A 72,089-nucleotide genomic window follows, 5' to 3' on the forward strand; every position below is an offset into this window, starting at 1 on the left:
TCCCAAATTGTACATCTCCTCCCTCTCTTATTCCCACTCTTATATTCAACAGGGATCACTTTTCAGTTAAGTTTCAACACTTAAGAATAATTATGTATTAATTACAGAGTTCAAACAATAGTATTAAGTAGAACAAAAAAATACTAAAAGGGATAAAGTATTAAGTTGTTCATCAACAGTCAGGACAAGGGCTGATCAAGTCACTCTTTCTCATAGTGTCCATTTCACTTCAACAGGTTTCCTTTTTGGTGCTCGGTCAGTTTTCACCAATCAGGGAGAACATATGATATTTGTCCCTTTGGGACTGGTTTATTTCACTCAGCATGATGTGTTCCAGATTCCTCCATTTTGTTGCAAATGACCGAATTTCATTGTTTTTGACTGCTGTATAGTATTCTATAGAGTACATGTCCCATAATTTCTTTATCCAGTTTACTGTTGATGGGCTTTGAAGTTACTCTCAACTTTTTGTATATGTTCCTAGACTTACAATGGGGTTAGCCAGAATAAACTCATCATGCATGGAAAATATTGCAATCAACAACACCGTTGGTACACCTACCCTATATCATAGTTTAGCAACCAATTGCATCGGGGACTATCAGCTGTGTGCTGTTGTGATCGCATGGCTGAGTAGGAGATATGGTTTTCTGCCATTGTCCAGCAGCATGACAGAGTATCCTACCACGTATCACCAACCCAGGAAAGGACCAAAACTGAAAATTCAAAATTTTTTAAAATTTATTTATTTATTTGAAAAGCAGAGTTACAAAAAGAGAGAAAGAAAAACAGAGTAAGAGAGATCTTCCATCCACTGGTTCACTCCTCAGTTGGCAGTTGGAGCGCTGCGCCAACCTGAAGCCAGGAGCCAGGAGCTTCTTCCAAGTCTCTCAAGCAGGTTGCAGGGGCCCAAGGACTTGGGCCAACTTCTACTGCTTTCCCAGGCCATAGCAGAAAGCTGGACCAGAAGTGGAACAGCCAGGACATGAACCGGCACCCATATGGGATTCCAGCACTGCAGGCAGCACCTTTACCCACAACGCCTCATTGTTGGTCCCCCAAATTCAGTTTCTACAGCAACACTGGATATATCACTTTCACACCCTTGTACAGCCAAAAAAATGTAAATCCGGCCATTGTAAGTCAAAGGCCATCTACTATCTTCCTTAAGATTAATTCCTTAAATTTGGAAGCTTAAGGTAGAGGGAATAAACATATATTAGGAGCCAGAGGTAATCTCAGTATAATATGAGGACAAGATAATTTGTACATTCAGGAATTAGAAAAGACACAGAAAAAACAAATAACCATTAACTCTCTACCTGGACAGCCTAAAAAATCTCCCAACACCTTCAACCACTCCTCCAAAGACTTACTTCCCCTATGTTTCATTTTCTTTCATACTTTCCTCCTTACTCAATAAACACCAAGTTGGAGATTATCCAAGATAGCTGAATACGTAATAGCCACACTAACTTAAGCTGCTCTAGAATATGAAAAGTAATGGCCGGCGCTGTGGTTCAACAGGCTAATCTTCCGCCTTGAGGCGCCGGTACACCAGGTTCTAGTCCCAGTCGGGGGCGCCGGATTCTGTCCCGGTTGCCCCTCTTCCAGGTCAGCTCTCTGCTGTGGCCCGGAGTGCAGTGGAGGATGGCCCAAGTACTTCAGCCCTGCACCCCATGGGAGACCAGGGGGAAGCACCTGGCTCCTGGCTTCGGATCAGCGCAGTGCACCAGCCACAGCGTGCTGGCTGCAGCGGCCATTGGAGGGTGAACCAACAGCAAAAGGAAGACCTTTCTCTCTGTCTCTCTCTCTCACTGTCCACTCTGCCTGACAAAAAAAAAAGTAAGCGCTACATTTCCACGGGTCTGACTGGTGGAAATTTTTGGTGAAGAAGTGAAGAGAAGGAAAGAAAAAGAAAAAGACTCCATGGGACAAGAGAGAAGACAGAGACATTGCTACAGCCAGCTATGGCCCAGCCAGCTGCCAGCTGTGAGCCATCATTTTACCACATCAAGGTAGGAAAAATATTGCTCATCTCCTTCCCCACTCCTACAAAGTGCCACACCCAGCAGGGAAAAGTCAGGCAGTGCACCTCTGTTGCCCTAACAGCTTCATAGTCAGAGTCAGGACAAAGTGTGAGGCAAAGGACATATCCCCTGCATCCTGAAACTGTGGGAATTTTGGGGACATTAGCTCTGGAGCTATGCTCTACCTGAGCAAGGGCAAGTCACCTTAGCTTCTGGTGGCTAACACCAGAAGCAGCCCATAAAAAAATCCTCTCCCACACTGAGATCTGGATAATGAATACACTATAACCTATAACACCAGGACTGTGACAATCCATTCTAAATTTCTCAGTGCTATTGGAATATACTCAGTGGACATAGAGAAGACCCTATCTGCATTCCACTTCTCTAGACTCATACCCTCCAGAGTAAAATCTCCTGTATACCTTGTAGTCACTCTGTAGGGCTGGAACATGGTTGAGTTCACATCCACTAGCAATAGGACTAGGAATGTTGGTATTATTTTAAGGCCTAACATCAACTGGACTCTCCTGGCAGGACCCAAGGAAGAGTCCACCTGTATCACAGTCCTAGAGCCACAGCAATCAGTGCCGCCAACCCCAGCATCACTCGGACTCGCCAGTAAGACATGGGGGCAGCCACTCTTATCTCCTTCAGCACCGAGAACAAGGCCCTGGTACCACATCCGCTGGGGAGACTGACACTGAACTCTCTGTGGACCAACGTACACACCCAAAGAAATTATTATTCATCTCAAAGTCACACATTTATTCCTATGAACTGCAGCAAATTAGTCCACGGTGTCACTTATAGACACAACTCACATTGATTAAGATAAAAGAAATCACTCAGAGACTACACGGGTGGGCTCACCTAGAACCAAAGTTATAGCAACAAGCCAAGTGACATCTTTCATTCCAGCTAAACCACAAACTCTTTTACTATAAAACCTACTCCATAAAGAAGAAGGGATGAATACACCAGGTGGGTAGATGTCAACGTAGGGACACAGAAGACATAAAGAAACACAGTAGTATGATACCTCCAAAAGAACACAATACTCCCCCAGAATTAGATCCTGAACTGAAGAATATCAATAAAATGACAGATGTAGAATTGAAAACAATGATTGCAAGGAAACTCAGTGAAATGCAAGAGAATACAACAGATTGAGGAAATCAATGACTGAAATGAATAAAGGAGATAAACTCATCAAGAAGAATCAGAAATGTAGGAGATTAAATCTTCAAACAGTGAAACAAAAAATACTACTGAGTGCTTTAACAGCAGAAGAAACAGAACACATTAGGAAGAACCAAATAGAAATTGAGAAAACAAAATCTTTGATCAGTAAAATAAAAAAAAAAAAAACAATTGAGAACTTTAATAGCAGAACCGACCAAGTGGAGAAAAAAAGTCTATACAAATTAAGAGATACCATTAAGTGACCAAATGGCTTTGTTATAAGTATTGATGCAGGAGAAGAAAAGGAAAAATGCATTGGGAACCTGCTAAATAAAATAATAGCTAAAAATTTCCCAAGTCTAGAAAGAGACATGGACATCCAGATACAAGAAGCTCAAAGAACCCCAAGCAGACTCAACCAAAAAAAGCCTTCTCCAAGGCATAATGTTGTCAAATTGTCCAACATTAAAGACAGAGAGAATCCAAAATACAGTAAGAGAAAACTGTCAAGTTACATATAAAGGAAAACCAATTAGATTACCATCAGACTTCTCAGTGGAAACCCTAAAGGCCAAAAGACAGTGAGGTGATATATTCAAGATCTTGAAATAAAAAATCCAATCAAGAATACTATATCCAACAAAGCTATCCTTTAAAACTGAAGGAGAAATAAAGTATTGTCCAGACAAACAAAAGCACAGAATTCACCACCACAAGATCAGCTTTACGAGAAATTCTGAAGGGTGTCCTGCATTAGAAGTAAATACCATAAAAACACATGACACCACAAAATTCACTAATGGAGCAGGTAGAATCATATCCAATCAACAAAATGACAGGTCTTCATTCTTATCTATCAATACTTACCTTGAATGTAAATAGATTAAATTCACCAACCAAAAGACTTAGGCTGGCTAAGTTGATAACGAACTGCTACCCAACTAAATGCTGCATACAAGAAACTCACTTCGAAAAGACACACACAGACTGGGGTCAACGGTTGGAAAAAGATACAGCAGACAAATGGATACCAAAGGTTAGTAGGTATAGCTATCCTAATATCATATAAAATGGACAATAAATCAAAAACTATAAAGGAGATAAAGGACATCATATTTTAATAAAAAGTACAATTCAGCAAAAAGACATAACAATCATAAGTAAATATGCACCCAACACAAGACCACCCACATACACACAGAAAATACTATTAGACCTACAGGGAGAGATAGACTCCAATGCAATGATAGTGAGTGACTTCAATACCCTACTCTCATCAGTGGACACATTATCCAGAAAAAAAAATCAATAAAGATACATTAGAATGAGAACAGACTGGAAGGAGAATGAGGCGCTCAGAGGCCCAAGCTGAAAGAAATAAAGATTTCTAGTACATCACCCTGACAGTAAAGACTGAAAAAAAGTGATGTCTAGAAACTGGAGTCAGGAGCTGGAGCTGGGATTCAAACCCAGCTTCTTAAAGCAATAGATTCTCTCCAGTTATCAAGATTCCAAGATGGCAGAATAGCAAATGGTGTACTGTGCTAGGCTAGTGATAAATAGTTTTTTAAAAGTGTGGGGGATGGGTGCAGTGGTGCAGTAGGTTAATCTTCCACCTGCGGCACTGGCATCCCATATGGGCACTGAGTTCTAGTCCTGGCTGCTCCTCTCCCCATCCATCTCTCTGCTATGGCCTGGGAAAGCAGTAGAAGATGGCCCAAGTGCTTGGGCCCTTGCACCCATGTGGGAGACAGAAGAAGCTCCTGGCTCCTGGCTTTGCATTGGCACAGCTCCAGCCATTGCAGCTATCTAGGGAGTGAACCAGTGGATGGAAGACCTCTATATCCCTCTCTCTCTGCCTCTGCCTCTCTGTAGCTCTGCCTTTCAAATAAATAAATCTTTTATTAAAAAGTGTAGGAAGTGCATTCTCAGGGAGAATTAGAGATAAAACTACCATGAAAATTCTACAGGAGGAAGAGGAATGCCATGGACGTGTGCAGAATGCAGGACACATGAACACAAACACCACATACAATTCCAGCAGCTGAGAGCTGGTAAAAACTCCAGCTTTGCAGATGGAGGTGAGATCAGACTGCAGCAACTGATGCTGTTGGTGATACAGAGAGAGGGAGAGCATGGTGTGAATCTGGCCTGGAGCCCTAATGGGGGGAGAGTACCCACAGGCCCAGTGAAAATCTGGCACATGTTTCTCTCAACAACAGCACCTGGAAAAGGAAGAGAGGGCACACACCTCTCTTTGGGCATTTTGGGAATAAGTGCCAACAGTGGAAGTCTTTGTGTGCATGGACAGCAATTGGCTGAAATGAGACACCATCTTCTCAACAGTATTGGCAGCAGCAGCTCCAGCGGAACTGGTGGGGAGAAGGCAACATTGAGCCAGTAGCTCTTGTAGTATACAAGCTTGATCCAGAGATTCCAGCAGAGGGAAATAACTGCCTTCCCCACTGATTTTGAGTCTGACCAGGAGGACTAACAGGGGGCTGTGCACCTATGAAAGACCATGAGGTGGCCGTGCCTCCCAACATACCACAGGCTCTGGGGCTCAGTTGCCTGGGCAGAGCAGCCACAGGAAGCCGGCTCTGGGAATGTCTGCTTCTCTGTGGACCAGACAGGCTGGTGGGGTGGAGTGGACCCTCTGCATCCTTGACTGTGGGAGCCTTGTGTGCTGACAAGGTGGGGACTCTGTGGTTGCACAAGAGGGCAGAGGGTATTGCTAGATCTCTGGGCAATCATTGTGTGTGGTTCCACAAACTTGGAGTTCCTTGGTTACCTAGGGTGGGTCATTGCTATGGGATCTATGCAGGAGGTGAGGGTGTGATCACACCAACAGAGTTGACCATACCCCCCTTCTGAAACAAGAGGCAATCTACCACACCAACTTAGGTGTCACCCTGGATACTCGCCCCACCCTAGACCACTGACCAGAAAGTGCAGATATTCCACTAAGCCACTGAGACATAGTTCAAAGATAAAAGCCATCAGAGGAAAAAACCAGCAAGTATCTCCACAAATGCCTTAAAAACATGAAGAAATTAAATAAAACAAGAATAAGGAAGACAACATGACCTCCACAAAGGAACATAACAACACTTCAATATTAGAATGTGAAGATGAAGACTGATGAAATGTCTGAATTGGAATACAAAAGATTAATCATAGGATTACTCAAAAGCAACCAGAAGCAAATGCATATATTAAAGAAATCCATACATGACATGAATGAAAATTTTCCCATGAAATTGAGATTATAAAGAGAAATTAAAATGAAATATTACAAATAAAGAATCAATAGATCAAATACAAAATGTGGTGGAAAGCCATAAAAACAGACTTGGTGAGGCAGAACAAAGATTATCAGAGCTAGAAGATAAATCTTTGGAAAATTTTCAGTCAGATCAGAAAAAAGGAAGAAAAATTTAGAAAAATTTAAAAGTGTTGGAGATTTATGGGATACTATCAAATGACCCAACTTACAAACATTAGGAGTTCCTGAATATATGGAAAGAGACACTGGATTGGAAGGCCTACTTAGTAAAATAATTACAGAAAACTTCCCCAATTTGGAGAAAGAAAAGGACATCCAAGTACAGGAAGCACTTAGAACTCCTAGACATGACAAGAAAAGACATTCACCATGACAGATTGAGGTCAGAAACTCTATAAACTAGGAGAGAATGGTGATACCTAGTATAAGTTGTAAGAGAAAAAAAACTGTCAAACCAGAATACTATACCCTGCAAAGCTCTGATTTATGAATGAAGGTGAAATAAAGATCTTTCATAACAAACAGAAATTGAAAGAATTTGTCACAACTCGTGTAGCTCTACAAAAGATGCTTAAGGATGTGCTACACACAGAAACACAAGGTTAGCCATCATTATGAAATAATATGAAGACATAAAATCTCCCAAAAAGTATAAAGGAAATCCAAAGTAAACAATAGGAATATTGATAGGAAAATGGCAGAGCCAAGTAATGACTTATCAATAGTAACCTTGAATATAAATGGCCTCAACTTTCCAGTTAAAAGATATAGACTGTCTGAACAGATTAACCATATATTTGCTGCCTATTTCACCAACAAAGATACATTCAGACTGAAAGGGAAAAGATGGAAAAAGATATTCCAGCTAAAATAAAGCCAAAAAATGGCAGGTGTAGCTATCCCAATATCAGACAAAATAGACTTCAACACAGAAACTATTTAAAGACACAAAGAAGGACACTATGTAATGATTAAGGAATCAATTCAACAGAAAGATGTGACTATAACAAATGTATATGCACCCAATGCTACGGTACCTACTAACTGACAGAAATGATGATGAATCTAAAGGGAGACATAGACTCCTGTACAATAGTAATAGGGGACTTCAACACCCCAAATACATCACTGGATCTCTGTGTAATCACTGTATGTGGCTCCACAAGCTCAGAGATCCTTGGTTGTATGGGGTAGATCATTGCAGTAGGATCTGTGCTTGGAGTGAGGATGGTGCAGATCATTTGTGCAGTTCCTACATCAGCATGAATGAGTGTTGCACCCACAGGGAGCTAAAAGAAAATTAACAAAGAAACAACAGAGCTAATCAACACTATAGACCAAATGGACCAAACTTATATCTACAGAACTTTACATCCCACAATTGTGGAATACACATTATTCTCATCTGTGCATTGAACTTTCTCTAGGATTGACCATATGCTAGGTTATAAAGCAAGTTTCAGAAAATTCAAAAAAATAAAAACCATACCATGCATCTTCCCTTACCACAGGGGATTGAAACTAAAAATCAACAACTCAAGAATCTTGAACATATACAAACACGTGGAGACTGAACAACATACTCCTGAATGAAAATCAAAAGAGAAATCAAAAAATTTCTGAAAGAGAATGAAGATGACAATACATCACATTGAAACTTATGGGATAGAGCAAAAGCAATGTTAAGAGGCAAGTACATAGCAATCAGCACCTACATGAAGAAATTGGAAAAGAAATCAATAAATGAGCTAAGAATGCATCTCAAGAACCTAGAAAAACAACAAACTAAACCTCAAATTAGTAGGAGGAAAGAAAAAATCTAAATTAGATAAGAAATAAACAAAATTGAAACCAAAAAAGCAATACAAAAGATCAGTGAAATGAAGAGCTAGTGTTTTTTTTTGGGGGGGGGGGGGATAAATATGATTGATACACCATTGGCCCAATTAAACAAAAAAGAGAAGACCCAAATCAATCAAATCAGAGATAGGCCAGAGCCACAGCTCACTAGGCTAATCCTCTGCCTTGCGGCGCCAGCACACCGGGTTCTAGTCCCGGTCAGGGCACCAGATTCTGTCCCGGTTGCCCCTCTTCCAGGACAGCTCTCTGCTGTGGCCAGGGAGTGCAGTGGAGGATGGCCCAAGTACTTGGGCCCTGCACTCCATGGGAGACCAGGAGAAGCACCTGGCTCCTGCCTTCAGATCAGCGCAGTGTGCCGGCCGCAGCGCGCCAGCCGCAGCGGCCATTGGAGGGTGAACCAACAGCAAAAGGAAGACCTTTCTCTCTGTCTCTCTCTCTCTCGCTGTCCACTCTGCCTGTCAAAAAAAATAATAAAAATAATAAAAAATAAAATCAGAGATAAAAAATGATATATAACAATAGAAACCACAGATATAAAAATAATAATCAGTAATTATTATGAACAGCTCTATTGCCAAAGAATTGGAATCGTATAAGAAATAGATAGAATCCTGGACACATATAATCTGCCAAAATTGAGTCATGAAGACATAGAAAACCTAAACAGACCAATAACCAAGATGAAGATTAAATCAGTAATAAAGGCCCTCCCAACAAAGAAAAGTCCAGGACCAAATTGCTTCACTACTGAATTCTACCAGACATTTAAAGAACTAATTCCAATTCTTCTCAAGCTATTCAAAACAATTGAAAGGAAGGAAATATTCCCAAGATCCTTCAATGAAGCCTGCATTATATTAATTCCTAAACCAGAAAAAGATACAACAGAGAAAGAGAACCATAGACCAATTTCCATGATGGATATAGATACAAAAGTCTTCAACAAAATACCATCTAATTAAATACAATAATACATCAAAAAGATCATTCACCCAAACCAAGTGGGATTAATCCCTGGTATGCAGGGATGGTTAAAATCAATAAATGTGATATGCCACATCAACAAACTGAAAAATAAAAGCCATATGGTTAGCTCAATAGCTGCAGAGAAAGCATTGGTAAAATACAAAATTTTTTCATGACAAAAACCTTAAGTAAGTTGGGTACAGAAGGAACATTCCTCAACACAATCAAGGCAATCTATGACAAACCCACAGCCAGCATCTTATTGAATAAGGAAAAAAAATGGAAACATTCCCACTAAGATCCTAAATAAGACAAGGATGCCCATTCTCACCATGGATACTCGGTATAATCTTGGAAGTTTTAGCCAGAGCCATTAGTCAAGAAAAAGAAATCAAAGGGATACAATTTAGAAAGGAGGAAGTCAAACTATCCCTAATTGCAGATGACATGATTCTTGATAGAGGGGATACTAAAGACTCCACTAAGAGACTATTGGAACTCATAGATTAGTTTTGTAAACTGGCAGGATATAAAATTAACACTCAAAAAAACCATAGCCTTTATATACACAGTGCCATGTCTTCGGGAGAACTTCTAAGATCAATCTCTTTAACAGTAGCTACAAAAAAATTAAATACCTTGGAATAAATTTAATCAAGGATGTCAAAATCTCTACAGTGAAAATTATAAAACATTGAAGAAAGAAATAGAAGAAGACATAAAAATGGAAAAATCTTCCATCTTCAGGGATTGGAAGAATCAATATCATCAAAATTTCCATACTATCAAAAGCAATTTACAGATTCAATGCAATCCCAATCAAAATACCAATAATGTTCTTCTGAGACCTAGAGAAAATAATGCTAAAATTCATATAGAAACATAAGAGACCCCAACTAGCTAAAGCAAACTTACACAACAAAAACAAAGCCAGAAGCATCACAATACCAAATTTCAAGACATATTACAGGGCAGTTACAATCAAAGAAGCTAGATATTGGCAAAAAAAAAAAATACATGTAGACCAAAGGAACAGAATAGAAACTCCAGAAATCAATCCACACATCCACAACCAAATTATCTTTTTTTCTTTTACTTTTATTTAATAAATATAAATTTCCAACACATTAAGGACAGAGATCCTACATGGGGAGTGAGTGGGCAGTGACTCCTGTTGTTGACTTAAATTGATACTCTTGTTTGTGGCATCAGTAATCACCCTAGGCTCCTGTCATGAGTTGCCAAGGCTATGGAAGCCCTTTGAGTTCACCGACTCCGATCTTATTTAGACAAGGTCATAGCCAAAGTGGAAGTTCTCTCCTCCCTTCAGAGAAAGGTACCTTCTTCTTTGATGGCCCCATTCTTTCCACTGGGATCTCATCCACAGAGATCTTCCATTTAGGTCTTTTTTTTTTTTTTTGCCAGAGTGTCTTGGCTTTCTATGATTAAAATACTCTCATGGGCTCTTCAGCCAGATCTGAATGCCTTTAGGGCTGATTCTGAGGCCAGAGTGCTGTTTAGGACATCTGCCATTCTATGAGTCTGCTGTGTATACCGCTTCCCATGTTGGATCATTCTCTCCCTTTTTAATTCTTTCAGTTAGTATTAGCAGACACTAGTCTTATTTATGTGATTCCTTTGACCCTTAGACCTATCAGTGTGATCAATTATGAACTGAAATTGATCACTTGGACTAGTGAGATGGCATTGATACATGCCACCTTGATGGGATTGAATTGGAATCCCCAGGCATGTTTCTAACTCCACCATTTGGGGCAAGTCAGCTTGAGCTTGTCCCAAATTGAACTTATCTTTGACAAAGGAGCTAAAATCAATCCCTGGATCAAGGACAGTTTCTTCAACAAATGGTTCTGGGAAAACTGGATCTCCACATGTGAAATATAAAACAAGACCCCTACCTTACACCTTACACCTTACATAAAAATGCATTCAAAATGGATAAAAGACCTAAATATATGACCCAATACCATCAAATTACTAGAGAACATTGGGAAGCTCTGTAAGACATTGCTATAGGCAAAGACCTCTTGGAAAATATTCCACAAGCAAAGCCAATCAAAGCCAAAATTGACAAGTGATGTTACATCAAGTTGAGAAGCTTCTGCATTGCAAAGGAAACATTCAGCAAAGTGAAGATGCGACCAACAGAATGGGAGAAAAGTTTGCAAAATATGCAACTGATGAAAGGTTAATATCTGTAATCTATAAAGAGCTTAAAAAATTCAATAACAAAACAAACAATCCAGTTTAAAAATGGGTAAAGGACTTGGATACACATTTTTCAAGAGAAAAAATTCAAATGGCCAACACACACATGAAAAAATTCTCAGGATCACTAGTCATCAGGGAAATGCAAATCAAAACCACAATGAGGTTTCACTTCACGCCAGTTAGAACAGCCTTCATACAGAAACCAACAAAAAACAAACACTATTGAAGATGTGGGGGAAAAGGTACCCTAATCCACTGTTGTTGGGAATGTAAACTGGTGCTATCACTGTGGAAGACAGCATGGAGAATCCTCATAAATCTGAATATAGACCTACAATATAATCCCACCATCCCACTCCTGGGAATTTATTCAAACAAAAAGAAATGAGCAGATAAATAGGTATCTGTACCCCTATATTTATTGCAGCTCAATTGACAATTGCTAAAATTTGTAATCAACCCAGATGTCCATAAACTGATGACTGGATAAAGAAATTATTATATATATACATACTATGGAGTACTACTCAGGTGTGAAAAAATGAAATCCTTTCTTTGGCAACAAAATGGATGCAACTGAAAACCACTATACTTAGCAAAATAAGCCAGTCCCAACAAGACAGATAGCATATGTTTTCCTTCATCTGGGTTAGCTAAAAGAGTTCCTAAAATGTAATGTATTGGAGTGAAATGGTCATTTTGAGATTCAATAATTGTTTGCTGATCTTGTCTCTTCTGTTGAGGAACAGTGCTTTTAACTTCATACTATTTGTGTAACTTTTTACTTAGTGTAGCATTAACCTTATGAATATTAATTACACTGAAATTAGATCTTTGTAAACATTTAAGAGTGGGAATAGAAGAGGGAGGAGGAAGAAGTGGGGTGGGGGGGAGTGCTGGAGGAAAGTATAACCATGTTCCTAAATGTGTATATATGAAATACATGAAACTTGTATAACTTAAATTAAAATTTTTTAAAAAGATACATTGGAGGCCAGCGCCATGGCTCATCCTCCACATAGCGGCACCGGCACACCAAGTTCTACCCACGGTCGGGGCGCCAGATTCTGTCCCGGTTGCCCCTCTTCCAGGACAGCTCTCTGCTGTGGCCAGGGAGTGCAGTGGAGGATGGCCCAAGTACTTGGGCCCTGCACTCCATGGGAGACCAGGAGAAGCACCTGGCTCCTGCCATCGGATCAGCGCAGTGTGCCGGCCTCAGCGTGCTGGCCGCAGTGGCCATTGGAGGGTGAACCAACAGCAAAAGGAAGACCTTTCTCTCAGTCTCTCTCTCTCACTGTCCACTCTGCCTGTCAAAAAAAAAAGATACATTGGAGTTGAAATATATTCCTGGCTCCTGGCTTCAGATTGGCCCAGCTCTGGCCATTGCAGACATTTGGGGAGTGAACCAACAAATGGAAGGCCTCTCTCTCTATCTTTCTCTCTCTCTCCCTCTCTCTCTCTCTCTGCCTCTCTGTAACTCTACCTTTCAAATAAATAAAGAAATATTTTTAAAAACTGGATTTATATCTGTAGAAGAATAAAATTAAATCCATACCTCTCACCATATACAAAATTCAACTCAATATGTATCAAAGACATAAATTTAATACTTGAAACTATGAAATTTATGTAAATTTAAGACCTGAAGTTACTGGAGAAAATGTAATACTCCAAGACATTGGTGTAGTGGATGACTTCTTGGACAAGAGCCCCCCCCCATAGCACAGGCAACAAAAACAAAACTAAGCAAGTAGGACTATATCAAACTCAGAAGCTTTTGCACAGCAAAGGAAACAATAGAGTGAAAAGACATCTAGCAGAATGGGGGAAAAATTTGCAAACCACTTATCTGACGAAGAATTAATATCCCAATGTATCAGCAACTTAAAAAATTCAACAAAAAAAGTCTAGTTGAGAAATGGGTATAGAACTTCAATAGAGAGTTCTCAAAAAAAGAAATATTAATGTCCAACAGATATATGAAAAAATCATCAACATCACTAGCCATCAGGTAAATGCAAATCAAAACCACAATGAGATATTACCACACCCCTGTCAGAATGGCTAAAAGTCACAACACAGAGAGTAAAAAATGCTGGGGAGGATGTGGACAAAGGGAAACACTTATACACCATTTGTGGACAAAGGGAAACACTTATACACCATTTGTGGGAATGTAAATTAGTGAAGCCACTGTGGAAAACCATGTGGAGATTTCCTTTAAAACTAGAACTAGACCTGACATTGACCCAGCAATCCCACCACTGGGTATATACCAAAAATACTTGAACACAATGTATCAAATAGATACCTGTACCACCATGTTTATAGCAGCACTATTCCCAATAGCCAAAATTTAGAACTAACCAAGGTGTTCATCATCATAAAAATGGATAAAGAAAATGTGATATATATACACAATGGAATATTATTCAGCTATAAAAAAGAATAAAATTCTACTAAGTGAATGACCTTGACCAAGATACTGGCCTCCTCAGACCCCAATTTCTTCATCTGTAAAACAAAGGAATCAAAATCTTATCAGAATGTGTTAGTGTCAAATGAGATAAAATATATGAAATCTCCAGCTTAATCATAATATATGCACACATATACATCCTCTTTGTTTAAATTTAAACGTTATTCTCAGAAATAATATCAGGGGCCATTATTGTTTTATTTTAAATAATGTAGCATTGATCATCAAGATAAAAAATATATAACAACTTTTGTTCATTTACAGTCTGAAACACTGAATTCCACAAATTTAATTGACCAAACATTTATTGTTTTGCTTTATGCTATTTGGAGAAAAACACAAAGATGAGTCAGTCAAGCCATGTTACCAAAAGAGTCACAGTTTAACAAGGAGAAATAAACACGGAAATAAAGGTGGTAAAGACCTTGAAGGATTCCCACTGAATGCTGTTTGAGTCCAAAGAAAAAAGACGTATCCAGAGGAAATAATCATGGGAGTTTCCCAAAGGTAAAATCATGTCATATGGGCTTTTGAAGGTGGGTAGAATGTTATCAGGTGGAGATTAGGAAAATATATAGGTAGAACATGTTCAGAAAATAATAGGCTCTAACAATATAATAGAAAATAATAATAAAACACTAAGAGAAGGCCATGATTTGAGGGTATTTCATACCCTGTAGGAGTTTATATTTTATTCAACAAGAGAAAACCAATGGGACAAACGGGAACCATAAGGAGAGAAAACAGGACAGGAAAGTCAAACAATTGTGAACAAAAGAGAAATTTAGAGATCAACATGTTCATGACACATGTTAAATAAGCACGTTCCACCTCATGCTTTAGAAATCTCTGTCTCGTACTAGCACGTGCTCATGTGCCTTTCCTGACAAGTGTCAACACCTTCTCTCACGAGGACTAAGCTTCTCTAAGTCAGTTTGACCTGCCCAGAATCCACTCCGCAAATCCTGAGTGTGTCAGGTCGGCAGGATTTCTAAGCACACCAGTGATCACTAAATCTCTCCCTGCCCTTTCAAGTCTCAAAACCAAGGCTCAGCTGTCTCCCACGCAAAGGACATATGGACCAGTGGTTCCTTGACATGGTCCTTCCCATCCTCTCCCCTCTCCTTCTCCACTGTTCCCAGACTGACCTGGAACATTTCTGGAAGAGTTCCCTCTCCAGGGCAACCTATCTGCCTCATGGCCACTGCCAGACGTGGAACTGTAGGGGATCCTCAGACTCCAGGCAGGAGATGTCTCCAGTCTTGTCCAGTCCTTCTTAGATGAGGAAACTGGAATAAAGAAGGAGACTGACCCAAGGTCAGGTAGGATGAAGGCAGAGTGCAGCCCTAGGTGCCCCGATTTCCCGTCTCCTATTCGCCCTGTCTTGCCTTACTAAATCATCTATTTCTCTTCCCGCATCACCTTCCTCCTCATGAGCCTCCTCACGGCATTTTTCACCTCGGCATTCCTGAAGGAGTAAATGACGGGGTTCAGGAGAGGTGTGAGCACCGTGTAGAACACAGCGACTATCTTGTCTGCAGCAAAGGTGACACAGGGCCTCATGTAGACAAAGGAGCAGGGGATGAAAAACAGGCTCACAACCACCAGGTGAGAGGCGCAGGTGGAGAGAGCCTTGCGCCGCCCTTCTGAGGTGTGGCTCCGCAGGGAGTGCAGGATCACCGCGTAGGAAGCCAGCAGCACAGCGAAGCTGATCACCGAGATGGAGCCGCCGTTCACGATGATTAGCAGGCTAATCAGGAAGGTGTCGGAGCAGGCCAGCTTCAGCACCGGGTGGACATCACAGAAGTAGTGATCAATGATGTTGGGGCCGCAGAAGGGCAGCTGGAAAATGAGGAAGGTTTGCCCGAGAGAGTGCAGCAAGCCCCCACCCCAAGCCGCCCCCACCAAGAGGCCACACACTCTCCGGTTCATGATGGAGACGTAGTGCAAGGGCTTGCAGATGGCCACATAGCGGTCATAGGCCATCACCGTCAGAAGGAAGATCTCGGTGCCTCCAAAGAAATGGAGGAAAAATATCTGTGTGAAGCAGCCCTTGAGGGAAATGGCTTTCCTCTTGTTAAAAGGGTCAAAGATGAGCTTGGGAGCTGTGACAGAGCAGTAACAGATCTCCACAAAGGACAAGAAGCTGAGGAAGAAATACATGGGGGAGGTGAGCCCTTTGCCAGCCATGACGGTCACTATAATGAGACCGTTGCCCAGGACGATGGCCATGTACATGAGGAGAAGCATCACGGAAATGACTTTCTGCACATTCCTGTCCTGGGAAAATCCCAAGAAAATGACTTCAGTCACATTGCTTGTGGCGGCCATGTTTTAAAGCACAGAAGCTAATAACCTGAAATCATAGAAAACAGTAATTTTTTATTCTCAATAATCAGACGCATTTTCCTTTGGCTTTGGGTTCCCTCTTTGCCTTGGGTTCGCCTAGAACATGTACTCCATGAGATAAGTAGATACATGAGCACCCATCATGGCTTGATATCATGCCCAGGCTAGGACTTGACTTGGTAGCTGTGCAGCCTTGAAGCACTTTGTCTGACTCAGGTACATGCACTCACTGGTTTTTATCCTCACAACAGAAAGGAAAGGACACTTTATGGAGAAAACAAGGCTCAGAGAGGTTTAGCTACTTGCTCACAGAGCTCATATTGGAACTGAGGTCTGTATTTTTCAAAATGAAGATGTTTTGGGGAGTGATCATTTATCCTAGTGGTTAAGGTGCCCTTGTCCCAAATCAGGATACCTGGGTTCAGTTGCCAATTCCCACCAATGTAGACTTTGGGAGGCAGCAAATGACAACTAAAGAAGTTGGGTTCCTGCCACAAATATGGGAGATCTGGATTGTGTTCCAAGATCCTAGTTCTAACTCCGATCCAACAGTGGCCACTGCAGGCATTTGGCACGGGAACTGGAGAATCAGAGCTCTTTCTTTGTGTGTCTGTTTCTCTTCCTCTTCCTCCCCCCTCATTCTAAATACTTATTAATTTTAAAATGATAATGATTGGGGCTGGCATTGTTGCACAGTGAGTTAAGCTGCCCCCTGCAATGCCACCATCTCATATGGGCACTGGTTTGAGGTCCTGCTGCTCTACTTCCAATCCAGCTCCATCTTAATGCACTTGGGAAAGCAGCAGATGTTAGCCCAAGTACTTGGGCCATTTCATCCACATGTGACCTGGATGGAATTTCAGGCTCCTGGCTTCAGCCTGGCCCAGCCCCAGCCATAGCAGCTGTTTGAGGAGTGAAACAGCAGACGGAAGATTCATTCTTTCTCTCCCTCTCCCTCTCCCTGTCCCTCTCCCCCTCCCCTTTCCTTCCTCACTCCCTCCCTCTCTGTAATTCTGATTTTCAAATAAAATGAACAAATCCTTTTTTAAGAAATGTTTATGATCCCTCTACATTCCTACTCACGTGACATCATGAGGAGTAACTTACATTAGTTGCAAAATAGCAACTTCAGATCAGTCTTGGCTTATACCATGGAGTGGAACCAATATTTTGCAGTGAGTGACACAGTTGCTCAACCCCTTATTCAGCAGTCTATGAATTCCTAATCAGACTCCCTGATATACATAAGGGAAACGGTGAGGGAGCAAAAGGACAGAGTTGCCAAACTTCAGCCACTCACCGAAACAGTCTGTCTCAACAGTCTAGGGACCAATGGCTAAGAAACAATTCAGAAGAAAATCAAGTGCCATTTCATAACACCCTATTGTTCTATGTGGCTTTCCCGGCATCCTTAAATCAGAACCTCAGAGCACAGCAAGTCTATAAGCCTCTGAGCTGGGTAGAACTGCTTCCTGAAACAATTGTATGTTAAGAGACCAGCATGCACTGTAGAGGGCATTGCAGACAGGAATTCATTTAGATGCTCTTGCTGCATCAGGCAGGCCTGACACCCATCTTTGCTCCTGCATATTGGCTGCCTCACCCATGTCCCCTCCTCCAGACCCACCTCCAAAGACAGGGGTTGAGGACCAGTGACTGTGCCCTTGCCCCCTGTTTAGAGCTGCTTTCTTATGCCTAAGCAGGGAGTCCAGTTAATTACACAGGTTACAGAATGATTGGGGTTGAGGACTTGTAGCATTCAATGTAGAAAGTTCATTCCAAGTCATACCACAAGGCAGGACTGATAAGGATGCTCTTATTATGGAACTACCATAAAGGACCCTGCAGAAATGAGAGACGCAGTAGAAGCGCTTACACTTTGAAAATGCAGATGTCAGTTCAAACAAGAGGTGTATGACCTTGGACAAGTGATGAAGCCTCTCTGAGCCTCAGTTTCCATATCTACAAAAGATACAAGACTATCGAATCATTGTTGAGTCCTCCCCTGCCTCCCTACCCAGCCAACCAGTCGCACACAGGGTGCTTGGGCAGAAGGGTTTCACCATTGACAGGAAAAATGACTCCCTTTCTGGGTGAATATTTACTGTGAAAATTAGCTTGAAATCAAGTGCACTGTATTTCTAGAATTTCTTGTAGATGTGGGGTATCAATGAAAGTGGTACTCTCAGAGCATTTAAGAACTTTTAGTCTTTAGATTTTAAAAAATGAGGCTTTTATTTTAATTCAAGGCTGTTGCAGTTTAGCAGTAAGAGGAATATACAACTACAACATAATGATGAAATGTTCTTAAAGACTTAAACAGATTTAGAACTGAAGAAAGAAAAGGAGAAAACATTTATTGAATCTCTGAGTAGAACTAGAAAACATTTGAGATAATATTATAAAGAAATCATCAGACCAGTGAATCATTAACAGGGATGGCAACTTTTTTATCTTCAGAGTCCAAAATAATTTTAATTCTGACTGTTTTATTGTCAGGGCCAAAGAAAAACACTCTGAAAGATAAGAATGTTTTCTTATTGGACAGTAAGTTAACTGGACAGTTCCAAGCTTTTCAGTTAAGAAAACCTAAAATAGGGGCTGGTATCATAGCACAGAGAGTTAAGTCACCACCTGCCATATGGGCACCCGTTTGAGTCCCGGATGTTCCACTTCAATTCAGTTCCCTGCTAATGCACCTTGGAAAGCAGCAAAAAATGCCTCAAACTCTTGGGCCCCTGCCACCCACATGGAAGACCTTGATAGAGTTCTAGGCTCTTGGCTTCACTTGGCCCAGCCCCAGCCATTGATGACCATTTGGAGAGTGAACTAGTAAATGGAAGATATCTCTTTATCTTCTCTCTTTATCATCTTCTCTGTGTGTGTGTGTGTGTGTGTGTGTGTCTCTTTCTCTCTCTCTCTCTTTCTCTCTGTTTGGAAGGGAGTGCACGGACTCCTTTTCTTTCAGAAGAGGAATCCAGGGCCCAGATTCCCACAAGTTGGTATGCAGCCTGGACTAGATTCAGGTTCCATGGCTTCTGTCCAATACTTGCTCCACTGCCTATCTCATTCATTGACTCATCCCCCAGGTGCTCATGCAAACCTGGCTTCCAGAATGGAGTGAGAACACGGAGAGAGAAGAGAGTTCATAACAAAGACAAAGCCAAGAGAGAGTAAGACCTGGAAAAAATGAACAGTAAGAAAATTAATCACATGGTCTACTTCAGTGACTCACTTGTCTTGAGGTGCAAGTTCTACCCAGACAACCTGGGCAGAGGCTCCAGGGAAGACAGTATCGGCTGCCAAGGAAGGAAACCTTTGCAGGCTTTGCCTTGGGGATGTGAGAGCTTAGCTCTAGCACTTTGTCACCACGGGTCAATTATTCTCTACCTGCTTCATATACATCTGTTATGTCTCTCTCTAGAGAAAAAAAATGAATTTCTAAAGGCTGATGAAGCAACTCTTAGGAGGAGACTTCAAAAAGTATAGAAAAATGGAAGTAAAGGATAAGCTTATTTGAATGGAAATAATTTTTAAATCCATGGATAGTTTCTTCACAATGAACATTTTCCATGAATTTTATGGAGTTCCCTCAGACAGCCTCAGTGACCCCTTGCGCAGAGCTGGAACACAGTGGGTGCCAATAAGTGGTTTTGGTGTAAATCTCCAACCTCCCATCAGCTGCTACATCTATTTCAAAGCCACACTAACACTGGGTATATCCTATAAACAGCAGAGAGGCTAAAATATTTGGGAGGAGAATGTCTATCCTCAAAAAATAAGCTCTTCCTTTTGAAACTAATTCCAAGCATGCACTAGGAGAAAATAAATGAATGAACTTACCTTGAATATTGTTTGTTGCCTTGATTCTTAACCTTATCTTCTGGATCTCTTAGATTCACTTGAACAAAGTCACCCCAGAAAAGTAGAGTTTTATTCCACTAACAAATCTAGAGACAAAATGAGTGTACTAGTGTCACTGGTTTCAAATTTGGTGATCCTGGTTCAAGATTGCTCCTTACTAAAATTTCGGCTTCTGTGTAGGCTTATCTCCATTCAGGCTTAAATCAAGTGAATGACGTTTCTCCTACAAAACACAGATATGAAAATATATTTAGACAGGCTCCTTGAATGTTTAAAAAGAAACATTCTGTGTAGGCTTATCTCCATTCAGGCTCAGATGAAGTGAATGACATATTTCTCCTATAAAACATCAGATATGACAATGTATTTAGACAGGCCCCTTGAATGTTTCAAAAGAAAATTCCTGAAAAATATCTCAGCAGTTGATTGAAAACCAGCTTTGCAAACTATTCCATACTGGCCATGTTGCCAGTTTGTTTTGCCAATTTATCTCAAGTGAGAACGACTCTAACATCTATGCTAAGCCAATCTATAAAGTAAATTTCTCATTCTGTCATTTAAGAGGTATCATAAATAGGCATAAAAGGTAAGTGAAAATGAACAGGATGATGTCTGGGGTTTGCTGAAAAACCAAGCAAATCTCAGAAAGGTTCCCGTGTGTGGACAGATGTGGAAAGCAAGAGAGACGCCAGTGAGTGGAGCCAGTGTGTATCAAAGATCCCACTGAGGGGTCCGCACATCCAGGGTAAGGGCTCAAGGAGTGTAACTGACTCGGAATCTGTCCTACCCAGCAAAGGCACTGCCAAAGATGACCTTCCCATATGGACTCACCACGTGCCATAAACATCGCCACCTCCACATTCCAACTCCAGAGCATACTGCCTTTCTCTAGAAAGCTGTAGGGGAAGGTAACAATTCTAAAAGGAGAAATGAGAGAGATGTCTCCTAAACTGAGAGGCCTGAAGCATTTAACGCCTATAAAAACCACAAACTGAGATCTGGGAATTCAATTCCCCAAACTTTGCAGACATCCTCTGTCTGGGGAGTTTCTGAGAAGAACAAAAGTCAATTTTCAAAGTGCTGCAGTCAGAGGTTAAGGAACTTAGCTCTAATTAATGTAATTATAAAGCAGAAACTTCTACTTGTCCCCTCATGATCAGCCCCTTCCTGTTCTGGCCCCAAGAGGTTTCCCCCTCCATTGCCAACTAAGCAGCAGTAGATAATCCAGCCTCACAAACCCTGCTATTCCCAAAACACACATCCTCATGGGTTCCTGTTGGCAATGAAGTCGATGTGTTCCAAGAAGATTCTAACCAGGTGGACCTCAGCCACTGACGCACAAACCTTGGGTGTCTGAACTGCAAAAGTGTCTAGACGTGGAGCTGCCTTCAACCTCATCTTGTATAACTGTTTCACTTTACAGATTAGAAAGCAGCAAAAGATGAAATTTATTTGTATTTTGGTTGCATGGATAAACCAGCTGTCTTGTTTGGGCCCCTGTCACCCACACAGGAGACCTGGAAGGAGCTCTTGGCTTTGGCCTGGCCCAGTGAACTAGCAGATGAAAGATTCTCTCTCTCTCTCTCTCTCTCTCTCTCTCTCTCCTTCTCAAATAAATTTTTTAAAATAAAATAATTTTTTTATTTTATTATATATTTAGTAAGAAGAAAAAACACTTCTTCAACAGTAGAGACAAGATCGTAAATAATAATCAAATCTCAAAATGCCAATTTCATTCATATGCATTATATTTTTTGAACTCTACTAGTTACTGCAGATCAGAGAAGACATATGTTATTTGTCTTTTGGGGATTGGCTTACTTCACTAAGAATAAAGGTTTCCAGTTGCATCCACATTTTTGCAAAAGACAGGATTCATTCTTTTTATGACTGAGCAGTATTCCATTGTATATATATGCCACATTTTCTTTATTCAGTCATTGGTTAATGGGAATCTGGAATTCAGACTAAACAGTGTAAATTTTATTAAAAAACTAAAATTAAAAAATGTTGCCCATTTATACATGCATGGATTTGTTTCTGGGTGCACTATGCTGTTCCATTGAATTCAAAATGTGGAAAAATGGAATTAAAAGACAAGTTTATTTTGGTGTAACAAAATTTGAAATGTGCATAGTTTTTCATAATACACTTATTTTTAAAGATTTATTTATTTGAAAGACAAAGTTACAGAGAGAACGAAAGGCAAAGAGAGAGAGAAAAACACACACAGAGAGAGGGAGAGAGAGAGATCTTCCATCCGCTAGTTCACTCCCCAAATGGCTGCAATAGCCAGAGCAGATGTAGACTAAAATAAGGATCCAGGAGCTTCTTTCAGGTATCTCACATGGGTACAGGGGCCCAAGCACTTGGATCATCTTCCATTGCTTTCCCAGCCACATTAGCAGGAAGCTGAATTGGAAGTGGAGCAGCCAGGACTCGAATTGCACCTATATATGATATCAGAATCATAGGTGGCCACTTTACCTGCAACACACAGTGCTGACCCCCTTATTATACATTTTCCATGAGCTGTTTAAAGTTGCTTCATGTGTCTCTTCTTGCAATATCTATACTATTCTAAGTGACACTCTGTAATATATTTTCAAATCAGGATATACGAAGCCCCTAGTTTGAAATACATATATTTTGATCAGCAGTTTCACTGCTATGATAGCTGTGCATATTTAAATAAGGTTGTTCTTGTGACACAATTTGAAAACAATCTAACTATCCATCAGTAGCAGACAATTAGTATAATATAAATGATGATACAGGATCATGCTTTCAATGAATGCTTCAAAACTATAATAAAAGAATGAGGAAAGTGTCCCTAATATAGAAAAATCTGAAAAATGTAATATTAGGTTAACAAAGCAAGTTTCAGATCCATGTACACAGTTTATTATTATCCATGTAACGGTAGAAGTAAACGAGAAATACAAATTAAAATTGTATTTGCATAAAGGAACGCTGAAAGAAATACAGGAGACAAAAACTAAAGGGGAAGGGGAAAGTAATGGAATCTAACTGTTTACTTGTGCTCTTTTCACTGTTTTAAAACTATTATGACTACAGTAGAATACTACAACAAGTTCATGAGATGGATTTAAAAGTTGTATATTTGGTGTAAAAACATTTTTCAATCCATGCACAGATTTTTTCATAATATGCATCTTTCCATGAAACTTTTAAAGATCTCTTGTATTAAATGTGTAGGATTATTTACACAAAAACAATTGAATTAATCAGAAGAAAAAATAGTTAATAGATTTTTCCATGTATAAATGTATAGTTCTTAATATTGAACACTTTATAAATAAGACTCAAAGACAATTAAATGCAAAAACATTTACCACAAAAATCAAAGAAATGAAAGATAAACAAGATTACCTATTTAATTTTCAAAATATTTTAACTTTTTTGTAAAATAATCCAATTTACAGAAAAAAGTGCAATAATAGTACAAAGAACTCTTGTATCCCTTAAAGAAAAATTCCCCAAATCAGTGCTTTTCCACATTTTCTTTATTAGCCATTCATTTTCTCAATAAATACATAGATAAGTAGACAAACATATGGAATTTTTTTCTTATACAATGGAAATAAGAAATGGCCAAAGGTTTCAAGTTCATAATTATTTGGGAAGTCTAGAGATCTAAAGTATGGCATGAAGATGACATGATTCTATCTATAGGGGATCCAAGAGATACCAACAAGAGATTATTGGAACTCCTAGAAGAGTTTGGTAAAATAGCAGGATGTAAAATCAACACACACACACACACACAAAAAAAAAAAAAACAACAACAACAACCTTTGTATACACAGACAATGCCACAGCTGAGAAAGAATTTCTAAGATCAATCTCATTCACAACAGCTACAAAAAAAAAATACAATGGGATAAATTTAACCAAGGATGTCAAAGATCTCTACAATGAGAATTAAAAACACTAAAGAAATAGAAGAAGACACAAAAAATTGGAAAAACTTCCATGTTAATGGATTGCATGCATCAATATCATCAAAATCTCCATTCTTCTGAAACCAATTTACAAATTCAATGTGATACCAATCAAAATACTAAAGACATTCTTCTCATATCTAGAAAAAAATAATGCTGAAATTCATTTGGAAACACTGAAGATCCCCAATAGCTAAAGCAACAGTGGATTAGTGTCCTTTTTACCCCACATTTTCACCAGAATCTGTTGTTAGTTGATTTCTGTATGTGAGCCATTCTAACCAGGGTGAGGTGAAACCTCATTGTGGTTTTGATTTGCATTTCTCTGATGGCTAGGGATCCTGAGCATTTTTTCATGTGTCTATTAGTCATTTGGATTTCTTTTTTTGAAAAATGTCTGTTAAGGTCCTTGGCCCATCTTTTTATTGGGTTGTTTGTTTTGTTGCTGTGGGGTGTCTTGATCATTTTATAGATTCTAGTTGTTAATCCTTTATCAGTTGTGTAGTTTGAGAATAATGTCTCCCATTCTGTTGGTTGCCTCTTCACTTTCCTGACTGTTTCTTTTGCTGTAAAGAAAATTTTCAATTTGAGGTAATCCCATTTGTTTATTCTATCTTTGATTACCCATGCCTCTGGGGTCTTTTCCAGGAATTCTTTGCCTGTTCCAATGTCTTAAAGGGTTTCCCCTATAATCTCAATTAATTTCATGGTGTCGCAATGTATCTCCAGTTCTTTGATCCATGTTGAGTGGATTTTTGTATAAGGTGTAAGATAGGGGTCTTGCTTCATACTTCGACATGTGGACATCCAGTTTTCCCAGCACCATTTGTTGAAGAGGCTGTCCTTGTTCCAGGGGTTGGTTTTAGGTCCTTTGTCGAATATGAGTTGGTTATAGATGTTTGGATTGATTTCCAGTGTTTCTATTCTGTTCCATTGGTCTATCCATCTGTTTTTGTACCAGTATCAGGCTGTTTTGATTATAACTGCCCTGTGGTATGTCTTGAGGTCTGGAATTGTGATGCCTCCAGCTTTGTTTTTATTGTAAAGGATTGCTTTAGCTATTCGAGGTTTCCTGTTTCTCCATATGAATTTCAGCATCATTTTTCCAGATCTGAGAAGAATGTCTTTGGTATTTTGATTGGTATTGCACTGAACCTGTCAATTGCTTTTGGGATAATGGACATTTTGATGATATTGATTCTTTCAATCCATGAGCAGTCCACACATCAGACTCATAGAATGACTAATGCCCTAAACAGCAATCTGACCTCAGAATTAGCCCTTAAGGCATTCAGGTCTGGATGAAACCAGACCATGCATTTCAGGCATGGAAAGCCAAGACACTGCAGCAAAAAAAAGAAGTATGTACTTTTCTCTAAAGGGAAAAGAGACCTTCCACTATGCTTATGGCTCTCTCTAAACACTGATGGAGATCGTCAACTCAAAAGGCTTCCAAAGCTTTGGCAGCTTATGTTAAAAGCTTCATGTCATACATAAGAGTGTTCATTATTAAATCAACAACAGGAGTCACTGTGCACTGACACCCCATGCAGGACCTCTGTCCTCAATGAGTTGTACTAAGAAAATTAACTGTAAAACTTGTTCTCAACCAGTTCTTTATACTTTGTGTGGGGGGTGGGTGCAAATTATTGAAATTTTTACTTAGTATAGAGTTGGGCTTCTGGATATAAAGATAATTAAAATGAATCTTAATGAAGAATGGGATGGGAGAGGGAGAATGGAGGATGGGAGTAGGGATGGGAGAGCGGGCATGAGGGTTGAAGAACCGCTATATTCCTAAAGTTGTACTATGAAATTCGTATTCATTAAATAAAATATTTCTTAAATAAATAAAGTAAAGCATGAGGACTCTACTAACTATTCTTGTATTGTATACAGAAAATTTGGTAAGAGAACAGATCTTACAAACTTTTACAACATAAAAAGCTAACTGTGGAAGGATATGGTTACATTAATTCTCTTGACTATACTAATCATTCACTATACATATCAAAACAACATGACACCTTAAATCTATACAACAAAATAATTTTTTGATACATTTACAAGCTGTCAACATGCTTCCCCATTACCTCTAGATACCTCCATGGGTAATCTTTCCACTTAATTATTGTTTAAATCTCTTGCCTTTACTCCTGCTGTACAAGGGCCTTTTTACTTTTTATCTGCAGAACTCATTATTTAAGATTTGACTATAATATAAATTTAAAATGTTATCTCGAAAATTAAAAAAAAATAAAGGAGAAAGAGAAAGAAAGAAAGAAAGAAAGAAAGAAAGAAAGAAAGAAAGAAAGAAAGAAAGAAAGAAAGAAAGAAAGAAAGAAAGAAAGAGAAGAGAGAGAGGAAGGGAGGGAGGGAGGGAGGAACAGAGGGAGGGAGGGAATGAAGGAAAGGAAAGCAAGAGGGAGAGTAATAGAGAGAGGTATAGTGGGAGGGATAGAAGGAGGGAAGAGAGGAGGAGAAGGAAAGAAATATTATTGGTTTTAAAATTGTATCTCTAAACTATATTGAATCTGTTTTTTGTGTTAATGTCACAGTAACATGAAAAAATAAAGCATCAGATGGTATCAAAAAAAAGAGATGTTCAAGGGAACACATTCTTGCAGTATAACTTATGTCCATGTTCTCCAATCAAATTGAAAACATACATCCTTTAAACAGTAAGTAAATAAAATAATTTAAAATAAATAAATAAATCCAAGTATATTTTCTGAGATAAACACAGTACAATTGTCAAAATCAGAAAATTAACATTTGTACAATTCTTTCTTCTACAGAGTCCCATCTCACAATGATCTTATATAATACAGAACTCAATCCAGGATCACATGTTACACATAGTTGTCATCTGTGTTTAACATGGAAAAATATTTTGTCTTTCTTTGTCTTCACACTTCTGAGGAGTGAAGCACAGAGACTTTGCATATTATTCAATTGGAGTTTGCCTTATTTTTTTCTTTCTTAGAATCAGGTTATGTCCTTTGCTAGTAATACCGCTGCAATGATATTGTGTACCTGTCCATGCATTATACTAGAAAGCACTTGGCATCAGTTTGTCTAAACCTAGTGATGTTAACTTTGTTCCACTATTTAAAATGGGGGGGGGGGAGCTATTAAAGTGACATTTTGCCTTTGTAATTAATAAATATCTTGGGGAGATACTATGAGATTATGGAAAATCTTATTTTTCATTTAAAAAGTGCTTAATGACAGTGTTTGAGAATGTCAAGAGCACTTCACAAAGGTAGGGGATTCACAGATTTACACTTTGCATCAAACGTCTTTATATTCTTCAAAACAGTAAATTCACCATAATAGGTGAGATCTAAAAGAAAATCCAAAGTGTAGTTAAAACTTTTTTATATGAGACTATTTACCATGGTGTTATTTATACTGGTAAAAAATGAGAAGCAATAGAAAACTAGAGTTTTGTAAACTTTAAGAGCTTCTGCACAGCAAACAAAATTATCAACAGAGTGAGGAAATAACCTACAAAATAGAAGAAAGTATTTGCAAGCAATACATCTGACAAGAAGTTAATAACCAGCTTATACAAGGAATTCAAATAGCAAAAACGAAGAAAGAAAACAAAAATACAACCTACAAATGGGCAGTAAATCTAAATAGAAATTTCTCAAAGAAAAACATACAAACATCCATCAGGTATATAAAAATATACTCAAAGTCATTAATCAGGAAAGAAATGCAAGTCAAAATTCCAGTCAAATTGGTTACTATCAAACAGACAAAAATAACAAGTGATGACAATGGTGAGTATGTGGAGAAAAGGAAACCCTTGCACCCTGTCAGTGGGGATGTAAAATTAGTCATTGTGAAAAATAGTATGGAATTTCCTCAAAAAGCTAAAAATAGAACTACCATATAATCAAGCAATCCCATTACTGAGTGTAATCCAAAGGAAAAGAAATCAGACTAAGAGACATCAGCAGCCCATGGTTCTTGCTACACTATTCACAACAGCTGAGAAATGGAAACAACCTCAGTGTGTGCATTCAGGTGAATGGGTAAGAAAATGTGGAATGCACACAATGAAATCCTGTCATTTTCAATAACATGGATGGAACTAGAGGTTGTTATGCTAAGCCAAATAAGCTAAGTAGAAAAAATACAAGTATCACATGATGTCACTCATATGTGGAGTCTCAAAAAATTATGATCTTGGGACCATTGCTGTGACGTAGTGGGCTATACGGGCTCCAGTTCTAGTTCCAAGTGTTCCACTTCCGATCCAACTTCCTGTTAATGCACCTGGAAAAGCAGCAGAAGATGGCCCAAGTGCTTGGGCCTGCACTCATGTGGGAAACCCAGAAGAAGCTTCTGGCTCCTGGCTTCAGATCCACCCAGCTCCAGTCATTGTGGCCTTTTTAGGAGTGAATCAGTAGATGGAAGCCCTTTCTCTCTCTCTCTACCTCTCTCTTTCTATAACTCTACCTCTCAAAGAAATAAATAAAATCTTTTTTTAAATGAGGTTTACCTACTTTAATAAAAAAAAATCATGATCTCAGTACAAGTTAGAAGTATACTGGTGGTGACAAGAGCCTGAGGAGAGAAAAAGGGGAAAGGCTGAGCAAAGAGTTAAGTTTTAACGAGATAGAAGGAAGAAGTTCTGGGATGCTATTGCACTACTAGTAGGGTACTTATAGCTAATATTAGTATAATGTAAATTTCTCTAAAAACAAAAAATTATAAAATAGGACGCTGGATGTTTTCACCAGGAAGCAATGATGGATGATTGAAGATCTATTTACCCTGATTGGACATTACACAATGTATGCATATATCAAAACATCACATAGTGCTCCATAAATACTAAAAATTTGTATGTGTCTGCTAAATTTAATTTTTAATTAAAAATAATCTAAAATTAAAAGTATTATTAAAGTACATTCATAGAAATAAATATTTTATAAGTGACTGAATGAAGTTTTTCCAGATGGACACCCCTTAGAATAACTCTAAACTAACCAGTCCTGTGATGTTGCTTCAATCCATTCAGCCCCTTAAGTTTGGACTCAGCATCACTACAGACTCAATGATCAAGAGGAACAAAGCATCTACTCCTCATCTAGTTTAAATGTCTTCATCCATAGCTTCTTCATTGCCTTCTTCAATTCAGCATTTCTCAGGGAGTAGATGATGGGGTTGAGGAGTGGAGTTATCACAGTATAGAACACAGCCACCATCTTGTCCACAGGCAGAGTGGCAGAAGGCCTCATGTAGATGAAGATGCAGGGCCCAAAGAACAAGACAACCACGGTGATGTGGGACGCACAGGTGGAGAGTGCTTTGCGCCGCCCCTCGGAACTCCGGGATCTCAGATGGAGCAAGATGACCACATAGGACGCCACAAGGACCACAAAGGTGATGACAGACAGGGCCCCACTATTGGTAACAATCAACAGACCAATAAAGAAGGTGTCTGAGCATACAAGTTGGAGCAAGGGAAGTACATCACAGAAATAGTGGTCAATCACATTGGGGCCACAGAAGGGCAAGCGGAAGATGAGAAGGATCTGGGCAAAGGAATGCACAAAGCCTCCTACCCATGTTATTCCTACAAGGACAGCACATACCTGGCGGTTCATGATCGTGGTGTAGTTGAGAGGCTTGCAGATGGCCACATAACGGTCATAGGCCATCACAGTGAGCAGAAAACTCTCAGTGCCACCAAAGAAGTGGATGAAGAAAAGCTGTGTCATGCAGCCCCACACAGGTATGGTTTTCCTTTCAGCCAGTAGATCTGAGATGAGTTTGGGGGCTGTAGTAGAGGAGTAACAGATCTCCACAAAGGACAGATAGCTGAGGAAGAAGTACATGGGAAAGCCGAGACTTCTGCTGGTCGTGACCGTGAGCACAATGAGGAAGTTCCCCAACACAATTGCTGTGTACAAGAGCAGAAATATCACAAAGCAAACTCTCTGCACCTTTGGATTAGCAGAAAGTCCCAGAAAAATGAATTCAGTCACATTGTTTGCACTAGCCATGAGTTTGCCACCAAGAGTCAACATTTGGCTGGTGTGATCTGAAATGATAGAAAACAATACCATTTTTTTACAGGATTGAATTAAATGAAAGCTCTTGCATATCTGATAAGTTTTTGAGCTCATTGAAACACAAAGATATTGAAACATAAGAGTATTTAGTTACATGAAGAAGGAAGATCATCTCAAGAAGGTATAGAGTAAGTGTTCATGTATCACATGAGGCTGGGATAAAGGGGAGAATATAAAAAATAAAGCTGTGGGTTAAAAAAAATAGAATCACCTTACAAAATACTTTTATGGGCCTAGAAGTCTATCCTGCAGACAATGGAGGTTAATCAAGAATGTTCATCATCTGCAATGTGCAACCAGTCTGTGGAGGTTGGACTCGAGTAAACAAACCAAAAGAGGAGAGCTATCATAAAGTTAATACATCCCCTCACTGGGCAATGTGGGGCAAGGAAGTGTGAACAGTCTTCATGATAGACATCTTCCAACTGCCTTTGAAGGTCTTTAACTATCTTTTACCTGAAGCTTTCATCGCACTTCTCCTTGCTTCTTTTCTACCCTTGTTTTACAGAGAAGTGTCCCCAACCTCTCCACATCCCCTTCAGAGTCATCAAAAGAGATGTCCCTGGTACTCCCCTTTGTACTCAGCATCTCCTCTTATTTCTTCTTCTTCCACTAATTCTCTCCTTCCACACTTGATCATTTGTTAACTTTGTCCCTTTCCAATCATTCAGCTCAATACATGCATAATTCTCTTTGCTAGTATCTTCACTCCTTCAGTTATATTCTTCCAGAGGCAACAAAGGTCCAGTACTCCCCCCATATCTAAACTTGCTCTGGCAAACTCTTCTCCACAATCAAGACTTCCAACACCTCATCCCATCAGCAAGACTGATTGATTTGCAAACTTTCATGACTCCATGCTAGACTTTATTCAATGTGGCTGAGCTCCACCTATATCAACACATCCCACCATATACTGCAACTCCAGGACATCTGAGACAAGGAGCCAGATGATGTCCACTAACAGCACACAGCTTCTGTCCTTCATGGAATGAATACTGGCATGAAACGGAAGGAAATCATTGACAGAATTTGCAATGACAGAAGCAAAGAGAGGGCAGAGAGTAGCCCTAAACGCTCAGATCAGCTGCAGAATTTTACCAAAAAAGTATTCACAGAAGAAAATATTTCAAGTTGTCTGGACCCCTGGGTTTCCATTCAGATCTTTTTCTAGTTGTATCTATGTGAAATTTAGAAAATGTTTTTACCTCAAAGATTTAAGGTTAAGCATATCAGTGTCATAAATTCCACTCCCTGCCTCATCTGAGGAAATGTCCCAATGCTATGCATTGCCTGGGATTTCTCTAGAGATAGAAAATCCACCTCCCCAGTCCTTACACCATCATGGAATCACAGCAAGTAAAATATGGAATTACAATTATTTTTAGTGGCCTTCTGCCTCACTGAAGTATGCACTTCCTGATGGTAGAGATCACAACTTACTCACCTCTCCATCCCCAGTGCTGCTGGAATGCCTGCCATGACATAGCATTCAAGGAATGTCAATTAAATGGAAAAATAGTGGATGTGTATCTTCCCTATCCTTCTTTTTTTTTTTTTTTTTTTTTTTTGACAGGCAGAGTGGACAGTGAGAGAGAGAGACAGAGAGAAAGGTCTTCCTTTGCTGTTGGTTCACCCTCCAATGGCCGCTGTGGCCAGCGTGCTGTCGCCGGCGCACCGCGCTGATCAGATGGCAGGAGCTAGGTACTTATCCTGGTCTCCCATGGGGTGCAGGGCCCAAGGACTTGGGCCATCCTCCACTGCACTCCCTGGCCACAGCAGAGAGCTGGCCTGGAAGAGGGGCAACCGGGACAGAATCCAGCGCCCCGACCGGGACTAGAACCCGGTGTGCTGGCGCCGCAAGGCGGAGGATTAGCCTAGTGAGCCGTGGCGCTGGCTTTCCCTATCCTTCTTAACACAGCATTTGATGCATTCTAGGTTTTCAGTAAATATTGAAATACCAAAGGCCCCTAAAGTCTGAGTCCATGACTTCTGCAGCCTTCAGTCCCAGCACTAAGACTGTGCATGCCTCAAAGATCAGACCAGCGTATGAGCAATTTGTAAAATGCCACAAGCTGCCTGGAATTATCCACTTCACTTTCCAAGTGAAATCAAACACCACATGCAGAAGACGTTCAAGGCCACAAAACTCACTGTGGTGTTTCTGTGGCTTTGCTGTTCTCACCACAGTCACCTTTTCTGTCCTTATCACAGAGATGCAAATATCCTGAGAACAGCTCCTGGGTTCAGTTTCCCAATTAGCCAATCAGGAAGGACTGAGGCAAGGCTGAGAGCCAGAATCGTAGGAACTGCTCCTCCTGCGACCTTAGCCTTGAGAATGAGCCACTGGAGTCACAATTACACCTGAATAAAAGAAAAACAAAATTGACTTGCCTCCCAAGTGTTCGTGAACCCTGGTAGCTCAGTCTTAAGTTCACACTGCTTAAGAGACACCAAGGGAAAAGGCAGGATCAGATGAGAGAAGGTTAGTCCCCAGAGACCTCATCCTCTCCCTAATCAGGAAGACTATTTCATAGGAATACGGACCTCAAAATCTTTGTAGGGAACAATTCAAAGTTGTAAGAAAACCCCAATATTTTTGTAGGAAACTTCAGAAATCAGTAGGAAATTTGAACAAATTCACCAAGTAGTCACACAGCACTTAACTCTTTGTGGTGCTGTTCAAATATCAATGATCTATAGCTCCTGCTTATGCTGCACTTAATCATGTAGTTGAAAGGCAAGTGAGAACATTCAAAAAGGTTGGTCCAAGGAACAAGGGCCACAAGTGCCAGGAAACTAAAATAAGATTTCTCCTGGCCTCAAGTATGAGTAAGGTTTTCAACAAAAGTTGATTTTCCCCCCAAGAAGACACTTGGCAACGTGTGAAGACATTTTCCATTATTGTATAGGGATGGTATGAAACATCCAACAATTCACAGGACAATTCCCCACAGCAAAAAAAAATATTCTGAACCAAAGTGTTAATAGTGAGTGCTGCTGTTGAGCTCAGTTCACGATAGCTAAAACATGGAATCAACCTAAATGCCCATCAACAGAAGACAGGATAAAGAAATTATGGGATATGTACTCTATGGAATGTTACACAGCGGTAAAAAAAAAAAATCTGGTCATTCACAACAAAATGGATGAATCTGGAAAACATCATACTTAGAAATAAGCCAGTCACAGTGAGATCCCAGTGGAAAGAACAGGTCTTCAAAGAGGGAGGTGCCTTTCTCTGAAGGGAGGAGAGAACCTCCACTTTGACTATGACCGTGTCTAAACAAGATAAGAGTCGGAGAACTCAAGGGGCTTCCATAGCCTTGGAAACTCATGACTGGTGCATAGGGAGATTACTGATGCCATAAACAGGAGTGTCAATTTGTAAAGTCAACAACAGGAGTCACTGTGCACTTACTCCTCATGTAGGATCTCTGTCCTTAATGTGCTGTACACTGAGGCTTAATGCTATAACGAATACTCAAACAATATATTTCACTTTGTGTTTCTATGGGGGTGCAAACGATTGAAATCTTTACTTAATGTACACTAAACTGATCTTCTGTAAAAAAAAAAAAAAAAAAAAAAAAAAAGAAATTATCAATTCCCAACTTGACTCTCACTGGGATTAAACATGACAATAGGTCTGATCTGATTTCATCATCATTTAAAAAAAATCATCTATTATTTTTCACTTTATGTTTCTGTGTGGGAGCAAACTGTTGAAATCCTTACTTAAGGTATACTAAGCTGATCTTCTGTATATTAAGATAATCGAAAATGAATCTTGATGTGAATGGAAGGGGAGAGGGAGTGGGAAAGGGGAGGGTTGTGGGTGGGAGGGACGGTATGGGGGGGGGGGAGCCATTGTAACCCATGAGTCGTACTTTGGAAATTTATATTCATTAAATAAAAGATTAAAAAAAATAAAATAAAATAAAACTCTTCCAAAAATAAAAAAAAAGAAATAAGCCAGTCACAAAGGGAAAAATATCATATGTTCTCCCTGATCTGTGACAACTAATGAAGCACCTAAAAGGAAACCTGTAGAAGTGAAATTGATACTATAGGAAGTAATGATTTGAACAGCCCTTGTCTTGACTGTCAAGGAACAGTTTTTTATTTTATTTTTTTACTGTTTTCTTTTTCTACTTAATACCATTGGTTGAACTCCTTATTTAATACAGAATTATTCATAGGTTCTTGAATCCAGTTGAAAATAAATTCCAGTAAAATAAGAGTGGAAGTAAGAGAGGGCCACATTTCCACAAACTTACCCCTAAGGGTAAAGCTAAAAACTTGCCATAAGACTCTAAATCCCATTAAGCTGGGTGGTAAAAATGCCATCTTAAGTGTTAAACTGATCATATTAAATATTAAAGTGATCCTATAGATAGGATTAAGTGATCATATAAATAGGCTCAAGTGTCTGGTAATAATAATAGATACAATTAAAAAGGAGAGAATGTTCCAACATGGGAAGCAGTTCACACAGCAGACTCATAGAATGACTAATGCCCTAAACTGCACTCTGACCTCATAATCAGCCCTTAAGGCATTTGGATTTGGCTGAAAAGCCTATGAGAGCATTTAAGGCATGGAAAGCCAAGACACTATGACAAAAAATAATCTACACAAAGGATCGCTGAGAGTGAGATCCCAGTGGAAAGAAGAGGCCATCAAAGAAGGATGTACTTTTCTCTGAAGGGAACAGAGAATTTTCACTTTGCTTATGGTCTTGTCTAAATACTAACAGAGTTTGTGGACTCAAAAGGATTCCACAGCCTTTTCAGCTCATGACAAGAGCCTTGGGTAATCACTGACATCATAAATAGGAATGTCTGGCTGGCACCGCGGCTCACTAGGCTAATCCTCCACCTTGCGGCGCGGGCACACAGGGTTCTAGTCCCGGTTGGGGCGCCGGATTCTGTCCCAGTTGCCCCTCTTCCAGGCCAGCTCTCTGCTGTCCACTCTGCCTGTCAAAAAAATAAATAAATAAATAAATAAATAAGAATGTCAATTATTAAATCAACAACAGGAGTCACTGTGCACTCACTCACCATAAAGGACCTCTGACTTCAATGAGTTGTACTATGAGAATTAACTGTAAAGCTTGTCTTCAAACAGTACTTTATACTTTGTGTGTCTGTGTGAGTGCAAACAGTTGAAATCATTAGTATAGACTTGGCCTTCTGTATATAAGGATTATTAAAAATGAATCTTAATGAATAATGGGATGGGAGAGGGAATAGAGGTGGTATGTGAGTGGAAGAGAGAGGGTGGGTACAGGGGAAAGAACTGCAATATTCCTAAAGCTGTACCTATGAAATTTGTATTCATTAAATAAAAGCTTTCTAAAAATATAGTGCTGTTGTTCAGACGACATAATCAAAATGAAGCAACATTTGCTCTGAATTGATGATCATTGAAACTTTGTGTTGGGTATACAGAAATCCATTAGGCTTCTTTTATTACATCTAAACATACTTTAATTTTATGAAAAGAGAAGTTTTTTTAAATTCCATAACTGCTATTTATGAAATATGCTATCCACAAGTACCATTAATTCAGCTTTGGTTAATATTAGAGTTGAAAAAATGGATCTACTATAAGACTTAGCCATCCCACTTCTGGGAATATAGCCAAAGGAAGTGAATACAGCATATGAGGGGCCAACAATGTGGCATAGCAGGTAAAGCCACTACTCTGTTGGTTTCCTCTTCATGTTAATGAGTTTTTCCTTTGCTGTGCAGAAGCTTCTTAGCTTGATGTAATCCTCTTTGTCTACTTTTATCTTTATTGCCTGTTTTGTTTAGGTCTTATCAAAGATGTCTTTGCCTATGCCAGTGTCTTGCAGAGTTTCCCCCACTGTTTTCTTATAGTAATTTGAGGGTATCAGGTTATATATTTAGATATTTGATCCATTAAGTTGATTTTTGTACAGGGTGTAAGCTAAGAGCTTTGTTTCATATTTCCATATGTGGAGATCCTAACTTCTGAATAACATTTGTTGAACAGAGTGTCTTTTCTCAAAGGGGTGATTTTAGCTTATTTGTCAAGGAATAGTTGGTTGTAGATGTGTGGATTAATTCCTGGGGTTTCTATTCTGTTCTATTGGTCTATATGTCTATTGTTTTGTGCCATTACCAAGCTGCTTTGATTATAACTGCCCTGTAGTATGCTTTTTCTGAAATTTGATATTGTTATTCCTACAGCTTTGTTTTTGTTGTTTAAGATTGCTTTAGCTATTTGGGGTCTCTTGTGTTTCCACATGAATTTAAGGTCATTTTTCTAGACCTGAGAACGTCCTTAGTATTTTGACTGTAATAACAATGAATCTATAATTTACTTTGTGTGGTTGAATATTTTTATGATATTAATTCTTCCAATACTCAAACATGGAAGAGGTTTCCACATTTTTGTGTCTTCTTCTGTTTCTTTCCTAAATGTTTTGTAATTTTCATCATGGAGATCTTTCACATCCTTGGTTAAATTTATCTCAAGGTATTTGAAATTTTTTGTAGCTATTGAGAATAAGACTGATTTTACGAGTTTTTTCTCAGCCATGTCATTGTGTATGCAAATGATATTGATTTTTGTCTATTCTTTTTATAAGCTTCAACTTTGCCAAACCCTGATGAGTTCCAATAGTCTCTTAGAGGAATCTTTTGGCTCCCTCCCATACACAGGAACACATAATCTACAAACAGAGATAATTTGACCTTCCTCTTTTCCAATTTCTAACCATTTGATTCTTTGTTCTTGCCTAATGGCTCTGACTTTCAAAACCGCATTGAGAAGTAATGTTGAAAGTGGGCATCCTTGTCTGGTTCCAGATTTTAGTGGAAGTGCTTCCAATCTTTCCCCATTCAATATGATGCTGGCTGTGGTTTTGTCATATATTGACTTAATTCTCTTATGATATGTTCCTTCTATGCCCAATTTCTTAAGGTTTTTATCATGAAATAATATTGTATTTGACCAAATTCTTTCTCTGCATCTATTGAGATAATCGTGTGGTTTTTATTCATCAATTTGTGAACTGGAAAGGAAGTTCCATCATTCCATAATAAGATGTGTGGAGGCTGGCTGCAACAGTCAGAGAAATTTATGGTCCCCACTAACTTTTTTTAAAAAGATTTATTTTATTTTTATTTGAAAGATCAAGTTACAGAGAGAAGTAGAGACAGGGGAAGGGGGTTTTCCGTCTGCTGGTTCACTCCATAAATGGCCACAATGGCCAGAGCTGAGCCTATCTGAAGCTGGGAGCCAGGAGCTTCTTCCGGGTTGCCCACATGGGTGCAGGGGCCCAAGGATTTGGGCCGTCCTCCACTGCCTTCCCAGAAGCATTAGCAGAGAGTGCTGGATCAGAAGTAGAGCAGCTGGGACTCAAACTGGTGCCCATATGGGGTGCCAGTGCTGTAGACTGGAGCTTATTTAGCCTGCTGCACCACAGCACCAGCCCATTCCCACTGACTTTGGGTCCAGACAGATAAGCTGGTGGGGGCAGATTACACACTGAACTCTGTGAATGGGGAGAACATTGCTTCTTTCTCCTCCTCCTACCAAGGTGCCCAGCAACCAGCATGGGAAACATCACCTTCCCAAAATAAAGCAAGTGGAGTAAGGCCTGGGCAGTTGGCAGGAGGCATTGTGCCCACCTGACATGTTGCTCCTCTCCTCCCACCAAAGCACCATCCTCAGGTCACCAGGATGGAGCATTGACTGACCTCTGTCAAGCATGAAACTGGCTCTTCCAGAATGGGGTGGTTCTGTTTCTGAAGAGAAGGTTCACAGGGCAGAGAGTGGATCCTCAGCATCATGTGACTATGAGAACACCGCACAAAGTGGCTGTGGGAATTTGGGAATACTGTGCTAGATCTTTTGTATTTTTTTATTTATAAAAAGGGAACAAATTTCATTATTTCATACATTCCATTTTAAGAGCATAATGATACTTAACACCCTGTGCTCCCTCAATCACTCACTCCCACGCTCCCTCTTTTTTTCTTAGCTGTTTTTTTTTATTTATTTGACAGGTAGAGTTATAGACAGTGAGAGACAGAGAAAGGTCTTCCTTCCATTGGTTCACCCCACCAATAACCACCATGGCCGGCGCTGTGCTGATCCGAAGCCAGGAGCCAGGTGCTTCCTCCTGGTCTCCCATGCAGGTGCAGGGGCCTAAGCACTTGGGCCATCCTCCACTGCTTTCCTGGGCCACAGCAGAGAGCTGGACTGGAAGAGGAGCAACTGGGACTAGAACCCGGCACCCATATGGGATGCCGGTGCCGCAGGCGGAGGATTAACCAAGTGAGCCACGGCACCGCCCCCTCTTATTTGTCTCTTAATTTTTATACTTTCAGTTTTCTTTCTAATCACAATCTTAACCCTCCACTGAATATAGAATTCAATGAGAGGTAAGAATAAAAGCAGTGTTCCTCATGCTCACTTCAGCAGCACATATACTAAAATTGGACCAACACAGAGAAGATTAGCATGGCCCCTGTACAAGGATGACACACAAATTCTTGAAACATTCCATATTTTTTTTAAAAATGTTCCTCAAGAGTATATACAGGATTACAAACATTAATCAAATGTCAAAATGCCAATTAGCTCAGACACTTTACATATTTTTGTACTCTATATATTAGTTACCACAAATCAAGGACAATGTATTTTATTTGTCTTTTGGGGATTAGCTTATTTCACTAAGCATAATGGTCTCAAGTTTCATCCATTTTGTTGCAAATGATAGGATTTCATTTCTTTTTACAGCTGAGTACTGTTCTGTCTTGAACATATGCCACAATTTCCTTACCCAGTCATAAATTGATGAATATTTGGATTAATTCATATCTTAGCTATTTTGCATTGAGCTGTTATAAATATGGGGGCACAGATAATGGTTTCATATGCTGATTTCATTTCGTTTGGGTAAATTCTCAGGAGTGGAATGTCTGGGTCAAATGGAAGATCTATTTTAATATTTCTGAGGAATCTTCATACTGTCTTCCATAATGGTTATATGAATTTACATTCCCACCAGCAGTGTATTAGAGTGAGTTATTCCCTGCATCCTCAATGGCATTTGTTGGGTTTTTTTTTTCATTTTTATTTTTGGATGATAGCCATTATAACTGGGGTCTAATAAAATATCATTGTGATTTTCATTTGAATTTCCCTTATGGCTAGTGATCCTAAATATTTTTTCATGTGTCTGTTGGCCATTTGTATTTCATCCTTTGAAAAATACCTTAGCCCATTCCTTAACTGTCTTCCACAGTTGCTGGATTAGTTTCCGTTCCCACTAACAGTAGAATAGGGTTTCCTTTCCCCAACATCATCACCAGCATTTGTTGTTTGTTGATTTCTGTATGAAAGCCATTTTAATGGGGTGAGGTAAAACCTCTTCATGGTTCTGATTTTCATTTTCCTGATGGCTAGTGATCTTGAACATTTTCTCATGTGTCTGGTGGCCATTTGGATTTCCTTTTTTGCAAAGTGCCTGTTTAAGTCCTTTGTCCATTTCTTAACTGGGTTGTTTGTTTTATTGTTTTTGAGTTTCTTGATCTCTTTATATATTCTTGCTATTGACCCTTTATTAGTTGTATTGTTTGGAAATATTTTCTCCCATTCTGTCGATTGACTTCAATTTGATGATTATCTCTTTTGCTATATTCCTATTAGTCAATTTTGGCTTTGACTGCTTGTGCCTCTGGGGTCTTTTCCAAGAACTCTTTGCCTTTGCCAATGACTTGCAGAGTTTCCCCAGTACTCTCCAATAATTCGATGGTATTGGGTCATAGATTTAGGTCTATTATACATTTTGAGTGGATATTTGTGTAAGGTGAAAGGTAAGGGACTTGTTTCATACTTCTGAATGTGAAGATCCAGCACCATTTGTTTAAGAGACTGTCCTTGCTCCAGGTATTGATTTAGCTCCTCTGACAAAATTGATTTGGTTACAGATGCTTGGATTGACTTCTGTAATTTATATTCGCTTCCATTGATCTACAACTCTGTTTTGATACCAGTACCAGACTGCTTTGATTATAACTGCCCTGTAGTACATCTTGAAATCTGGTATTTTTATGCTTCTGGCTTTGCTTTTGTTGTATAAGATTGTTATAGCTATTTGGGGGTCTCTTGACCTCCAAATTCATATGGGTTTCCATATGAATTCCAGCATCATTTTTTCTATATCTGAGAAAAATGTCATTGTTATTTTGATTGGCGTCACATTGAATCTATAAATTGCTCTCAGTAGTATGGACATTTTGATGACATTGGTTCTTCCAATCCATGAGCATGGAAGACTTTCTATTTTTATGTGTCTTCTTCTATTTCTTTCTTTAATGTTTTGTAATTGTCATTGTAGAGATCATTGACATCCTTGGTTAAATTTTGTCCAAGTTATATGATTTTTGTAGCTATTGTGAATGGGATTGATCTTAGAAGTTCTTTCTCAGCCATGACATTATCTCTGTGTATACAAAGGCTACTGATTTTTTGTGTTGATTTTATATCCTGTTACTTTATCAAACATTTCCATGAGTTCTTATAGTCTCTTAGTGAAGTTTTTTGGATCCCCTATATATAGAATCATGTCATCCACAAATAACAATAGTATGACTTCCTTTTTCCCAATTTGTATCCCTTTTTCTTTTTCTTGCCTAATGGCTCTGGGTAAAACTTCTAGGATTATACTGAATAGCAAGGGTGACAGTGGGCATCCTTGTCTGGTTCCAGATCTTATGGGTAATGCTTCCAACTTTTCCCCATTCAATAGGATGTCGGTTGTTGGTTTGTCATAAATTGCCTTGGTTGTGTTCAGGTATGTTCCTTCTATACCGAATATGCTTAAAGTTTTTTTCTTGAAAGGATGTTATATTTTATCAAATATTTTCTCAGCATATGTTGAGGTAATCATACATTTTTTTATTCTGGGAAAATGAAAAGTGCATGGGATATTGTTGGGTCTTTGGGAAATCACTGAGCCCAACTCCAGAATCAGAATTTTCAGAATGCTTGGAACAGACGTCACAGAGGGCTCCATGCTCATACTGTGGAGCACATAGATTATTTGTGCAGTTCATGCACCTGATTGAGTACTGGATGTAGGCACAATGAAGTGCACATGGGCACAATAGGACAGAGGAGGTAATTACACCAGTCAAGATGATCACCCTCTCTTCCTAAAGACTATCAAGGATATCTACCATGCATAACTGGGGCGTTATTCTGAGCTTTTGCTACATTTACAAATCCTAGCCACAGATTCTGCACCATACCCTTCACACACCTCTGGATATCCCCTGAAGGTGCAGCCATTCCACTATGCCCAGAGGCACACTCCCAAGAAAAAGACTTCAGAGGAGATATCAACTGTTTCTCCAGGTGCATAAAATTAAGTGTATAAATACAAGAAACATAAATAAGGAAGACAATATGACTCCCCAAAAGGAACACAATAACTTCAATATTAAACTCTGAACATGTGATTAATGAAATTCCTGAAAAGTAACTCAAATAAGTGATTGTAGAATTACTCAGAAACACAGAGACAGTCACATGAGTTAAAGAAATCTGTGAATGACATGGATCAGAAATTCTGACAGAAAATAGAAATATTAAAGAAAAATCAAACTGAAATATTACAAATGAAGAATTCAATATGTCAAATAAGGAATATAATGGAAAGCCTTAACAACAGACTCAGTGAGGCAGAAGGAAGAACAGCTGTGCTAGAAGACAAAGTCTTTGAATTATTTCAAAATCAAAACTGCCTAGTATTGGCAAAAATAGACATGTACATCAATGGAATAGAATAGAAACTCCAGAAATCAACTCACACATCTACACAACCTTGTCTTTTTAAAGAGGAGTTAAAATTAATCCCTGGAGCAAGGACAGTCTCTTCAACACATGGTGTTGGGAAAACTGGATCGCCACGTGCAGAAGTATAAAACTAGAACCCTGCATTACACCGTATACAAAAAAAAAAACTCAAAATTGATCAAGGACATAAATTCAAACCAATGCCATCAAATTATTAGAGAACATTGGTAAAAGTATCCAAGATATTGGTGTAGTCAAAGACTTCTTGGAAAAGACCCCAGAAGCACAGGCAATCGAATCCAAAATTGAGAAATGGAATTACATCAAGTTGAGAAGTTTCTGCACTGCAAAAGAAACACTCAGCAAAGTGAAGATGCAACTGACAGAATGGGAGAAAATATTTTGCAAACTATACAACTAATAAAGGATTAATAATCAGAATCTACAAAGAGATCAAGACACTCCACAACAACAAAACAACCCACCCAGTTAAGAAATGGGCAAAGGACTTGAATAGGCATTTTTTTTTGAGAGGCAGAGTGGACAGTGAGAGAGAGAGACAGAGAGAAAGGTCTTCCTTTGCTGTTGGTTCACCCTCCAATGGCCGCCGCGGGCAGTGTGCTGCTGCCAGCGCACCCTGCTGGTCCAATGGCAAGAGCCAGGAGCTTCTCCTGGTCTCCCATGGGGTACAGGGCCCAAGCACTTGGGCCATCGTCCACTGCACTCCCGGGCCATAGCAGAGAGCTGGCCTGGAAGAGGGGCAACCAGGCCAGAATCCGGCGCCCAGACCGGGACTAGAACCCAGTGTGCCGGCGCCGCAAGGTGGAGGATTAGCCTATTGAGCCGTGGCACCAGCCCCTGAATAGGCATTTTTTCAAGAGAGTAAATTCAAATGGCCAACAGACATTGAAGAGAATGCTCAGGATCACTAGGCATCAGGTAAATGCAAATAACAACCACAATGAGTTTTCACTTCACTCCAGTTAGAATGACTCTCAAATTGTTAAGTCAACAACAGCAGTCACTGTGTACTTACTTCTCATGTGGGATCTGTCCTTAGTGTGTTGTCCAGTGTGAAGTAATGCTATAACTAGTACTGAAACAGTATTTTACACTTTGTGTTTCTGTGTGGGTGCAAACTGATGAAATCTTTGCTTAATATATACTGAACTGATCTTCTGTATATAAAGAGAATTGAAAATGAATCTTGATGTGAATGGAATGGGAGAGGGAGCGGGAGATGGGAGGGATGTGAGTGGGAGGGAAATTATGGGGGGGGAGCCATTGTAATCCATTAACTGTACTTTGAAAATTTATATTTACTAAATAAAAATTAAAAAAAAAGAATGACTCTCATATAGAAATCATTGTTGATTGTTTCTTTTTGTAAAGAAATGCTGGTGAGGATGTGGGGGAAAGGTACCCTGTTAGTGGGAATGTAAACTGGTACAGCCACTGTGGAAGCCAGTAGGGAAATCCCTCAGATATCTGAATATCGTCCTACCATATGACCCAGCCATCCCACTCCTGGGAATTTACCCAAGGGAAATGAAATCAGCATATGAAAGAGTTATCTGTACCTCCATGTTTATTGCAGTTCAATTAACAAGAGCAAAGGTTTGGAATCAATCCATATTTCCATCAACTAAAGATTAGATAGAAAAATTATGGTATATATGCCTTATAGAATACTACAGTGTTAAAAAAAATTAAATCCTGTCATTTGCATCAAAATGGATGCAACTGGAACCCATTATACTTAGTGAAATAAGCAAGTCCCAGAAATACAACTACCATATGTGTTCTCCCTGATCTGTGGTAACTAATAAAGTACTTAAAAGGTAATCTAGGGACCAGTGCTGTGGTGTTCTGGGCTAAGCTTCCTCCAGCAGCGCTGACATCCCACATAGGCACTGGTTCATGTCCTAGCTGGTTCTCTTCCCATCCAGCTCTCTGCTGTGGCCTGGGAAAGCAGTAGAAGATTGCTGCATTTCTTGGACCCCTAGACCTGTATGGGAGATCCAGAAGAAGATCCTGGCTCCTGGCTTTGGATCACTCAACTCCAGCCATTGCAGCCATCTAGGGAGTGAACCATGGGAGACCGTTCTCTCTGTCTCTCCCTCTGTCTGCAACTCTACCTCTCAAATATATATAATATATATAATAAATATCTTTTCACAAAATAGGGGGTAATCTATAGGAGTGAAATTGACACTTTGAGATGTAAGTATTTTTAATAGTCAATTGTCTTGACTGTTGAGGAACAATGATTTTTTTTCTTCATACTATTTGTTGAACTCATTTATTTCAACTACTTACTTAACTTAGTTTAACTACTTAGTTAGCATAGAGTTAATCTTCCAAGTATAAAGTTTACTGAAAATAGATCTTTGTAAAAAGTAAGAATGGGAATAGGAGAGGAAGGAGGAAGAAGGGCGGGAGTTGGGCAAGAGGGAGGGTAGGATAGAAAGTATCACTGTGTTCCTGAATGTGTATATAGGAAATACATGGAATTTGTAAACTTTAAATAATTTTTTAAAAAGAGCTTCTGCAAAGCAAATAAAATAATCAAAAGAGTGAAGAGGTAACCTATGGAGTAAAGAAAGTATTTGCAAGCTATAAACCAGATAAGAGGTATATACAATATACAAGAATATAAAAGGAATTCAGACAACTCAATAGCAAAAAAGTAATACAACATTAAAATGGGCAGAGGATCCAAACAGACATTTCTCAAAGAAAACAAACACATGAGAATTTGAAAAAAAAAATGCTCAATGTCACTAATAATTAAATCAAAATCACAATGAAATATAACCTCAATCCATTAGATTGGCTGTTATGAAATAGACAAAAGATAACCAATGATGGCAATCGTGAGCATATGGAGAAAAGGAAACCCTTGCACTCTGTTGGTGAGGATGCAAATTGGTTAGCCATTGTGAAAAAATCTAAAACTATAGCTATCACATGATCCAGCAATTCCACTACTGAGTATAAATCCAAAGAAAATGAAAGTAGGCTTTTGAGACACATCTGCACCCGTGTTTCCTGTAGCACTATTGACAATAGCCAAGAAATGGAAACAACCTATGGGCTTCCATACCCTGATGTGATACAAATACAATGAAATGCTACTCAATACAAAATAGGGTGAAATTATGTCACTGGCAAATAACAGGATGGAACTAGAGGTCATTATGTTAGTCAAATAAGCTAAGTACAAAAGGACAAGTATAAAATGACATCTCTCATAAGTGAAGTCTTAAAAAATGATGATCTATGGCTGAAGAGCCCATGAGAGTATTTTAGACATGGAAAGCCAAGACACTCTGAAAAAAAAAAAAAAAAAAGACCTAAATGAAAGATCTCTGCAAGTGAGATCCCAGTGGAAAGAACGGGCCATCAAGGAGAAGGTACCTTTCTCTGAAGGGAGGAGAGAACTTCCACTTTGACTATGACCTTGTCTAAATAAGATCAGAGTTGGCGAACTCAAAAGGCTTCCATAGCCTTGGCAACTCATGACAAGAGCCTCGGGTGATTGCTGACGCCGTAAAAAAGAGTGTCAATTGCTAAATCAACAACAGGAGTCACTGTGCACTCACTCCCCATGAAGGATCTCTGTCCTTAATGTGTTGTCCAATGTGAATTAATGCTATAGCTAGTACTGAAACAGTATTTTACACTTTGTGTTTCTGTGTAGGTGCAAACTGATGAAATCTTTACTTAATATATACTAAATCGATCTTCTGTATATAAAGAGAATTGAAAATGAATCTTGATGTGAATGGAATGGGAGAGGGAACAGGAGATGGGAAGGTTGCAGGTGGGAGGAAAGTTATTGGGGGGGGAAGCCACTGTAATCTAAAAGCTGTATTTTGGAAATTTATATTTATTAATAAAAGTTTAAAAGTAAATAAATAATGATCTCATACAAGTTAGAATTATAATGGTGGTTACCAGAGTCACAAGAGGGAGAAAGAGGAAACGTTGATTAACGTCCTAAGCTATAGTTAGATAAGAAGAAAATCTGGAATATCAATTGCAAACAGGATACTATAGATAATATTGGTGTGCCATATATTCCTCTATAAGAAGAAAAAAACTGGGAACTATAAGAAGAAAAAACTATAGGAAGAAAAAAGATGGGATTCTAGATGTTTCCACCAAGAAGAAATGCTGAACATTAGAAAAATAGATGCATTTAGCTGATTGCACATAAAACAATATATGCATCTTTCAAAACATCAAAGAGTACCTATAAATAGAAACAATATTTATATGTCTGTTAAATGTGTCTGTTAAATTTAAATTCTTATATACCATCTAAATTGCATGTTATATTACAGCACATCCAAAAAAGAAAATATTTTATAAGTGATTACATGAAGGTTTAAAAGATGGACACCAGTTAGAATAACTCTAGAACTAACAACTCTTAGGAACATTGCTTCATTCCACTCAACCCATTCAGTTTAGAACCAGCATCACTACAGACTCAAGGAACAATAGAGACAGTGTCTACTTCTCATCTAGTCTCATTGTCCTCTTCCATAGTTTCTTCATTGCCTTCTTCACTTCAGCATTTCTCAGGGAGTAGATGATGGGGTTGAGGAGTGGAGTTATCACAGTATAGAACACAGCCACCATCTTGTCCACAGGCAGAGTGGTAGAAGGCCTCATGTAGATGAAGATGCAGGGCCCAAAGAACAAGACAACCACGGTGATGTGGGACGCACAGGTGGAGAGTGCTTTGCGCCGCCCCTCGGAACTCCGGGACCTCAGATGGAGCAAGATGACCACATAGGACGCCACAAGGACCACAAAGCTGATGACAGACAGGGCCCCACCATTGGCAACAATCAACAGACCAATCAGGAAGGTGTCTGAGCACACAAGTTGGAGCAAGGGAAGTACATCACAGAAATAGTGGTCAATCACATTGGGGCCACAGAAGGGCAAGTGGAAGATGAGAAGGATCTGGGCAAAGGAATGCACAAAACTTGCCACCCACGCTATTCCTACGAGGACAGCACATACCTGGCGGTTCATGATCATGGTGTAGTTGAGGGGCTTGCAGATGGCCACATAGCGGTCATAGGCCATCACAGTGAGCAGAAAAATCTCGGTGCCACCAAAGAAGTGGATGAAGAAAAGCTGTGTCATGCAGCCCCACACAGGTATGGTTTTTCTTTCAGCCAGTAGATCTGAGATGAGTTTGGGGGCCGTAGTAGAGGAGTAACAGATCTCCACAAAGGACAGATAGCTGAGGAAGAAGTACATGGGGGAGCCGAGACTTCTGCTGGTCGTGACCATGAGCACAATGAGGAAGTTCCCCAGCACAATTGCTGTGTACAAGAGTAGAAATATCACAAAGCAAACTCTCTGCACCTTCAGATTAGCAGAAAGTCCCAGAAAAATGAATTCAGTCACATTGTCTGCACTAGCCATGAGGTTGCCCCCAAGAGTGAACAATTTGGCTGGTGTGATCTGAAATGATACAAAATAAGACATATATACAAATTCTTGTATATATGAGAAATTTGTGGACTGGATATTGAACCACAAATAGGATTTATTCATGTGAACAAGAAAGATCATTCCAACATGAAGTTGGAATAAAGGGAAAAATAGAAAAAAAAAAGCTGTAGGTAGAGACTAGGATCAACTTACAAAATACTGTTATGGGCCTAGGAGGCTATCTGGAGACAATAGAGATTAATCAAGAATGTTTTTCAACTACAAAGTAAAATCACTCAGTGGAGATTGGACTGGAGGAAACAGACCAGAAGAGGAAGCCCTATAAAGAAGTTAATGCATGTCTTCATGGGATAATGTGGGGCAAGATAGTTTTAACAGTCTCTGTGATAGATATCCATCAATTGAATTTTAATGTCTTTATCTTTCCCATGCAGACTTCATTCCATTTCTCTTTGCTCCTTTTCTACCCTTGTTTTCCCTAAGGGTGTCCCCAACTCTCATTATGCCCAAAAAAGTCTGCAGAAGAGACACTCCTGATGCTCCCCCATTGCACCCAGCATCCCCTCTTATTTCTGCTTCCCCTCCAAATTCCTATCTCACTTGATCATTTGGTTATTTTGTCCCTTTCCTGCCCAGCTCAATCCATGCACAATTTTTTTCTTTACAGTGTCTTCATTCCCTCCAATCAATCATATTCCTCCAGTGTTAACAAAGGTCCAGTACCTCCTCCATATGTACTCCTACTTGGATGCATTATTCTTCATAGTAAAGCATTCTAACACCCTAGGACATAAATAAGACTGACTTTCAAATGATCCCGTCCATGCTAGTCTTGATCCATTGTGATTTAGGTCTGTCTGTATAAACACAGCCCTTCATACACTGCAACTCTAGGGCACCTAAGACCAGGAGCCAGATGATGTCCACTGACACCTCAAAACTTCCTTCTCTCAGTAAATAGGACAGGCTCAAGTGGGTGAATACCACCATTAAACAGGAAAATTATTGACAGAACTTCCAACTGCAGGGGGAAAAAGAGAGTAGAGAGTAGCCCTAAACTCTCAGATCAGCTGGAGAATTTTACTACGTAACCATTCATGAGAGAAAGCACTGCCAGATGTCTGGATTCCTGGGTTTACATTTAGATTTTTTTTTCCTGGTAGTATCTGTGTAATATTTAGAAAGTGGTTTAACCTCTCCAAAACTCAAAGACCATTATATGCCAAAATGCCATCAATCCCATTCCCGGACTCTTCTTAGTATAAGTCCCATTGCTATGCATTACCTTGGATTTCTCTCAGAAAATCCATCTCCCCAGTCCACTGGCCCTCATTGAATCACAGAGCTTACCATACAGAATTATAATTAATTTACACAGCCTCAGCCTCACAGAAGTGTGAGCTTCCTGATGGTGGAGATCACAACTTGCTCAACACTCCATTTCCAGTGCTTGAGGTGCCATCCACCAATCAGACCAATAAAAGAGCATTTTGTAAAATGCCATGTGCTCTTGGTACCATACCCTTTGCTTTCAAAATGAAATCAAACATCACATGTAGAAGACTTCCAAGGCCACAAAACTCACTCCAGTGTTTCTGTGGCTTTGCTGTTCTCACCCCAGTGACTTATCCTGTCCTGACCAAGAGATGAAAATAAGATCTTGAGAATAGATACTGGGTTTATACACTTTTCATAATCAATCTATCAAGAAGGACTGCAGCAAAGCTGAGAGCAGGAACTCCTGCCTCCTGAAGCAATAAATAAATAAATAAATAAATAATCAGGATGGAGGAACTGCTCCTCCTGTAACCTAAGGCTTGGGAATGATGAGAATGTGCCACTAGAGTCACAACTGCAACTGAATATTTAAAAAGCAAAGTTGACCTGCTTCCCGAGTGCTCTCTGTGAACCCTGGTAGCCTTGCCATAAGTCCACACTGCTTAAGAGACACCATGGGAGAAGGGAGGATCAGATGAGAGGTTAGTCCCAAGAGATCTTATCTTCTCCCTAATCAGGAAGACAACCTCATGGGAAGCAAGACTTCAAACTCCTTGTAGTAAACAATTCAAACTTGTGGTAAAATCTCAAACTTCCTTGTAGGAGACAACCTCAGAAATCAATAGGAAATGTGAGCAAATTCACCCAGCATTCACAGAGTTCTTAACTCTGGCTGGAGCTGTTCAGAGATCAGTGAGATGTAGCTCCTACTTATCCTGTACTTAACCATGTGATTGTAAGCAAAGTGAAAACATTCAAAATAGTAGGTCAAAGGTAGAAGGACCACAAATGTCCTGAAACCAAAATAGGACAGCTCTTTGCCAGAGGTGTGGATAAGATTTTCAAACAAAGGTGACTCTTCACCCAACAGGACAACTGGCAATGTGTGAAAACACTTTCTATTGTTCCACTGGGAGGGCAAGAAGCATTCTAAAATATACAGGTCAATCATCAACATCAATGAAATATCTGACCAAAAGTATTAAAAGTGCTGCCCAATAAACAATAGTGTCTGCTAATACTAACTGATAGAATTAAAAAGGAGAGAATGATCCAACATGGGAAGCAGGTTACACAGCAAACTCATAGAGTGGCAGATGCCCTAAACAGCACTCTGGCCTCAGAATCAGCCTGTAAGGCATTCGTATCTGGCTAAAAAGCCCATGAGAGTTTCTCAGGCATGGAAGCCGAGGAATTGCCTATGTATACAAAGGCTGGATCAGAAGTGGAGCTGCTGGGATACGAACTGGCACCCATAAGGGATGCCAGCACTGCAGGTGGTGGCTTTACTGGCTATATCAGAGTGTCAGCCCCCATTTTAATAGATTAAGTGGAGTATATTCTTATGTTTCATAAGTGATAATTAAGTCTAAGTGCTTGCAAAAGATGTACCATTCCTGGATTCTTCTTTAAAGATTCTTTAAAGATAATTAAGCTCAAAAAAAAAAAAACAACAACAACAACAACAAACAAAAATACCTTTGAGATGCAATGACTTTGACAGTCTTTGTCTGGACTGTTGAGGAGCAGTTTTTTCTTTGTTTGTTTGTTTCTATTTTTTTCTTTTCCTTTTTCTTTTTCTTTCACATACAAATTGTTGAACTCTTTACCTAGAATAGAGTTAATCTTCTTCATATAAAGTTAAATGAAAGTAAGTCTTCATAGAAAACAAGACTGGGAACAGGAGAGGGAAGTGGAAGTTGGAGTGGGAACATGGTTGTGAGGGCAGGTATGGTAGGAAGAAATACTATGTTCCTAAGTCATATTTATGAAATGCATGCAAATAAATAAATTAAAAGTTTTAAAAATATACCATAAACTCTTTTCCAATAAAACCTACTCCATAGAAGAGGGAGGAAGCCAATATCGGCCATATTATATGGGCAACAGTTCCTGTCCCAGTTGTTAGGATCCCTTCCCCTTATTGTAGGAGACCCAGTTGAAGGCCTTGGCTTCTGGCTTCAGCCTGGAGCAGCCATGGCCATTACTGCCATCTCAGGAGTGAAACTGTGAATGGAAGACCACTCTATCTTTCTGTTTGTCTCTCCCTCTTCCTTTATGTAACCCTGACTTTCAAATAAGAGATAAATCTTTTTAAGGAGGAAAAAAATGAAAAGAAGGGAATAATATTTTCAAGATGGCTAAATAGGTATCATACATGCTGATTTTGATCACACGAAGATACCAGAAAAACAGAGGAGGATCTGCATTCCTAGGAGATAGCTGGAGAGATGATCTCAGAGACAAGTCAACAGAAAGAAGAGAGACTTCATGGAGCAGCAAAGATTTTACAGACAAGCAGCAGCTTACAAGACATCACCAGTGACTCCCACACCTGGCAAGGTGAGAGGAGTCTGCAGAAGCCTGTCCTCCACTGGTAATCACCTCTAGGGTAGCACCTTACAATTTCCACCAACACTGAGTCAAGATGGATAAGTTGGCAGGGAGCAGGGTGTCCGCAGAACTCTAGGAACAGAGGGAACATTGCTTCCCTCCCCACCACCACCAGAGTGACCAGAGACCAGCAGGGGAAGCAACATCTTCCCAGAGTAAGTCAAGTGGACTCTGGTCTAGAGAGTTGGCAGGGGGCAGGGCAGCCACTTGCTATGTTTCTCCTCCATTAGGCAGGCAACTGGCTCCAGGGATGGGGCAGATCTCTCTTTGGATGAGAAAGTTTGCAAGGCAAGAGTGGATCCACTGCAGCATGTGACTGTGCGAACCCTGCACACTGTGACTGTGGGAATCCTGTGACTGCATGATAGGCCAAGAAACTGTGAGGTGTGGTTGTGTCTTTAGGAAATGACTCTTCCCAGCTCCAGAAGCTCAGAATTCCCTGAGTGCTAGGAGGAGACATTGCAGAGAGTTCCATGCTCACACTACGGAGTGAATAGATTCTTTGTGTAATCCATGTGTCTCAGTGAGTTAGGAGTGCAGGCACACAGAGATTCATTTTGGCATAGAGAAGGAGAGAGGTAGTAACCATGCAAGCCAGGACAATTCAACTCCTCTATCCTACTGATTACAGAGAAAATCCACCCTCCTAAGTTAGGTATTACCCTGGATTTTAACCCCATTCATAATCTCTGGCCCCACCCAGCACATACTCTGGATATCACCTGATGGTACAGGCCTTCCACTACACTTAGAGGCACATACCAACAACAAAGACTTCAGAGGCGATATCAACGTGTGTTTCTCCAGATGTATAAAAATAACTTTAGAAATACAAGAATCATAAACAGAAATACATATGGCTCCTCTAAAGGAACACAATAATACTTCAATATTAGATTGTGAAGATGAGGAAATTGATGAAATGTCTGCAAAGAAATTCAAAAGGATGATGGTTCACATACTCAAAAAAAAGCAATTACATGAGTTAAAGATATCTGTGAATTTCATGGATGAGTAATTCTGCTAGGAAATAGAAATATTAAAGAAAAATCAGACTGAAATATTAGAAATGAAGAATTCAATATGTCAAATAAAAGAATTCAGTGGAAAGTTTTAACAACAGAGTCAGTGGCTTAAGAGTCAGAGGCATAAGAAAGCATCTGAGCCGAGAGATAAAGCTTTCGAAATATCTGTCAGAAAAAGAAAAACTAGAAAAACCAAAAACAGTATTCAGGACCTATGGGATAACATCAAACAACAAGATATATGTTTCTTTGGTATTCCTGAAGAGGTGGAAAAGCAGAATGACTTAGAAAAATTTATTTAGTGAAATAATAGCAGAACATTTCCCTAATTTGGACAAAGATGTTTACATTCTATGCATAGAATACCAAATAAACATGATCAGAGATCTTCACCATGACACATTATAGTCAAGTTTTCAAAAGTAAAACACAAAGAAAAGACCATAAAATGAGCAAGAGAGAAATGTCAGATTGTCAAATACATTGACAGTAGATAGAATCAGTAATAAAGATCCTCCAATAAAGAAGAGGTCAGGATGGAATGGCTTCACTGCTGAATTCTACCAAACATTTAAAGAAGACTTAATAGCAATTCTTCTGAAACTCTTCAGAATAATTAAGAGGGAAGGAATCTTCCCAAACTCGCTCTATGAGGCCAGCATCAACCTAATTCTAAGACCAGGAAAAAAAATACAACAAAGAAAGAAAATTATAGGCTGATATCCCCTGATACACATTGTTCCAAAATCCCCAACAAGATACTAGCTAATTAAACTCAACAATACATCAAAAATATTATCAAACTAAGTGGGATTTATTCCAGGGATTCTGGGATGGTTCAAAATACACATATCAATAAATGTGATATATCACATTGACAAATTGATAAATACAAATAGCATGATTATCTAAATAGATGCAGAGGAAGCATTTGATAAAATACAACATTTTTTCATGATAAAACCTTAAGCAAATTGGGTATATAAAAACATATCTCAACATAATCAAGACAATATATGACAAACCCATAAATAATATTATATTGAATGGGGGAAACCTGGAAGCATTTCCATTATGATATGGTTTCAGACAAGGATGCCCAATCTCACCATTACTATTCAGTATGGTTCTTCAAGTTTGAGCCAGAGCAATTTGGCAAGAAAAATAAGTCAAAGGGATGCAAAGTGGAAGAAAGAAGATAAACTGCCTCTATTTACAGATGACATGACCCTATACATAGAATCCAAAAGACTCCACGAAGAGACTATTAGAACTCATGATAAGAGTTTGGGAAATTTGCAGGTAATAAAATCAACACACAAAAATCAATCACATGTGCCTGTTGGCCATTTGGCTTTCCTCTTTTGAAAAATGTCTATTGAGGTCCTTGGCCCATCTCTTAAGTGGGTTGTTGGTTTTGTTTTTGTGGAGTTTCTTGATCTCTTTGTAGATTCTGGTTATTAACCCTTTATCTGTTGCATAGTTTGCAAATATTTTTTCCCATTCTGTCGGTTGTCTCTTCACTCTCCTGACTGTTTCTTTTGCAGTACAGAAACTTCTCAATTTGATGCAATCCCAATAGTTGATTTTGGCTTTGACTGCCTGTGCCTCCCGGGTCTTTTCCAGAAATTCTTTGCCTGTGCCAATATCTTGAAGGGTTTCTCCAATGTTCTCTAGTAACTTGATGGTGTCAGGTCGTAGATTGAGGTCTTTAATCCATGTTGAGTGGATTTTTGTGTAAGGTGTAAGGTAGGGGTCTTGCTTCATGATTCTGCACGTGGAAATCCAATTTTCCCAGCACCATTTATTGAATAGACTGTCCTTGCTCCAGGAATTAGTTTTAGATCCTTGATCAAATATAAGTTGGCTGTAGATGTTTGGGTTGATTTCTGGTGTTTCAATTCTGTTCCATTGGTATATCCATCTGTTTCTGTACAAGTACCATGCTGTTTTGATTACAACTGCCCTGTAGTATGTCCTGAAATCTGGTATTGTGATGCCTCCGGCTTTGTTTTTGTTGTACAAGATTGCTTTAGCTATTTGAGGTCTCCTGTGCCTCCATATAAATTTCAGCACCATTTTTTCCAGATCTGAGAAGAAGGTCTTCGGTATCTTGATTGGTATTGCATTGAATGTATAAATTGCTTTTGGGAGAATGGACATTTTGATGATATTGATTCTTCCAATCCATGAGCATGGAAGATTTTTCCATTTCTTGGTATCCTCTTCTATTTCTTTCTTTAAGGTTTTGTAATTTTCATCGTAGAGATCTTTAACGTCCTTGGTTAAGTTTATTCCAAGGTATTTGATTGTTTTTGTAGGTATTGTGAATGGGATTGATCTTAGAAGTTCTTCCTCAGCCATGGCATTGTCTGTGTATACAAAGGCTGTTGATTTTTGTGCATTGATTTTATACCCTGCTACTTTGCCAAACTCTTCTATGAGTTCCAATAGTCTCTTAGTAGAGTTCTTTGGGTCCCCTAAATAAAGAATCATGTCATCTGCAAAGAGGGATAGTTTGAGTTCTTCCTTCCCAATTTGTATCCCTTTAATTTCTTTTTCTTGCCTAATAGCTCTGGCTAGAACCTCCAGAACTATATTGAATAGCAGTGGTGAGAGTATGGCCAACAGGCATATGAAAAAATGTTCAAGGTCATTAGCAATCAGGGAAATGCAAATCAAAACCACAATGAGGTTTCACCTCACCCCGGTTAGAATGGCTCACATTCAGAAATCTACCAACAACAGATGCTGGCGAGGATGTGGGGAAAAAGGGACACTAACCCACTGTTGGTGGGAATGCAAACTGGTCAAGCCACTATGGAAGTCAGTCTGGAGATTCCTCAGAAACCTGAAGATAACCCTACCATTCGACCCAGCCATCCCACTCCTTGGAATTTACCCAAAGGAATTTAAATTGGCAAACAAAAAAGCGGTCTGCAGCCTAATGTTTATTGCAGCTCAATTCACAATAGCTAAGACCTGGAACCAACCTAAATGCCCATCAACGGTAGACTGGATAAAGAAATTATGGGATATGTACTCTTTAGAATATTACACCGCAGTAAGAAACAATGAAATCCAGTCATTTGCAACAAAATGGAGGAATCTGGAACACATCATGCTGAGTGAAATAAGCCAATCCCAAAGGGACAAATACCATATGTTCTCCCTGATCGGTGACAACTGACTGAACACCAAAAAGGAAACCTCCTGAAGTGAAATGGACACTATGGGAAACGGTGACTTGATCAGCATAGCCCTGTTAATGAACAACTTAATACATTATCCCTCTTAGTAGTTTTTTTGTCTGTTCTACTTAATATGACTGGTTTAATTCTGTAATTAATACACAGTTATTCTTAAGTGTTGAAAATTAACTGAAATGTGATCCCTGTTAAACATAAGAGTGGAAATAAGAGAGGGAAGAGATGTATAATTTGGGACATGCTCAAGCTGACTTGCCCCAAATGGTAGAGTTAGAAACATACCAGGGGATTCCAATTCAATCCCATCAAGGTGGCATGTACCAATGCCATCTCACTATTCCAAGTGATCAATTTCAGTTCACAATTGATCACAATGAAAGGACTAAGAGTCAAAGGGAGCACATAAACAAGTCTAGTACCTGCTAACACTAACCGATAGAATAAATAAAGGGGAGAGTGATCCAACATGGGAAGTGAGATACTCAGCAGACTCATAGAATGGCAGATGTCCTAAATAGCACTCTGGCCTCAGAATCAGTCCTAAAGGCATTCGGATCTGGCTGAAAAGCCCATGAGAGTATTTCAGGCATGGAAAGCCAAGACACTCTGGCAAAAGATCTCTGCGAGTGAGATCCCAGTGGAAAGAACAGGTCTTCAAAGAAGGAGCTACCTTTCTCTGAAGGGAGGAGAGAACCTCCACTTTGACTATGACCTTGTCTAAACAAGATAAGAATCGGAGAACTCAGAGGGCTTCCATAGCCTTGGCAGCTCATGACTGGAGCATAGGGAGATTACTGATGCCATAGACAGGAGTGTCAATTGGTAAAGTCAACAACAGGAGTCACTGTGCACTTACTCCTCATGTAGGATCTCTGTCCTTAATGTGCTGTGCATTGAGATTTAATGCTATAACGAGTACTCAAACAGTATATTTCACTTTGTGTTTCTATGGGGGTGCAAACTGTTGAAATCTTTACTTAATGTACACTAAACTGATCCTCTGTAAAAAAAAAAAAAAAAAAAAAAAAAAGAAATTATCAATTCCCAACTTGACTCTCACTGGGATTAAACATGACAATAGGTCTGATCTGATTTCATCATCATTTAAAAAAAATCATCTATTATTTTTCACTTTATGTTTCTGTGTGGGAGCAAACTGTTGAAATCCTTACTTAATGTATACTAAGCTGATCTTCTGTATATTAAGATAATTGAAAATGAATCTTGATGTGAATGGAAGGGGAGAGGGAGTGGGAAAGGGGAGGGTTGTGGGTGGGAGGGACGGTATGGGGGGGAAGCCATTGTAATCCATAAATCGTACTTTGGAAATTTATATTCATTAAATAAAAGTTAAAAAATCAATCACATTTGTATACACAAACAATGTCATGGTTGAGACATAATTTGTAAAATCATTATCATTCACAATAGCTAAAAAGTTTAAATGTACTGGGATAAATTTAACCAAGGTTGTGAAAGATCACTATGATGAAAATTACAAAACATTAAAGAAAGAAATAGAAGGAATCTTTAAGACACAAAAAAGATGGAAAAAATCTGTGTTCAAGAATTGGAAGAAGTAATGCCATCAAAATGTATGTACTACCCAAAGCAATTTACTAATTTGATGTGATTCCAGTCAAAATACTGAGAACATTCTTCTCAAATCTAGAACAAATGACCCTAAAATTCAAATGGAAACACGTGAGGCAATACATATCTAAAGTAATCTTAAACAACAACAAAAAAGCTGGAGGCATATCACTATCAGATTTCAAGACATACTATAAGACAGTTATAATCAAAACAGCCTGGTACTGGTACATAGACTTGTAGAACTATAGAACAGAATAGAAACCTCAGAAATTACCCATAATCTACAACCAACTAATCTTTAACAAACAAGCTAAAATCATTTCCTGGAGAATGACACTTTCTTCAACAAATGGTGTTAGGAAAAGTGGATCTCTGCATGCAGAAGTATGAAATGAGGCCCTGACCTTACACCTTATACAAAAATCAACTCAGTGGATCAGGATCTAAATCTAAGACCTGATTCCATCAAACTGCTAGAGGAAAACATTGCAAGACATTGTCATAGGCAATGACTTCTTTGATAAGACCCCAATAGAAAAAATAATAACACCCAAAATAGAAAAATAAGATTCCATCAAGCCAAGAAGCTTCCGCACAGCAAAAGAAACACTCAACAAAGTGAAGAGACAATCAACAGAATGAGAGAATATTTGCAAAATATGCAATAGATAAATGATTAATATCTAGGGTATATAAGGACCTCAAGAAACTCAACAACAATTAAAAAATCCAGTTAAGAAGGGGGCAAAGATAATGAGCAGGAATTTTTAACAGACACATGAGAAAATGCTCAATATAACTAACCATCAAGGAAATGCAAATTAAAAAAAATTGAGGCTTCACCTCACTCCCGATAGAAAGGCTATCATTCTGGCCTAAGTGCCTGGGGCCTTGATATCTACATGAGAGGCCTGGAAGGAGCTCCTGGCTCCTAGCTTCAGCCTAGCTCAGCCCTGTCCAGTGTGGCCATCTGAGAGAGAACCAGCAAATGGAAGACATCTCTAACTCTATCTTTCTCATTGTAACTCTAACATTCAAATAAATAAATAATTCTTTTTAAAAAGAGAAAAAAAAGTTACCATTCAAAAATAAATATATAACAAATGTTGGTGAGGATGTGGAGAAAAAATGTCCCCTAATACATTGTTGGTAGGAATGTAAACTAGTACAATCATTAGGGAAGACAGTATGGAGAGTCCCCCAGAAATATGCAAATAGATGTACCATATAACCCTGTATTCCCACTCCTGGAAGTTTATCCATATGAAATGAAACCAGTATATGAAAACGTTATTTGTATATCATGTTTAATAGCATCTGATTTCACAATAGCTAGGGTATGGAATCAATCCAAATGTCCATCAACTGATGCCTAGATAAATAAAATGTGACTTTATATAATTAATGAAATCCTGTGGCTGGCACTGTGGCATAGTGAGCAAAGCCTCCACCTTCAGCACCAGCATCCTACAAGGATGCCATTTCATATCCCAGATGCTCTTCTTCTGATCCAGCTCTCTGCTATGGCCTGGAAAAGTAGCAGAAGATGTCCCAAGTTCTTGGACCCCTGCACCTGTGTGGAAGACCCAGAAGAAGCTCCTGGCTCCTGACTTCAGATCAGCCCAGCTCCAGCCATTGTGGCCATTTAGAGAAAGAACCAGCGGATGAAAGACCTTTTTCTCTGTCTATCCATCTCTCTATAACTCAAATAAATAAATAAATCTTTTTTAAAAAATGAAATTCTGTATTTTCCAACAAAATGGTTGCAACTGGAGGCCATTATGCTTAGTGAAAAAAGCCAGTCTCAAACAGACAAATGCAATACGTTTACTCTGGTATGTAGTAGCTAACAGAGAATAAAAAATATTAAAATGATGAAACTTTTTAAATTTTTTTATTTATTTGACAGGTAGAGTCACAGACAGTGAGAGAGAGACAGAGAGAAAGTTCTTTCTTCCATTGGTTCACTCCCCAAACAGCTGCAATGGCCAGAGCTGCGCCAATCCAAAGCCGGGAGCCAGGTGCCTTCTCCCGGTCTCCCATGTGGGTGCAGGGGCCCAAGCACTTGGGCCATCCTCCACCGCTTTCCCAGGCCACAGCAGAAAGCTGGACTTGAAGAGGAACAACCGGGACTAGAACCTGACCCATATGGGATGCCGGTGGCACAAGCAGAGGATTAACCAAGTGCACCACAGCCCTGGCTCCGAAACTTACATCTTATAATTTGATTATTGTTTATAACCCTATCTATATTCCTATAGAACAGTGGTCTTTCTACTTTTAACTTGTTGAACGTTATTGTTAGTGGTGCATTAAGTCTATGATTATAAAGTTAATTGAAGGCATGTTATTGCAAATTTTAAGAAAAAAGAAAGGAAGGAAGGAAAGGAGGGAGGGAGGGAGAGAGGGAGGGAGGGAGGAAGGAAGGAAGGAAAGAGGGAGGGAAGGAGGGAGGGAGGGAGACTGATTGAGGGAGGAAGAGTTGGAAGAAGAGAAGTATGGTTATCTTCTCTGAATTCTATCTATGAAATACATTAAATCTCTTCACCTTTTATTAATAAAAATCAAATAAAAGAAACCTCTAGCTTTGAAACACAGATATTTTGATCCAGCAGTTTCATTTCTGATAATAGATCATACAGATTAGTCGCATATTTTTAACTAAAGGTTTTCACTGCAACATGATTTGAAAACAAACCAAAAATAAATTAGTTGAGTACTAGAGATATAAATGATGGTAAACTATCTTCCTTCAATGAGTACTGCAAAACTTTAAGAAAAAAATGAAGTTTTCATATACCAATATAGAAAAGTTCCCAAGATGCACTGATAACAAAGGAAGCTTCAGATCCATTTAAATACCTTATAAACTCATGCAATAACTTCAAAAAGTTCATGGAAATGGAGTTAAAAGTTGATTGGTTTTGTACAAAAACATTTTTCGATCCATGCACAGTGTTTTCAAAACACGTTTTCGATAAACTTTTTGAACATCCCTCGTATTAATGGTGTAGGATAACCTAAAGACCAAAAAATGCAATAAAACAGAAAAAGAAAAATCTATTGATATATTTTGATATATAGAAATATAAAGTTTTAACACTTAAAATTCTGAAAATAAGACCCAAAATCAATTAAATAAAAAAAGATTTATCCACAGAAACCAAAGAATGAAAGTTAAGAAAGATGTCAACCACATATGAAAAACAATTTTTAACTTTTTATTGGAAAATAAACTGATTTACACAAAAGTTGTATAATAGTACAAAGAATTCCTGTTTCTCTTGATCCGAATTCCCCCAAATTGTAGAACTTCAATACATTTTCTTTATCATTCACTCATTCTCTCAATAAATAGATAAGTCAGTATCCCCATAAGTAAATATTTCCATACAACGGAAATGCAAAGAAGTGGGTAAAGGATAAAGATTTGTAGTTATGCAGGAAAAAGTCTGGAAATGTAATATACAGCATGAGATGTCCAGTGAACAAGATTGTACTGTATACAGAAAATTTAGTAACTGAATAAATTTTAGACATTTGTCTCAAAAAATGCTCACTGTGGAAGGTGATGGGGACATTAATTTTCTTGACTATACTAATCACTTAACTGTGTATATGGGCCGGCGCCGCGGCTCACTAGGCTAATCCTCTGCCTTGCGGCGCCAGCACACCAGGTTCTTGTCCCGGTCGGGGCACCGGATTCTGTCCCGGTTGCCCCTCTTCCAGGCCAGCCCTCTGCTGTGGCCCGGGAGTGCGGTGGAGGATGGCCCAGGTCCTTGGGCCCTGCACCCACATGGGAGACCAGGATAAGTACCTGGCTCCTGCCATCGGATCAGCGCTGTGCGCCGGCTGCAGCGCGCCGGCCACGGCGGCCATTGGAGGGTGAACCAATGGCAAAAGGAAGACCTTTCTCTCTGTCTCTCTCTCTCACTGTCCACTCTGCCTGTCAAAAAAAAAAAACTGTGTATATGTATATCAAAAAGCATGTCTTACCACTTAAGTCTAGACAATAAAAATAATTTTTCTGAGATATTTAAAAGCTGCCAACATGATGCCCCTTTATTTGTAGATACTTCAGAGAGTAATTTCTAAGCCAGTTAGATTGGCTAATATCAAATAGAGAGACAATAACAACAAGAGAGTATGATGGAGAGCATGTGGAAAAAAGGAAACCTTTGCACTCTGTCGATATGGATACGAATTGATTAACCATTGTGAAAAAGAGGATGAAGCTTCCTCAAAAAAAATAAAATAGAGCTGGAATATGATCCAGCAAGCCCACTACTGGGTTTATATCCAAGAATAATGTAATCAGGTGTTTAAGAGACATCTACATGCCCACGTTTCTTGCAGCACTATTCACAATAGCCAAGAAATGCAAACAACCTGTTTCCATTCCCTTATGAGTGGATGAAGACAATATGGAACACACACTTTCTTGAAATACTACTCAACAACAAAATCGGGTGAAATATTGTCATCTGCAAATACAAGGATGGAAGTAGAGGTCATTATGTTAAGTCAAATAAGCTAATTATATAATATAAGTAACACATGACATCACTCATGTGAAATATAAAAAAATGATGATTTCATACAAGTTAATAGTATAAGAGTGGCTACCAGAGGGGTCAGCACTGTAGTGCAGAGGGTCAAATCCCCAGCCTGCAGTGCCGGCATCCCATCTGGGTGCCAGTTCGAGTTCTAGCTGCTCCATTTCCGATCCAGCTCTCTGCTATGGCCTGGGAAAGCAATAGAAGATGGCCCAAGTCCTTAGGCCCCTGCACCCATATGGAAGACCTAGAAGAAGCACCGGCTCCTGACTTTGGATCAGCCCAGCTCTGGCTGTTGCAGCCATTTGTGGAGTGAACCAGTGGATGGGAGACCTCTCTCTCTCTCTCTTGCTCAACTTCTCTCTGTAACTCTGTCCTTCAAATAAATAAAATAAATCTTTAAAATAAAAAGAGTGGCTATCAGGGGCTGAGGAGGAAGGGCAGGAAAACGTTGACTCATGAGTTAAGTTATAACTAGATGGTAGGAAAGAAGTTCTAGGATTGTATCATACAGTGGGGTATCTATAGTAGATATTAGAGTATTGCATGCTTCTCTATTAAAAATAAACTGTAAAATAGGATTCTGGAGGTTTTCACCTTAAAGAAATGCTTAAAGTTCATATCTCTTTACCCTCATTAGACATTACACAATGTAGGCATGAATCAAAACATCAAAGAGTAGTGTGTAAATATGTGATTTCTATAGATCTATTAAAGTCTCTGTTAAATTTAAATTCTAATTATGCACAATCAAAAATTGCATAGCATATCTATAAAAGTAAATTTTTATAAGTGATTATATGAAGGTTTAAAAGATGGACACCAGTTAGAATAACTCTAGAACTAACAACTCTTAGGAACATTGCCTCATTCCACTCAACCCATTCAGTTTAGAATCAGCACCACTACAGACTCAAGGATCAATAGAGACAGTGTCTACTTCTCATCTACTTTCACTGTCCTCTTCCATAGTTTCTTCATTGCCTTCTTCACTTCAGCATTTCTCAGGGAGTAGATGATGGGGTTGAGGAGTGGAGTTATCACAGTGTAGAACACAGCCACCATCTTGTCCACAGGCAGAGTGGTAGAAGGCCTCATGTAGATGAAGATGCAGGGCCCAAAGAACAAGACAACCACGGTGATGTGGGACGCACAGGTGGAGAGTGCTTTGCGCCGCCCCTCGGAACTCTGGGATCTCAGATGGAGCAAGATGACCACATAGGACGCCACAAGGACCACAAAGCTGGTGACAGACAGGGTCCCACCATTGACAACAATCAACAGACCAATGAAGAAGGTGTCTGAGCATACAAGTTGGAGCAAGGGAAGCAGGTCGCAGAAGTAGTGGTCAATCACATTGGGGCCACAGAAGGGCAAGTGGAAGATGAGAAGGATCTGGGCAAAGGAATGCACAAAGCCTCCCATCCACGCTATTCCTACAAGGACAGCACATACCTGGCGGTTCATGATTGTGGTGTAGTTGAGGGGCTTGCAGATGGCCACATAGCGGTCATAGGCCATCACAGTGAGCAGAAAAATCTCGGTGCCACCAAAGAAGTGGATGAAGAAAAGCTGTGTCATGCAGCCCCACACAGGTATGGTTTTTCTTTCAGCCAGTAGATCTGAGATGAGTTTGGGGGCCGTAGTAGAGGAGTAACAGATCTCCACAAAGGACAGATAGCTGAGGAAGAAGTACATGGGGGAGCCGAGACTTCTGCTGGTCGTGACCGTGAGCACAATGAGGAAGTTCCCCAGCACAATTGCTGTGTACAAGAGCAGAAATATCACAAAGCAAATTCTCTGCACCTTCGGATTAGAAGAAAGTCCCAGAAAAATGAATTCAGTCACATTGTCAGCACTAGCCATGAGGTTGTCCCCAAGACTCAACAATTTGGCTGGTGTGATCTGAAATGATAGAAAACAAGATTGTTTGCTAAGTGACTGAATTACATATCTTAGAAGATTATTTGCCAGATATTGAACACAGAGAGGATTTAGTTATGTGCAGAAGGAAGAGCACTGCTAGAAGGTAGAAAGTAAGTATTTATGCTACACATAAGGCTTGGTTAAAGAGGATAATACAAAAATAAAGCTGTAGGTAAAGAATAGAATCACCTTATAAAATACTATCATGACCTAGGGGTCTAACCTGGAGACAATGAATAGTCATCAAGTATATTCATCAACTACAAAGTAAAATCTCTCTGCAGAGGTTGGACTTTAGGAAGTGAATACATCCTGTCATTAGGTGATGTGGGATAAGATAGTGTTAACAGTCTCCATGAAAGATGGGAGAGGGAGAGGGAGAGGGGAAGGGAGAGGGTAGGGAGAGGAGGAGAAGGAGAGGGAGGTGGGATGGGAGCTGGGGGAAGAGGGTATGGGGGAAATAACCACTATATTCCTGAAGTTGCATCTATGAAAAAATGCATTCATTAAATGTAAACTAAAAACTAAAAAAAAAAAAAAGTGCATGACTCCAATTGCCTTTGAAAGTCTTTAACTATCTTTTACCTGAAGCTTTCTTTGCATTTCTCCTTGCTTCTTTTCTACCCTTGTTTTACAGAGCAGTGTCCCCAACCTCTCCACATCCCCTTCAGAGTCATCAGAAGAGATGTCCCCAGTACTCAGTATCTCCTCTTAGCTCTGCTTCTTCCCCTAATTCTCTCCTTCCACACTTGCTCATTTGGTAACATTGTCCCTTTCCAAAGGTCCAGCTCAACCAATGTGCAATTCTCTTTATTGGTAACTTGACTTCCTCCAATCATATTCTTCAGTGACAACAGAGCTCTAGTACCTCCACCATACCCACTCCTGCCCTGACGCATTTTTCTCCACAGTCAAGCTTTTCATCAACGCAGGCCATCAGCAAGACTGGCTGATTTGAAAACTGTTCCAGTCGCTGCTAGGCTTGATCAATGTGACTGAGGTTGTCTGTATAAACACACCATTCATACAGTAAGACTGCAGAACACCTGAGACCAAGCCAGAAGACTTCCAGTCATACCACAGAGCTTCCTTCCTCTGGTGAATGGTACAGGCTCAGTCTGGCTCCACCATGAGCCTAGGGAAAACATCGACAGAACTTGAGATTACTGAAACGGAGGGCAGAGAGCAGCCCTAAACTCTCACCTCAGCTGGAGAATTTTAGAAGAAATCATCCACAGAACAAAGCCTTGTCAGCTGTCTGGACTCCTGGGTTTCCATTTAGATTTTTTTTCAGGTAGTATTTATGTGAAATTTAGAAAGTTGCTTAACTTCTCAAAGACTCAAGGTCAAACACATCAATGCCATAATCCCACTCCCAGCCCAATCCCAGGGTAAATCCAAGTGTTAAGCATTGCCTAGGATTTCTCTCAAAGATAAAAAAAATCCATCTCTCCAATCATGGGATCACAGTACCAACTACATAGAATTATAATTATTTCACACGGCCATCTGCCTCACTGAAGTGTGAACTCCCTGAGGTGGATATCACAACTTGTTCACCACTGTAGGCACAGTGCTTCTCGAAGCGCCTGCCACGAAATAGCTTTTAGGGAATGTCAATAAAATGAATAAACAGTGGCTGTGTATCGTCCCTAGCCTTCCTAGCACAACATTTGATGCATTCTAGGTTTCCATTAAATAATGAAAGATCAAAGGCCCCCGGAGACTGAGCCCATGCATTCTCTATCCCTCAATCCCAGCACCCACCACTGCATTTGTCTCAAAGATCAGACAAATGTGGGAGCACTTTGCAAAATGCCAAGAGCTGCTTGACACCGTTCCCTTTGCTTTCAAAGTGAAATCAAACATCACATGCAGAAGATGTCCAAGGCCTCCAAACTCACCCCAGTGCTTCCATGGCTGTGCTGTTCTTACCCCCAGTGAGCTTTTCTTGTTCTGATCACAGAGACGCATGTAATCCTGAGAACAGCTCTTGGGCTGTTTTCCAATTTGCCAATTAAGAAGTGTTGAGGCCAAGAACTCCTCTCTTCCACTGGAGCATCAGGATGGAAGATCTGCTCCCCCAGAGATCTCAGCTTGGGAATGCTGATGACCACTGGGATCTTAATTTCACCTGATTCAAAGCAAAGCAAAATCAACTTGCTTCCTGAGTGTACTCTGTGAACCCTGGCAGCTAAGTCTTAAGTTCACCTGTTTAAGAGTCACCAGGGGAGAAGACATGATCAGATGAGAGAACGCTGGTCCCCAGAGACCTTCCCTCTTACTAATCAGGGAAAATACCTCATGGGAAGCAGAACCTCAAACTCTTTGTAGGAAACAACTCAAACTTGTGGGAAAATCCCAAGATTTCTTGTAGGAAACAACTTCAGAAATAATAGGAAATGTGAATACATTCACCCAACATTCACAGAGCACTTAATTTTGCATGGGGAGATTCAGAGATCAATGAGATACAGCTCCTGCTTATCCTGCACTTAATCAGGTAGTTTTAAGTGGCACCATTCAAAAAGGTGGTTCCGTAGGAAAAAGGGTCACAAGGGTCAGAAAATCGAAATAGGACTTGCCCCTGGTGTAGATGAGGTTTTCAACCAAAGGCAACATTGCCCCCAGCAGGATATTTTGCAGTGTGTGAAGACATTCCCCATTGTTCCATAGGGATAGTATGAAATGTCCTACAATACACAGACAATCCAACACAGCAAAGAATTTTGGAACCCAAAGTGTTAATTACCACTGATGAGATATCCTAGTACAGATGAAGCAACATTTGCTCTGGATTAATGATCATTGAAACTAGGCATTGAGTATGCAGAAATCCATTAGTTGGTTTCTTTGATTCATCTGAGCATGTGTTAATTTTTGTGTAAAAAAAAGCAATTTTAATAGCAGTTATGTATTTTGTAAAATTATGCTGGCAAAACTAGGTGTTTATATGTAGAAGCATGAAAATAGAACCCTACTTATCACCATTTACAAAAATCAACTCAGGATGGCTAAATTTAAGACCTGAGACTACGAAGTTCCTGGAAGAAAATTTAGGGGAAACATTTGAAGATGGTGATGTAGGTGATTTCTTGGATAAAACACACAAAGCACCAGCAACAAAAGCAACGTTGGACAAATGGGATTGTATCAAACTAAAGTTTCTGCATAGCAACATAGCAAAGAAATCAATCACTGAAGTGGAAACATCCAACATAATGGGGAGAAATATTTGCAAACTACATATCTAACAAGGGATTAACACTCAGAAATATCAGTCACTCAAAAAACTCAACAACAACAAAAATCCAACTAGCAAATGGGTAAAGGAGCTCAATAGACAGTTCTCAAAATAAGAACTACAACAAGTATAATAATGCTCAATACCACTAGCCATCAGGGAACTGCATATCAAAACCAAATGAGATATCGCTTCACTCCCTGTCAAGATGGCTATTATCCAAAAGACAGAATATAACAAATGCTGACAAGGATGTGGAGAAAGAAATATTCTACCCTGTTGGTGGGAATGTACATTAGCTACAATAGAGCACAGCATGGATATTTCTTTTTTTTTTAAGATTTATTTATTTATGTGAAAGTCAGAGCTACACAAAGAGAGAAGGAGAGAGAGGATCTCCGTCTGCTGGTTCACTCCCCAGTTGGCCACAATGGCCAGAGCTGCACCAGTCCAAAGCCAGGAGCCAGGAGCTTCCTCAAGGTCTCCTAAGTGAGAGCAGGGACCCAAGGACTTGGGCCATCTTCCACTGCTTTCCCAGGCCATAGCAGAGAGCTGGATTGGAAGTGGAGCAGCTGAAACTAGAACCAGTGCCCATAAGGGATGCCGGCACTGCAGGTGGCGACTTTACCTGCTACATCACAGTGCAAACCCCTGGATATTTCTTTTAAAATTAGAAATAGACTTGCCATATGATCCAGAAATTTAACCACTGGGTACATACCCATAAGAAATAAACATATTGTATCAAAGGAATCCTACACAACCATGCTGGCAACAGCATTGTTCACAGTGGCCAAAATACGGAATCAACCAAGGTATCTATCATCAGATGAATAGGTAAGGAAAATAAGATGTGTATACACACAAACACATGATGGAAGATTAGCTATAAAAAAGAATGAAATTCTACCTTTTGCCTCAAACTGAATGCAACTAGAGGACATCATGTTGAGTGAAATAAATAATCCAGAACCAGAAAGACAAATACCATGTTCTTTTTGTATGTGGGAGTTAAAATTTAAAAAGAAAGAAAAAATGCCTCTGTTTATCAGTATTGCTACAAATATAGTTTTGTCAAACTTGGTTTTATCTTTATCAAACCAATGGTTAAGAATGATATACTAGTATAGTGCTACAATTGCATAACAACAAACTACAGTTAAAAGAAAAAAATGATTTGTATTAATGTATCCATTAATCTACAAAAAGAGGAAGATAGAGAAAGAGGGGGAAAGATAAAAAAGGGGGGGGAACACCAAATGAGTCATATAGTCATATAGCAAGTACATATGATCTATTTATACCAAATTTATAAATGAGCTAGTATTCAATTCAATTAATGATAAAAGGTTTAAACAATAAGTAAAAGATAAGGTCATTAGGTTGAGTTTTTTAAAAAAAATAAAAAAACAAGACATGCTGTCCACAGCAAATGAACTTTAAGTATAAATAAAGAGTTATTTGGGGTCAGTTCCAAGATGGCAGAATAGGGAGGGAGCTACTGATCCAGTTCAGGAGAAAATAGTTTAATAATAAAAGTGGAGATGGCATAGTCTCAGGGAACAGTTAGGGGGAAAAAACAGCAGAGGAAACTCTTTGAGTTATTGGAGGGACACAGTGGACCTACATGGAGGGCACAGGCACCCACAGCTGCTGAGAGCCTCCGCACCAGCACTGGAAAGTGAGAGGAGATGAAACCACAGTAGCCCAAAACACTGGGTAGAAAAGTGGCAGAAAGAGCCTGAGGGAACGAGGTTTGAATCCCAGGGGAATCTGGCCCCGGGCAGCCCTGGCTACCTGGTGAGAGACATGGCAGGGAAATCTGAACTTACACTGAAGACTGCACAGATCCTTTGTGTGGTCCTTGGGGCAGGGCAGATGAATATTATACCCACTGGGGCTAATGCTCAGATAGTGATTGCCATTGAGAAGAAGAGCTCAGCTGAGTGGAATTACTTCCCTTCTGATTAAGAGAGCCAGAGCGACAGAGAGAGAGAGAGAGAGAGAGAGAGTTACCATGCCAAACCTGAGTGTGTCACGTTAGGCACGCCCTTAACCCTGAAGAACTGAACCGAGCTCTCTGGGCACACCCACCACAAGCCTCTAGAGATTCGCTGAAAGCAGACAGTCCACTTATCTACAGAGTCATAGCACAATAAGAATAGCCACCACAGCAGAAAAAAAAAAAGAAGAAACCAACAAGTATCTCTATAAATGCCAAACAACAAACGCAACAACCAAAGAAACAAGAATAAGGAAGACAACATGATGCTCCCAAAAGAACACGACACTTCAACACAAGATTATGAAGATGATGAGATAGAAGAAATGCAAGAAATGGAAATCAAAAAATTGGTAAGAATACTGTTAAGTCAACAACAGGAGTCACTGTGCACTTACTCCTCATGTAGGATCTCTGCCATTAATGTGTTGTACATTGTGATTTAATGCTATAACTAGTACTCAAACAGTATTTTACACTTTGTGTTTCTGTGTGGGTGCAAACTGTTGAAAGCTTTACTTAATATATGCTAAATTGATCTTCTGCATATAAAGAAAATTGAAAATGAATCTTCATGTGAATGGAAGGGGAGAGGGAGTGGGAGAGGGGAGGGTTGCAGGTGGGAGGGAAGTAAAGAGGGGGAAAAAGACATTGTAATCCATAAGCTGTACTTTGGAAATTTATATTCACTAAATAAAAGTTAAAAAATTGATAATACTGAAAAGTAATCAAAAACAAATGCATGAACTACTGAAATCAATGCAGCACATAAAAGAATAGATCTCTTATGAAAATGAAAACTTAAGGAGGAATCAAAATGAAATGAAGAATTCAACAGAACATGAAATTGAGATATTGAAGAGAAATCAAAATGAAATGAAGAATTCAATAGAACAAATGAAAAAGGCAGTTGAGAGCCTTAAAAACAGAATAAGTGAGGCAGAAGAGAAAATATCAGACTTAGAAGACAGAGCACATGGCCAGTGTGGCGGCTCACTAGGCTAATCCTCCACCTGCGGTGCCAGTACCCTGGGTTCTAGTACCAGTCGGGGCACTGGATTCTGTCCCAGTTGCTCCTCTTCCAGTCCAGCTCTCTGTTGTGGCTCGGGAGGGCAGCAGAGAATAGCCCAGGTCCTTGAATCCTGCACCCACATGGGAGACCAGGAGGAAGAACCTGGCTCTTGGCTTCAGATCATCACAGCGCACTGGCCCTAACAGCCATTTGGGAGGTGAACCAACGGAAGGAAGACCTTTCTGTCTGTCTCTCTATCTCACTAACTCTGATTGTCAAAAAAAAAAAAAAAAGAAGAAGAAGACAGAGCACAGAAAAGTATACAGTCAAACCAAAGAAAAGAAGAGGAAATTAGAAATCTAAAAAATATTGTTGGGAATCTACAGGATACTATTAAAAACCCAACATTCGGGTTCTAGGAGTTCCTGAAGGCACGGAGAGAGAAAAGAATTAGAAGACCTTTTTAGTGAGATACTAGTAGAAAACTCCCCAGGTTTGAAGGAAGAAAGAAACATCCAAGTACAAGAAGCACACAGAACCCCCAAAAGACATGAACAGAAAAGATCCTCGCCATGACACATCATAATCAAACTCACCACAGTGAAATATAATGAAAAGATTCTAAAATTCACAAGAGAGAAACACCAGATTACTCTCAGAGGGTCTCCAATTAGACTCACAGCAGACTTCTCATCAGAAACACTACAAGCTAGGAGGGAATGGCGAGATATTGCCCAAGTACTAAGAGAAAATAACTGCCAGCCCAGAATATTATATCCTACAAAGTTCACATTTGTGAACGAAGGTGAAATGAAGACCTTTCATAGCAAACAGAAATTGAAAGAATTGGTCACCACTCATCCAACACTGCAAAAGATGCTTAAAGATGGGTTACACACAGAAACACAAAAACACAGTCATCAATATAAAAGAAGGTAAAGGAAGAAAATCTCTCAGTAAAAGATCACAGGAAATTCAAACTATATATTAGAAATATCGGGCCGGCGCCGCGGCTCACTAGGCTAATCCTCCGCCTAGCGGCGCCGGCACACCGGGTTCTAGTCCCGGTCGGGGCGCCAGATTCTGTCCCGGTTGCCCCTCTTCCAGGCCAGCCCTCTGCTGTGGCCAGGGAGTGCAGTGGAGGATGGCCCAGGTGCTTGGGCCCTGCACCCCATGGGAGACCAGGAAAAGCACCTGGCTCCTGGCTCCTGCCATCGGATCAGCGCGGTGCGCCGGCCGCAGCGCGCCGGCCGCGGCGGCCATTGGAGGGTGAACCAACGGCAAAGGAAGACCTTTCTCTCTGTCTCTCTCTCTCACTGTCCACTCTGCCTGTCAAAAAAAAAAAAAAAAAGAAAGAAAGAAATATCATGGGAAAATGGCAGGAAAGTCACTACTTATCAATAGTCACATTGAATGTAAATTGCCTCCAACTCTCCAAATACAAGACACAGACTGGCTGAATGGATTAAAAAACAAAACAAATCTATGTGTCCAGGTATCTATCCATTTCTGTATGCCAACAAACTGGGAATTCTGTCAGAAATGGATAGATACCTGGACACATACAACCTACCTAAATAAACTATGAAGACATAGAAAACCTAAACAGACCCATAACAGAGTCAGAAATTGAATCAGCAATAAAGGCCCTCCCAAAAAAGAAAAACCCAGGACCAGATGGATTCACTGCTGAATTCTACCAGACATTTAAAGAAGAACTAACTCCAATTCTTCTCAAACTATTCAGAACAATCGAAATAGAGGCAATCCTCCCAAATTCTTTCTATAAAATTAGCATCACCTTAATTCCTAAAACTGAAAAAGATACAGCAGAGAAAGAGAATTACAAACCAATTTCCCTGATGAACATAGATGCAAAAATCCTCAATAAAATTCTGGCCACTCGGATCTGGCTGAAAAGCCCATGAGAGTATTTCAGGCATGGAAAGCCAAGACACTCTGGCAAAAAGATCTCTGTGAGTGAGATCCCAG

General features: G+C 39.6%; 4 protein-coding genes and 1 non-coding gene across 5 annotated transcripts; 1 reads left to right on the forward strand and 4 right to left on the reverse strand.

Annotated features, from left to right (window-relative positions):
- Positions 1–15,439: 15,439 nt before the first annotated feature.
- Positions 15,440–16,369, reverse strand: LOC100357116 (olfactory receptor 4X1). The gene has a single exon (XM_002709107.4). It carries the CDS (start codon positions 16,367–16,369, stop codon positions 15,440–15,442), a length of 930 nt encoding a protein of 309 aa, XP_002709153.1.
- Positions 16,370–29,312: 12,943 nt separating this feature from the next.
- LOC100356858 (olfactory receptor 4X2-like) lies at positions 29,313–30,242 on the reverse strand. The gene has a single exon (XM_002709106.1). It carries the CDS (start codon positions 30,240–30,242, stop codon positions 29,313–29,315), a length of 930 nt encoding a protein of 309 aa, XP_002709152.1.
- Positions 30,243–38,755: 8,513 nt separating this feature from the next.
- On the forward strand, positions 38,756–38,862 carry LOC127484979 (U6 spliceosomal RNA). Its single transcript, XR_007912184.1, has one exon. It is a non-coding gene; the product is annotated as a U6 spliceosomal RNA (small nuclear RNA).
- A 7,814-nt stretch (positions 38,863–46,676) lies between these two features.
- On the reverse strand, positions 46,677–47,606 carry LOC100356607 (olfactory receptor 4X2-like). Its single transcript, XM_002709105.1, has one exon. It carries the CDS (start codon positions 47,604–47,606, stop codon positions 46,677–46,679), a length of 930 nt encoding a protein of 309 aa, XP_002709151.1.
- Positions 47,607–62,771: 15,165 nt separating this feature from the next.
- On the reverse strand, positions 62,772–65,959 carry LOC100356346 (olfactory receptor 4X2). Its single transcript, XM_002709104.2, has 2 exons — positions 65,744–65,959; positions 62,772–63,818 (listed from the first exon to the last, which is right to left on the reverse strand). The coding sequence occupies exon 2, from the start codon at positions 63,777–63,779 to the stop codon at positions 62,850–62,852; it is 930 nt and encodes a 309-aa protein (XP_002709150.1). The 5' UTR covers positions 63,780–63,818; positions 65,744–65,959; the 3' UTR covers positions 62,772–62,849.
- Between the last annotated feature and the right edge of the window lie 6,130 nt (positions 65,960–72,089).

Source organism: Oryctolagus cuniculus, chromosome 1 (assembly GCF_051225735.1).
Source record: "Oryctolagus cuniculus isolate XC-2025 breed Fujian yellow rabbit chromosome 1, ASM5122573v1, whole genome shotgun sequence".
In the NCBI taxonomy this organism is placed as follows: Eukaryota; Metazoa; Chordata; class Mammalia; order Lagomorpha; family Leporidae; genus Oryctolagus; species Oryctolagus cuniculus.

Excerpts from the sequence above, each read along its gene's own strand:
- LOC100356858 (XM_002709106.1), bottom strand. The coding sequence starts at position 30,242 with ATGGCTAGTGCAAACAATGTGACTGAATTCATTTTTCTGGGACTTTCT.
- LOC100356346 (XM_002709104.2), bottom strand. The coding sequence starts at position 63,779 with ATGGCTAGTGCTGACAATGTGACTGAATTCATTTTTCTGGGACTTTCT.
- LOC100357116 (XM_002709107.4), bottom strand. The coding sequence starts at position 16,369 with ATGGCCGCCACAAGCAATGTGACTGAAGTCATTTTCTTGGGATTTTCC.
- LOC100356607 (XM_002709105.1), bottom strand. The coding sequence starts at position 47,606 with ATGGCTAGTGCAGACAATGTGACTGAATTCATTTTTCTGGGACTTTCT.